The sequence below is a fragment of the Lytechinus variegatus genome, chromosome 9, assembly GCF_018143015.1.
Source record: "Lytechinus variegatus isolate NC3 chromosome 9, Lvar_3.0, whole genome shotgun sequence".
Lineage (NCBI taxonomy): Eukaryota > Metazoa > Echinodermata > Echinoidea > Temnopleuroida > Toxopneustidae > Lytechinus > Lytechinus variegatus.
Window position 1 is genome coordinate 29902382 of NC_054748.1, and position 52437 is coordinate 29954818.

Here is a 52437-nt window from a genome sequence, read left to right on the forward strand (position 1 = left end):
AATGGACTATGGCGGCCATTTTGAATATGAGGAAAATAAATATTTTGTCAAAAATTAGTTTTTCAGAGTGTATTTTACTCCTGCCACACGCTTTCATGCATTCCATGGCCATTTTAGGATTTTCATGGGTAATTTGCATATTTTGGCGGCCATATTGGATTTTGCCAATTTGCGGAAAATGCTCAAGGTTACACGAGCGGCATCATTCAGATTCGTAATCAGCACCCTCGAATTGACAAGAAACCATAAAAAATATTGTATATATAATAAAAAACAAGGTTTGTTCAAGTTTCTATGGGGCCTATCCTGGACTAAATCCCTTTACAAAGGCCTGTCACCTCCTTCCACAATAATCCTGCCAAAAACAAGACCCTTTTCCAACTTAAGGGTACACTCTAAAAAATGAAGTGCTAATTCAGCTCTTAAAGAGCGTGTATAGTGACTGCACTTCGGAGTGCTGATTTGTCTAGTTCAAATTTGAACGAGAAAAATCAGCACTCCGAAGTGCAGTCACTATACACGTTCTTTAAGAGCTGAATTAGCACTTCATCTTTTTTAGAGTGCCTAGGCCTATATATCCATGGTATCAGGAACCTTTTTAAGAAACGGTCCTTATCTCAAAATATTGATTGACTCGCTAGTATAGAACCATATAAGGACATCGGCTTGACTGTATGTAATCACACACAGCAAAGACTGTGGTGTTAACCGGTGTACCTTGAGGACACGTACGTGACACCAGTTATTTTATGCTGGTGTTAGTTTTACCTATAGGTGTCATTACAACACCTTTGGTTGTTACATTTACACTCTTTGGTGTTATGTTCAATCTAATTTTAACACCTCAGGGTGTGGTCCTCTATTAACACTAATTGGTGTCAGCTTTACACCCGACAGCTTTTACAGTGCACTTGTTTCTGCGTGGAGTCTACATGCTTCATGCACAATCTTTCTGCTGGTATCTGAGTAAGTGTAAAATACTACATTTTATCATATTTTTGCTCCATCGATCGTGCGTTTTAAATAAAAAACTTCATATTTGAGATCTAGACTTAACGCCAAAATAGCCGGGGGGCTGATTAAGGCGGGCCCCGAGTACAGCGCAAGCTCGTCCAAAAGCACTTGATGTTGTTTAAAGGAAAAGTCCACCCCAACAAAAACTTGATTTGAAGTAAAAAGAGAAAAATCCAACATATAACGCTGAAAATTTCATCAAAATCGGATGTAAAATAAGAAAGTTATGACATTTTAAAGTTTCACTTCATTTAACAAAACAGTTATATGCACATCTCGGTCAGTATGCAAATGAGGGAACTGATGAAATCACTCGCTCACTATTTCTTTTGTATTTTATTAAATGAAATATGAAATATCTTGATTTTCTCTTCATTGTCATGTGAAATGAAGTTTCATTCCTCCCTGAGCACTGGAATTCCATTATTTTAACATTTGTGCTTCAGGCAAGGAGGTCCTAATCATCAAATTCGTAAAATCGAAATATTGTATATTCAAACAATAAAAAACGAAAGAAATAGTGAGTGAGTGACATCATCGACTCACTCATTTGGATGTACCTGGCTCGTTCATATAACTATTTTGTTAAAAATAAGCGAAACTTTGAAATGTCATAACTTCCATTTTATTTTACATCCGATTTTGATGAAATTTTCCGCATTGTGCTTGTCTGATTTTTCTCTATTGATTGAATTCAACATTTTTCTGAGGTGGACTTGACCTTTAAGATGTAAGTGTTCAAGCTTTGACTGGGCGTTTAGTTGCACCGTCCAATTGAGTCGATGATTTTACCCTTTTTAGATTAAATTTGTATAGTTACTTTGTGCTTTTTAAACTTCTAGCTTGAGACGACTTCATATGAATGCATCGGAGTTAAAAGCTACATGTGCGTCTGAAAAAATGAGAAAAAAAATATATAGTACATGCGGGCATGTATATCTCAGAATGGCAAATTAACAGAAATTACAGACTGAGAATAATATGAAATTAGGCCATGGACCTGTTTATCATGAGACAAACGAAACACAAATTATCCGATAAAATGTCACTGGTATGGATGTCTTCATCATGATATGAAATGGGCAAGCTGATGTCATATCCCAATTATTCTGTAGTGTTTTATAACATGAAGTTATATTCACTCATATTTTGTCCTTCGAGAAAAAGCAAAATCTGAATTTACTACTAATTGATAAATTCTAATCATTGCAGCATCTTATTATGCATGTTATGTGTACGGTTTTGACTTTGATTATAGCGCCATCTACACTCGTTTTATGGACAATTGTCGTCTGGTTATCGAGCGAGCCGATGGATTGCATTGCTGATCAATGACTCAAGTTCAATCAACCCACGCCTATACAACAATACGACGTTTTTGAGGAAATTTGCTGAAGGAAAGGGGAGAATATGGGTCATTTCAAACGTAAGTTTTACCGTAGACATTCATTAGATGAGTACGGTACGTACTTGGACTGGTGAAACACTGAACATGCTGAATCTATCTAGATCTACTACAGTCCCACAGCCTTACAAATGCGTGTGCTATTGCAATGCCCAGGACTGCTGGCTAGCGGCGACCGACGGGTTTCTGTTGGTCAGTTAAGACAGTGTCTGTGTGTTCCGTGTGTGTATGTGTGATGCGAATCGTGTTGTACATGTGTTCACTGGGCGTAGAGCACTCATTCAATGAACAAGGTTGATGGCATATAGACTAGTAGTATGCCCAGTTGTTTTATTGATCGCACAGCACAGGGATGGGTTTACATGTATTTTGTTGCTGTGGCATGTGTGTGCAGGATTGAAGTTTCTTAACGTTCAGGGGCCGATTGCACGAAAGGGTCTTTCCAAGGACCGTCTTTCGTGTCGCCCATCTTTTATGATGCGCCATGTGAAAAGCATTTTACATAAATCATCTGCAAACATATTTCATTCATCCGTTAAAATAAACAAAATATTTGTTTAAAAAATGATGTGATATATCATGAAATTGTATAAAATTTTATTAAAAAGCAAGCAAACGAATCTTATTCTTTATCATAAATTTCAAAAACACCCCGCTTATAGCGTATCATAAAAGATGGGCGAGACGAAAGACGGTCCTTGGAAAGACCCTTCGTGCAATCGGCCCCAGCTCTTGTTTGTTTGAGAAAACGTCTTTTATTTGTACTCGGTCTATTCTCCCATTACATATCATTCTCAATTAAAGAGAGTCTCTTTCACTTGTGTTTCATGAATGTCCATTATAAATTAGGTGTATTATTTCAAGTATCGTGATTAGCCAATACGCGTCACATGACATCCAACTCTTTTGGTGCACTGCACAGCAGTGCAAAAGGTGCGCAACGAAAATTGTTCACTGCAACCATCCACTTGTTCACTGCTACCATCTGGCCTGTGGAGAATCTACAGGTAGGACTATGGTATGCCAATGCTGTATAGAGCACACACTTTAAAAAATCATTAAAATATCACTTTTGTGACCAAAATTACTAATTTCCATACAGTTGCAATTTATTTATCATTAGTAATGTGGGAATAATTTTTGTATACACCAGAGCGCTCAAAAACTTGAATTTTGGGCATATTTTTGTGTACGCCCTCTATTGGTGGAAAGTAATATGGCAAGAAAATTTTCATTTTTTATCTCTATTTTTAATTAAGAATAAATGATGTAAAGAATCAAATTTAAATAAGAGCCAAGCAGTATGAATTAACAGGTCTAATGGAAGCTGTCAGTGTAAAAAAATCAAGCATTTGCCCCAAAGAAAAAGAGAAAATAAGCCAAACATTGCCACCCTTATTTTGTCACACATGGAGATATAACTGAGAACAAGGTTATATTATAACCTTGTTCATTGAATGAGTGCTACCACCCTGCCTGTGGTGAATCTACAGGTAGGACTATGGTATGCCAATGTTGTACAGGGCACACACTTTAAAAAATCATTAAAATATCACTTTTGTGACCAAAATTACTAATTTCCATACAGTTGCAATTTATTTTTCATTAGTAACTTGGGAATAATTTTTGTATTCACCAGAGGGCTTAAAAACTTGAATTTTGGGCATATTTTTGGGTACGCCCTCTATTGGTGGAAAGTAATATGGCAAGAAAATTTTCATTTTTTGATCTCTATTTTGTAATTAAAAGAAAAAAATGATTTAAAGAATCAAATTTAAATAAGAGCCAAGTTGTATGAATAATAGGTGTAATGGAAACTCAGTGTAAAAATATCAAGCATTTGTCCCAAAGAAAAAGAAAATAATCCAAACATTGCCACCCTTATTTAGCCACACATGGAGATATAACTGAGAACAAGATTATATTATAACCTTGTTCATTGAATGAGTGCAACCATCCTGCCTGTGGGGAATCTACAGGTAGGACTATGGTATGCCAAAGTTGTACAGAGCACACACTTTAAAAAAAATCATTGAAATATCATTTTTTGTGACCAAAATTACTAATTTCCATACATTTGCAACTGGGGAATAATTTTTTTATTCACCAGCGCACTAAAAACTTGAATTTTTGACATATTTTTGGGTATGCCCTCTATTGGTGGAAAGTAATATGGCAAGAAAGTTTTCATTTTTCAAACTCTATTTTTAATTAAGAAAAAATATTATAAAGCATCAAATTTTCATAAGAGCCAAGTTATACATGTATGATGAATAGCTGTATTGAAAACTAACAGTGTAAGAAATTCAAGCATTCCATAGAAAAAGAGAAATTAAGCCCAAATTGCCTCCCTGTATTTTGCCACACATGGAGATGTAACTGAGAACAAGGTTATGAAATAAACTTGTTCATTGGATGAGTGCGCAACGAAAATTGACATTGCACGCAACAAAACTGTACTGTAACTTTTCAAGAATTTGTTTCGTTGTGTTTTGCTATTTTATAAAACAAATAATGCACTTGCTCTGTGGTGCGTAAAAGTAAATGCAGAGAAAGCTCGGTTTCTTCAGATGATGCACACTGGGAACTTGCCGCCAGCGGCTCCTGCACAGTGCGGCACCTATCTAAAGAAACCTTGCGTGCTGTGCATTTCCACTGACCCACTCGGCCACATGCATTATTTGTATACTGTAATGAAAATGGAAACACGCCGGTCAATGGACAGTGTAACATAAAAAATAGAAACATGCTGGTCAATTGACCAGTATATTGAAAATGGAAACATGCCAGTCAATGGAAAGTGTAACATAAAAAATAGAAACATGCTGGTCAATTGACCAGTATATTGAAAATGGAAACATGCCAGTCAATGGACAGTGTAACATAAAAAATAGAAACATGCTGGTCAATTGACCAGTATATTGAAAATGGAAACATGCCGGTCAGTTGTCCATATGTTTCAGTGTGGATAGTACAGAACAAGCCGGGATGTGAACCACGGAATTGAGATATTTCTACAATGTTGATTTAGTAGATTTTAGACATCTTGTATCTTTTACCTTATAATACAAATTTCCGTTATGTGCATTTAAGACAATTGTGATCAGATTTAACACGAGCCTTTCGAGGCAAAAATTGTCTACTAACTACAACCTCTTTTCACGTGTATATTTATAATGACTTTTTACTTCTTTTTTTCGTCAATAACTATCTTTGACTTTCTTGACATAATTATATAATCAACACATTATCTCCCAGGAGCTTTTATCTGATTAATCTACAAAACTTACTTCTATGACGGGACACAAAAGAACTGCTGAATTTTGTACATAAAAGGTGACGAACTGCAACACCTCCGTTAATTCATGAATGTGAAAAATCTGATACCGAAGATAGCGCACTGTTGTAAAATGATGTGTTGACAAATTTGCTATGGTATCTTTGAGATAGATAATTAAAACAAACGTTATAATAATTATATGGCGTTTAATCCAAAACAAATCAATTTTTTCCAAAGTTTAATCTCTCCAATTTTGCCTTTCTGAAGGATTAAATTTTCTCATATATTCAGCTTCTTAGCACAGTTTATAATGAAAATGGAAACATGCCGGTCAGTTGACTATATGTTTCAGGGTAAAATAAAATTGGAAACATGCCAGTCAATTAATTGACCATATGTTTCAGTGTTATAATGGAAACATATCCTGGTCAATTGACCAGTATAATGAAAATGGAAACATGCCGGTCAGTTGACCATATGTTTCAGTGTATAATGAAAATGAAAACATGCCGGTCAATTGACTATATGTTTCAGTGTATAATGAAAATGGAAACATGCTGGTCAATTGACCATATATTTCAGTGTATTATTTGTTCATCATGCATCCCAAGAATAAATCAACAGAAATAATGTTACATAGATAATGATACATAGGAGGAGTTGATCATAAACAAAATATGTTTGAAGTGGATCATAGGAAAATAATTCATCAATGACATAAGTCCCTTCAATGCTTGTCAGACATTGACTTGTCAGACATAAAGCATCTTGCCATAATCAACAAGTACAGTCAATCTAAAAAAAATCCAACTATTATATCTTATGCTATAGGCAACCCAAACATCCACTAACTGACATTTTCATTATACACTGAAACATGTGGTCAATTAATTGGCCGGCATGTTTCCATTTTCATTATACACTGAAAAATATGGTCAACAGGCCGGCAGATCTACCAGCACTGTCCAGCAGTGTTGCATGCAAACTTTGAATGGGCTGGAAAGCTCCACTGTTACATAATTGTGTATACATGTAACTGTTGATGCAATTAATATTTCATACAAGTTAGAACATGAAGTGAGCTTCCCATTTCCGCACATTTATGGAGAATAATAATCAATTTTGGAATTAATTCAGGCGTAGTCAGCGGGAAATTTAGGGGGACGAGCAGTAGAAATTGTGCATTATGTTTACAAAACAAGTCTTTTTTTTTAAATGAAAACAGCACCCAGGCAAGGAGTCTGGTATTATATTGATGTGTTCAATATCATGTCTTTTCTTTAACAGATCACAAATGAAGTCAGCATGATGAGGATCAAACAAGAAGTTATAGAAGAGGAGGAGGAGGGTTTCTCTCTAGGAGAACCCATGGAGTTTAAGTCTAGCTGTGGAGGTATGCAATTTGTTCAAGACTAAAACTAATAGTCCAGTATTAAAATATGTCACTTATGTCATTAATTCAAACACTGGTCTAAAATTATGTTATTATGGGGTAGGTAATTGTGACAATTGATCAGTAAACATTCAATTCATCACCTCATTTGACAATGAAATCATTAAAAATGACAAAAAAAAACACGACACAGTTTTCTCCATTATTTGCATGGGAGAAAATGTAGTAAACTTAAGATACATACACTGTAATCATACAGTTATGATTGAACTTGTAGTATCAAAGATTGGTAGATATTACAATTTTGGCCAATGGTAAATCTTTGTGTTGTATATACAGTTTTTGATAATCAAACTAATGTTAATTGTGGATATGTACCAGAAAAAAATGAATTAGAGTCCGAGTACAAAGGAATTGCAAAATAGCAACCTATTAGATTTATCTTTCTTCTTCAATTTGCAGGAAAGATATGTCTGAAACAAGGAACAGAGGAATTAACATCATTGCCATCTTCAAATACTGGGGAAATAGGAAATGTCCAACCAAATGTCAAGCAAGAAGTGGAGAAGAGTGACTTACATTCAAAGTCAGGTTCAGTGCCTACAGCAAACATAAGCCAAGAGCATGCAGCAGAGACTTTAACCCCAATGCAGTGTTCAAATCCTGGAGATGAAAGAACTGTCCGACAGAAAGTCAAGCAAGAAGAGAAAAGTGACCTTCATTCCCAATCAGATTCGATGTCTTCTGAAAACAAAAAGCCAAAGCAAGAAGCAGAGAATTCAATCCTACAACAAAAAACAGAGACTTTAACCCCAGACCATGACGCACAGACTTTAATCCGAGCGCAAGAAGCAGAAACTTTAACCACAGTGAATGAAGAAGAGACTTTGACCCCAATCCAGTCTTCCAGTCTTGGAGATAAAGGAATTGCCCAACAGAAAGTCAAGCAAGAATCAAGGAAGAGTGAGTTATATTCCCAATCAGATTCTTTGTTTTCTGGAAACACAAACCCAGTCCAAGAATTAGAGACTTTGACACCAATGCAGACTTCATTATCTCGGGAAATAGCAGATGCAAAACAGAAAGTCAAGCAAGAACTAAGGAACAGCGACCAATCAGATTTATTGCCTTTAGGAAACATATTAAGACCAAAGCAAGAAGCAGAGATTTTAATTCCATTACAGTTTTCAAGTTCTGGAGGTAAAGAAACTGTCCAACAGAAGGTCAAGCAAGAATTAGAGAACAGTGACTTACATAATTTGCAATCAGATTCAGTGCCTTCAGAAAATGTAAATCCACAAGAAGCAGAGACCTTAGCCTCAGTACAGTCTTCATATACTGGGGAAAGAGGAACTGTCCAACAGAAAGTCAAGCAAGAAGTAGAGAACAGTGATGTACATTCCCAATCAGATTCAATGTTTTCATCAATCACCATTGAAATTGTCCTCAAGGAAGAGCGATCAGCTGTGCCATCAGCTGCGGGTAAGAATGCTACATGTATGGACATCCCCTGTCCTCCATTTCAGTGCACCTTCAAGACTGAACCAGATGAGGAAAAGATTAAAGAGGATTCTGTTCCACAAAAACAAGAAGGTACTGTAAATTTACAGTTTAACTGCACTGAAAACGGTAGAATTCACTATAATAGCCTGGTACATGTAATAATTTGTTATCTCAAAAGCCATAAATCGTTTGTGTTTGTGTGGCGAAGTTTTAAGAATTCTTGTGGATAAAGTTTCGAAAAACTCACTCACTGACCAAGTTCTCATTCACTCCATTAAATAATGCTTCATTTGTCTCAAGAACTTGATATGTATATGTATATGACCTCTATGTGTCTCTATGCCTGGTCAAGCAATTAACACCCGATGCTAAAGGCGTGGTTTGATTTTCATGTCAGTGATACTGTCCAATCTTAACAAATCTGAGAAAAAATATAAATCAAGTTGATGGATTCTACTGCCATTTATTTGTTTCACATGAAATTGCTTCTGTGTTGTTTGTGAAAACTGATTCATAGACCTATCACATGCATGTATTATGCACAGTAAATATTTCTCTCCTTGTATTCATACAGGAAAAGCTTGTGATGCGCAGTTTGTAGATCCCACAAAAGACATCAGCAATCATGATCAGAACCTTAAAAAGGCAGGGGGACAAGAGAAAAGCATTTTCAGACTACCTCAAGTAAGGAATACAATGTCAAAGGATGATGCCATGTCAGGAACAAACATGCAAGAGGAATCCAGTCCACAGGATACTATCTGTGATGAAGCTAGAGATCCTAACAAATCCAAAGAACCACTGGCATCGTCACATCTTGTGAATTCAAGTCAAAATCGAGACAGACCAAGTGCACAAGCCGAAAACCCAAATAGTACTAATGGTATACCGCTAGGCGTACTAAACATCATGAGGAAAATTAGTGGGGGCAAAGTATGCCGTCTCAAACTGAAGAAGTGTAAGTACCTGAGCTAATCGGGGGGGGGGGGGGGTGAATCAGTCTTCCCCAGTCTTCTAAGGGTTATCCTACTCAGGAAGAAAAAGACCTTATGATTATTTACATTGCACCTTTCCCTCTCTCCCGTCAAACCAGTTTAGTGGAAACCAATTTAATTTGGTTCAAATGTGAGGGAGGATGTGATTATATGATTTTATTACAATGCAAAGGTCAAAGGAAAATAGAAATTTAAGTAGTTGGACGTGTATATATTCTTGGTCTGGCAAGGGCATAAGCATAAATTCTGATCAAGTGCAGTCATTAATCCACCTTATTATGTATATAATGACCTCACTGTTTTGAAGGCTTTGACGTTGGAGGCCCTATCACATGTTCCGTGCAAGCCTTGCTGGTGATCAAGTAGCGGGCAATCACCATTAACTCGCCCTCGACAAGTTTTGAGCAAGTTCAAAACCTTTCTGCAGGCAAATCAGACTTTTGTGCGCTCCTAGGGACTACTGTGTGCAAGTAACTGTCAATAAGGATGACGTGCAGGTGATCTGCGGGTAGCAAAATAGTCACTCGCGAGTTCCAGAAAAGGTGTGCACAGAGCGGTGTAATTTAGCATGTGGGGCTAAATGCAAAGTTCCTTCTCTCATCAAATTTTTTGTTCAACTGTACCGGTAATTCATATTCAGTTATCAATATTTACTGGTTTCACAATTATCATTCCCATATCAATTGCCAGAATACTGTTAAAATTCATACGCATGCAAAATTGTAGTAAATAATCATTTTCTTGTATACTCTATTTTTACAGGTAAAATTCCTGAGCAGTGTGTGAATCCCACAAAAGACGTCAGCAATCATGATCAGAACCTTAATAAGGCAGGGGGACCAGAGAGAGAGGATAGCATTTCCAGAATACCTCGAGTAACAGACACAATGCCACAGGATAGTGCAGTTTCAGAAACATCTATGACTGATCAAGAGGAATCCAGTCCACAGGGTGATCTAACCACAGTTCCTTTGGAATCTCGGGAACTACTGACATCAACAAGCCATATGAATTCAGTCCCAGGTCAAGGAGGAACATCTATGACTGACAAGCAAGAGGAAACCAGTCCACAGGATGTGTCTGATGATATAACAGCAGATCCCCCAGAATCCCAAGAACTACTGACATCGACAAGCCATATGAATTCAGTCCCAGGTCAAGGAGGAACATCTATGACTGACAAGCAAGAGGAAACCAGTCCACAGGATGTGTCTGATGATATAACAGCAGATCCCACAGAGTCCCAAGAAATTCTGACGTCGATAAGCCATATGAATTCAGTCCCAGGTCAAGGAGGAACATCTATGACTGACAAGCAAGAGGAAACCAGTCCACAGGATGTGTCTGATGATATAACAGCAGATCCCTCAGAATCCCAAGAACTACTGACATCGACAAGCCATATGAATTCAGTCCCAGGTCAAGGAGGAACATCTATGACTGACAAGCAAGAGGAAACCAGTCCACAGGATGTGTCTGATGATATAACAGCAGATCCCACAGAATCCCAAGAAATTCTGACATCGACAAGCCATATGAATTCAGTCCCAGGTCAAGGAGGAACATCTATGACTGACAAGCAAGAGGAAACCAGTCCACAGGATGTGTCTGATGATATAACAGCAGATCCCCCAGAATCCCAAGAACTACTGACATCGACAAGAAATATGATGTCAGTCCCAGGTCAAGGAGGAACATCTATGACTGACAAGCAAGAGGAAACAAGTTCACAGGATGCTTCGTATGATGATGAGACCAAGGATCCACAGCAATCTCAGGAAATTCTGACATCGATAAGCCATGTGAATTCAATTGAAAAGCAAGTAGATCCACGTCCCCTGCCGGAAAGCACAAATAATGCTGATAGTATTCTAGATGAGACAGCCCTTATGAGGAAATATGGTGGTGGCAAGATTTGTCGTCTCAAGTTGAAGAAATGTGACAATTTGCTAAAGTCTGAAAGTTCAGTAGCAAAAAGGAAGCAATATCGAGTAACATTCAAAGAAGAAAGAAAATTTGAGTGTTCACATTGTGAGAAGAAATTTGCACACCAGCAAAGTCTTAACTCTCATTTTGTAACCCACACAGGAGAGAAAAAGTATGAATGTTCTTATTGCAAAAAGAAATTCGGACATGCGACTAATCTCCAGGTTCACATCAGAATTCACACAGGAGAAAAACCTTATGAATGTTCACATTGCGAAAGGAAATTTGCATATAAGACTAGCCTCAACTGTCATCTTGTAACCCACACAGGAGAAAAACCTTATGAATGTCCACAATGTGAAAAGAAATTCGGACGCAAGCATCACCTCAACATTCATCTGGCAACACACTCGAGCGAAAAACCTTATGAGTGTCCACATTGTAAAAAGAAATTTAAACATAAGAGTGATATCAGGTCTCATCTCTTCTTACACACGGGTAAAAAACCTCATGAATGTCCACAATGCAAAATGAAATTTGCATTCAAGGGTAGTCTAAAATCTCATCTTGTTACCCACACAGGGGAAAAAACTTTTGAGTGTTCACACTGTGACAAGAAATTTGCCCAAAAGAGTAGTCTCAGCTATCATCTCTTGTCCCATTCAGGAGAAAAACCTTTTGAGTGTCCAGAATGCGACAAGAAATTTACAACAAAGAAATATCTCCAGACTCACCTCCGATGCCACACAGGAGAAAAGCCCTATGAATGTTCACATTGTAAAAAGAGATTTTCATCTAAGAGTGCTCTCAACTCTCATCTCTTAACTCACACATCAGAAAAACGTTATGAATGCCCACAATGTAAAAGGAAATTTGCGCGCAACAGACAGTTCAAACATCATCTCTTACTTCACAAAGATGAAAGAGCTTATAAATGTTCACATTGTGAAAAGAGATTTGTAACCAAGAGTGCACTCAATAATCATATGCATTTGCATACAAAAGATAAACAGTTTGAATGTCCACATTGTGAAAGGAAATTCAGACGAAAAGATTGTCTCCACATTCATCTAAAAACACACACCGGAGAAAAACCTTATCCATGTACACATTGCACAAGGAAATTTGCATATAAGACTAGCCTCGATTATCATCTCTTAACCCACACGGGAGAAAAACCTCATGAATGTCCACAATGCAAACAGAAATTTGGACATAAGAAAAGTCTTAACAATCATCTCCTAAGGCATGCCGGAGAAAAACCTTATAAGTGTTCACTTTGTGAAAAAAAATATGTACTTAAGACTAGTCTGGACATGCATTTGGCGACACATACAGGGGAAAAACGTTATGAGTGTTCACATTGTGGAATGAAATTTGTACATAGGAGTTATCTCAGAAATCATCTCAAAGTCCACAAAGGCAAAAAGAGTCATAAATGTCCACACTGCAAAAATAAATTTTTAAGGAAGAGTCAACTTACAAGTCATCTCCTAACACACACAGGAGAACAAGCATATGAGTGTGAACAATGCAAAACAAAATTTAAACATAAACATGGCCTTCGCGTCCATCTCAGAATACACACAGGGGAAAAGCCGTATAAATGTTCACAGTGCAAATTGAAATTCGGACTCAAGAGTGCACTTAACCGTCATCTCTTAACCCACACAGGGGTAAAACCTTATGATTGCAAACGTTGCAAAAAGAAATTTGCACGTAAGGAGAGTCTTAACATTCATCTCCGAAAACATGCATGTACAAAATAACGCCTTAATGTTCACATTGCAAAAAGTTGTATGCACATAAGAAAAGTCTTAACATGCTTTTCTTAACCCATTCAGGAGAATAACCTTAAAAATTTTCATTATGCAAAGAGTATGTTTAAACATATTCCAGAATCATTTCCTGTGAGATGAGAAAAAACAACAACGCCTAATGAATGTTCACATTGTGAAAAGAAGTTTGTTACCAAGAGTTCAGTCAATGCTCATATTCCTTCCCAGGATGAAACCATTATAAATATTCACATTGTGAAAAGAAACTTGCCATGAGAATAGTCTTAACATTCATCTCTTAACTCTTACGTGAGACAAAAATGATCTGATCAAAGTTCACATTTGAAAAAGGAAATTTGCACATAAGATTTCTTTTATTCATCCATCTTTCTCCCTCTCTTTCTGCACACACCCTGACACACTAGCGTACCTACGGGGTACACACTACGAGTCACAAGCCATGCAAAGGACGTATCCCTCCCCCCGACGAGCTTGAAAACCTTTTTTGCTCCCCCCTGACGAGCTTGAATACCTATTTTGCCCCCCCCGATGAGCTTGAATACCTATTCCCCCCCCCTGACGAGCTTGAGGACTTTTTTTTTTGCTTGTCAAATATTTGGGCAGACGAATTTCGAATTTGCCCCCCCCCCCTCCGTGAAAAATCCTAGGTACGCCACTGAACTGACATGATACACACTCAAGACAAACACACTTAGGAGAATCATTTGTAGAATGTTCAAACACCCCCCCCCAAAAAAGAAATATATATATATATATATATATATATATATATATGAATATAATAATATATAAATAAATAATAAAAAATAAAAAAAGTCCTATCTTAAAAAAACAAAGGGGCATTTAGAACGCTAACACCCCCTCACAATTTAACATCTTTGGATTAACCATTGCAAACAATCCCATGCAATTCATTGTCCCTTTATGCAAAAGAGATGGGATTAAGTGGCTTTACAATTTGTACATAGTGTTGTTATTAGGACGGAAATTCCTTACTAAGTATGAAAATACGGGTTCAGCAATTTTTGAAATTATGTTCTTCCTATGAAAATCGTCTATGAGAATTGACAGTATTATACCATTTACCACAATTAGATTATATGAATTATATCATAACTTTGAATGCCTTGAGTATACATGTGTGTGAGAAACTTGAAATATGTGTGCTAAATCATTATATGTATTTTTATTACATGATTCTGTATTTACGAATCAAAGTACTAGATGACTGATTGTAATAATTTTCACCCCCTCTTTCTCTCTCAGACTTATTTGTAATTATGTTATGAAAATGGTGATATTGTTCATGTATTAATATGATTTATTGTTACAATGGAGCCAATTTATACAAGCAGTTGTGCTTTCTTTGACCCCACCACATGTAATGTATCTCTTAATGTCATTTGTATAAATGCATATTTCTAACTGGAAATAAATTTGAATTTGAATTTTTCTAGAGGCTGTAATAAAAAATGCAGAAATGAAAATGATTCCCAAAGAAAAGGTGATTTGTTTATCTTTCCCTTTAATTATGTCCTCCGGATACCCTAGAGGCAATAATGTAATTTGAGATTGATCCGATCATCCTCAAATACATAGAAATCCATCATTTCGTAAAAAAAAAGCATCCTGAATTTTCAAGAAAAGGATGGGTGTATGAATATGCAGCATATAGAGAAATCATGTTGAACAAACATTTATATGTTTATGTTTCTGGCGTTTTGGTTGATCGGATTGATTACAGCTTTTTTTATTTAAGACGGGGCAATGTATTCCCCTGTCCTTGTCCCTTATGCGTTATATAAGGCTAATTAACGTAATGGTACCAATAGGGTTTATTTAGTTAGACTACGCTTCATGAATATTCATGAATATGAATTTTTAGGGATCATGGAACAGAACACAGCATAATTTCCAACGCATCCATCAGCTAGACTGGTGTGGAGCAATGAACGGTGCGCTAGGCTGCAGTCAAGATCATTGACGCAGGTCTGAGTCTTGCCTGGAACAATTTTTTAAATTGCGTTCTCTTTTTTGTTTATTGCAAATCGAGGCGAGACTGAAAAAAAATACAAGTGCAAATTTTATAGTCTGAATCAAAGCCTCAAAAACAGTGTTAGCCCTTATCGTAATTGGGAGAAAAAATATGCATTCTGTATTGATTTGTAGAAAAAACTTTAAATATATATATATATATATATATATATATATATATATAGGCATCTTGGTTTTTCACGTATTGGCGATAAAAAGACATCAGGAATGCGAAACAAATTCACGAGTAATGCAGTTTTTGTAATGCCAACAATTAAGTTCTTTTAATAAAAGAACTTAAATGTTGGCATTACAAAAACTGCATTACTCGTGAATTTGTTTCGCATTCCTGATATATATATATATATAGTAAATTCAAATTAAAGTTGCGTGTTCTGTGAGATGTTTTGATATAAGCATAAAGATGGACGATGTCTAGTCTAGTTTGTTGCTTTAGAATATCCCATAATACAAAATCGTTTGATCACAGTTAGATTCTTGGTTGCTTAAGAAAAAAATATCAGTTGTATTAAAGTTACTATCTGGTTTGCTTTGACGGTTGCAAAAATATGGTGTTTTTGTTATCATTTTAAACGTTGATGATTACTTGTTTTTATAAGGGGCGTTTTTGTTCCGCCTGCATTGCAGAGTGAGACCATAGGCGCCGGTGAATTTTGAAATCTTAACCAAGGTGGAGCTTTTTAAATGTCATCATAACCTAGGAAGGATATGGACCTATTTCATGAAACTTGGACATAAGTGTAATCAAGTATTAATGAACATCCCGCTGGCTGAGTTTGTGGCCACAAGACCAAGGTCAAAGGTAATGTTAGGGTCAGTGAACTTAGACCATGTTAGGGGAATCAACAAAAATCTTAACCAAGCTCGTAATAAGTTTTTTTTATGGTCACCATAACTTTGAAAATATATGGGTCTGGTTCATGAAACTTGGACATAGTATTCAAGTACATCACTGGTCGTCTTGCATGAGTTTCAGGTCACATAACCCACAAAATCACTCTTATATCCAAGTTTCATGAACTATATCCACAAACTTTTGAGTTGGTGATATCATTCCAACAAATACCCCTAACATGCTAACATTTCATTGACCCTGAATGGCATTTGACCATGTTGGTATTTGTTGAAATGCCATCATAATTTGAAAGTTTCTGGACCTAGTTTATGAAACTTGGATATAAGCCTGTCACTGCATTGTCTTGCAAGAGTCTTGGGTCACATGGTCAAGGTCAAAGGTCACAAAGGGTCATTGAACTTGGTTCCTTCTCATGAATGGTGTTTTTGGGTGAATAATCGTTATCCAATGTTTTCAATTCTTCCTCAATTTTCACTGAATTGCACTTTAAAATGCAATGTATTTTAATGTACATTTGCACTTTGAAGAGATCGGTAATGCGAGCCTGTTTCAATTAAGGAATTTTATTCAAATTAAAAGGAAAGGAAAAATCTTATTTCATGTATGATGAGTCTACTCATCTTTGTCTATAGAAGTGTGATTAAAATAATACACACAATTAATAGACCTCAGGGGGGCGTTTCATGAAAGGACTTGTCAAAGACATTTTATCCGACAAGTACCAGTTTATCTGACAGTTACAAAAGGAACAGTGCCTCTCAGCCAATCAGAATCAAGGAAAGATGTCGGATCTGACAACTTGTCACATGAAAATATTGATGAAACGCTCTCCAGGCGTTTGTTTAACACACCACTTAATATTTCGTTAAGACTGTATTTTGTTTATCCAATATTAATGTAAGCATTTCTATTTGTTACGTTGTTCCATTATTATTTTGGTTATTGATGATTGTGCAATTTTGATGTCGTTATTATTGAATTGTGGAAATAGATTGAATTGAATTAAATAAGAGGAAGTTACCAAAAATATTGATTTAAGACCATGACTCTATTGTTTTATTTTCAAGCAAAGAAACGGCAACATGTAAACAGATAGTAATTTTATCACCAAATTAAAATAAATGCCATTCAAGAGAGGGGCAGGAAAGAGAGGGAGACAGAAAGAGAGCGAGAGGAGGGGGGGGGGGGGGCGGAGGGAGGGAGAAACGGGGAAAAGATGATGCAAGAAAAGTGATTATCCCTTTTAGTGCGAAGCGCGTAAAATCTATGAATCATCAAATTTCGGGAAAAAAGATGAATAATAATAATTTTTGAAATTTACATAGCGCATACACTGCAAAAAATGAACTGCTAATTTAGCACTTACGGTGCTTGTATGGTGACTACACTTAATCCTAAAATACTTGATACAAATTAGAACAAATTAAATCAATACATGTGGGGAGATGCAATTCTGGGCTTTATAACAGAGGATGAGTATCTTAAAGATTATACGCGCGTTTTCAATGGGCAACCAATGGAGCTTAACTAGCTCAGGAGAAATTGGTTACGTGAGCCTTGCCGCTGTATTCTGGATTCTTTGTAGACGATTCAACTGGGTTTGGGGTAGGCCTTATAAAAGAGAATTACAACTGTCAACATGAGATATGATTAGTGAGTGAACAAGTGGTGCAATTGATTTCTGATTAAGAAAATGCCTTATTTGACCAATTTTACGAATAGCAATGATAGATGACTGACAAGTCTTGGTGATGTGATCTACCATTGATAGATGCTTGTCCATGCTAACACCAAGGTTGCGAGCTTTTTGGACTGCAGGTATATTAACTCCATCCACAATGGCATTTTAGAGCAGGCTATATTGGAGACAAATCTTGAAGTAACATTGTACTACTTCAGTTTTAGAATGATTAGAATGATCTTTGTTTTGAGTATAAAAATACTTTTTTTTCTATTGATATTTGACATTTTTTTTATTAAGGGCTCAAAACTGTACAGGACGTGGATGTGCAAAATATAGGCCTCTATCTTTTTTTTTTAATATTTCTTTATGATAGTACGGCATGAATATCGTTTCTGAATATTGATAGCCCTGCATTATGGTTTCGTAGTATTGCGCTGGTAATATATATCTATTTTTTAAGGAAAGGCAACGTCGGCACTTTCCGGGCCGGATCTATCTCGATTAGGTTCTTATTCTTTTATGGAAACAAAATGACGAAAAAATAACATCTTTCATATTACGCCACAAGGGGCAGAACTTATTACTTCATTAATTCGCTGACTTCATCTCCCCACTGTTTCCTTTTTGTCGGCGTGTGGGAGAGGGCGCCACGCCGGGCCCGGACCATTGGCTTATACGACCCTAGTTATACGCCTTTGTTGGCGGACGCCTAGCCCCTAACACAGTAAAAAAATATATACAACGCTGTTTGCTATATGAACCTCCCAGTAATTTTCAAAATTAATTGTTTAAACAACTGTTTAAATCCTAAGCAACAAAGTTTAATTTTCAATATCTAATTGTCAATAAATTAAACATGATTGTTTAAACGGTTAAACAAATACTGTAACTTGTAAGGTTCATATAGTAAACAGCTTTGTATAAAATCTTACAGCGTTTTTACTGTGAACAATTCCATAACCAGGAAAAAATGATAACAATCTGAAGAAATAAAATAAAACGTGATGAAAAGGGGGAAATTTAATATCTCTTATAAGCTATTATTATAATGAATTATAATAATAATATTATATTATAATAAAATTATAATATAATAAAAATATTTTCATTTGAAAAGACGGCCATTTTTGTTCGCTCTTAATTGTGATTTTTTTTTTTAGAAATTCTGCCCCTAGGCCTTATGCGCCAGATTGTGCTCTTTCAAAAGGTTAAACTCCAAACGAAATTCTTAATTACATCAAATGAGATTAATATGTCACAAAATACTGCGTAACGAGCCCAAAGTTTTGAGGGGGTCAAACATGGCGTTGTCCTATATGGGGCAATTTATAAAAGAAAAACTGCCAGTAACCAAAATTTTGACCTCTAAATACAAAAAATCTAATTTTGGGATAGCTTTTGAACATGACATTAAAAAACAATCATAACTCATTTCACCCTTTTTTCATTTAATTTTCTTTCTTTTCCTCCATCAAAAAAAAATTGTGTATTTTTGAGGGGGTCGATGACCGCAAGCCCCCCCCCCCCCCGATATGTACGCTAATCATTTGTCCCGTACTCTTTTATTATACCGGTGATCCCCAAATATCAAGCAAACTTCAATAGCCTTAATGCACTTAACATTTCCAAATGAATTATTGAGAGTTCTCACGAAAATAATTACTTTTGCTAATCTTTAATTTGGATTTTTCAAACGAGGAAAATGTATGACTGAATTAATCTAGTTTTAAATATACATTTACTCTGCTCCCTGGGCGCGTCACACTCGACCAGCATGACCAAAGGTATAACCGGCAACCCCTGACAATTTCCAAATTCATGTAGATTGGGTGATATTTAAATTGACTTCATATCATATTTTCACTTTATTTATTGATTTATTCATTCAAAATTCACTTATCTATTTATTTGTTATTATTTTTTTTCTTGGGGGCAGTGTAGCCCAATATTACTATTTTGTAAAGATGGAGATGCCAGGAATAGTATACCGTCGAGGGAGGGGGGGGGGGAGGGTATCATAGTTTGTTCTAGCTTTTTTTAAGGGAGAGGGTTTGACCAGACGGATCATCACCCGCGAGCCGCCAAGTGGTGAGTTGATTTATTTTAGGGGGGGGGGCTATTTGGAACCCCTTAAATAAATGATGATTTCCTTGCCTCTACTTAGACCAGCAAAAAGCAGTACATTTTTTCTTATGTTTCTGTGTTTTTGATGATGATCCTTAAATGTCAGGATTTATATCAATAAACTTTTGAATTTGATAACGTCTTTTCTTTTTGAATCAAGTAATAGTTTAATACACATATCCAGAGCCACTGGCGTAGATCCTTGCGTCACACCTATTGTTCAAGAGGAGTGGAACAAAATATCACCCCCTGAAGAATAGGTGTGACGCAAGGATTTACGCCTGTGTCCAGAGCTATCATTGTGTTTGGTTATTAAAATCAGTAAGTCACCATAAAAATTATGCATATAAATAAGTTATTTTATTGCATAAATGATATGGTAATCAAGCTACATACTTTTGTGAAACTTTTTATGGTGGAATAATTGCGTAAACATAAACACGTTGATTGTTATACTTATATTAGCTGACATTTTTAATATACTGACCTGCACAAGTACCTGTTTGCAGTGATTCTGGACTAAAATGCACGTCTCACCAATCAAATGATGTGAGCGCGAAGCGCGAGCTGAAAATGTTTATTTCTCGACCCCAAAACGGGATTTTCTAAGCACATTAAAAAAAAAAAACAGGAATGAGGTGGATATGTAGGCCTAAATTATTTCAGCGAGCGCGAAGCACGAGCTGAAATTTTAATGTGCCGACCTGAATCCTGGATATTCTAAGCACTGTTTGCTATCAAGAACAATATGTGTATCTCACTAAAAAAATCATGCGAGTGCGAAGGTGAGCTGAAAAATTAATATAATAGTTCTATTAATGACTATTTGCAATGACTCATGGACAAGATATACTTATCTCACCAATCAAATAAACCGAGCATGGTGCGTGAGCTGATTGCCATTCCGTCCATCAACATTTCGTCTAACAACCACTTGGTCCAATAACCATTTGGTCCAATCATTACTTCGTCTAATCACCCATTCGTCTACTACAATTTCGTCTAATAATCAGTTGGTCTAATAGCTATGTCTTTTCATTCATTTTGCACAATTAACACTTTAATTTAATTAGACCACAGGATATAAGGACTAAATGGCTATTAATTGGACCAACTTGTTATTAGACGGAATGGCATTAGACTAATGAAAGTAGACCATGTAGAACTGATGGTAGATCAAATAAAAGTAGACGAGTTGGCAATTAGACGAATCGAAAATAAACCGTTCGAGGGGGGGGGGGGCTGTTGATCTATCGCCCCCTCCCCTTGAACAGTATGACGTCACGGATTTACACCAGTGGAATAGACTCCACCTATAGACTACACTCCGCCCTACACAGGAGACACTTGTCCGCCTGGTCGTGCTTGTAGAATTCGTCTTGGTAGCTTTTTGAATTCTTTTTCAAAATTAAATCTCGGATTTTTATTGAAGTGAACGAATTCAGGTAAGAGCAATTTTAAGCACAATTTTTGTTTCATCTAAATTTCGCTATCTTCGGTCAAAACGGATAGGCCCACTTCGAATGACGGGGGTTTGCCTTTTAGCGGTAAAAAGTTTTGGTCCATGTTTTAGATTTTGAAGTGGGGAATAATGATAACCTTATTGATGACAGTACTACTATTATGAATAGCAGGGGGGGGGGGGGGTGAGTTGATTTCCGTCGAATTTCGTAATGGAGCTGCCAAAGGATATCCCCCACAGTCTCTTCCATATAGGCTAAAATAAATTTTTTACGAAATCGCCGCCAATGGTCATGATGATATTCATATTCATAACGGTGAAAATAATTCTATATACTTTAAATCAGTTATTGTTTTATTTCACTCCCTTCCTTCATCGCGAACCATTAAAAATATGAAATTTATGCGTTTTATATTACATAACATATGGGGCAGATGCTCATGTATGACGACACAAATCCAAAATTTAAAGTCTGATATTAATATCTTTCTTCTGCTATCAATTTTCCTCAAACCTTAATGTTTTTCTTAATGATTTTTTTTCTGCTATTTTTACAACAAACTTTTCTTCAGGGTGAACTATCCCTTTCAAAGCTTCCAAGATAGAATTCCTTGAGACAAAAAAAAATGCCAGAACGTGTGATAAAACTTTGTTGTGAAGTCATTAATGTTGGGTACATTATTCAGTGACGATTCGGTCTACTTTGAAGGGTCAACCCATAATGATATTCATATTGTTCTTCGTATAGCATATGTATAGTCGCCCTGGGGGGTGTTTCACAAAGATTTAAGTATGACTTAGAGTCGCACTTAAATGCCGAGTTGCGCGCAATATAAAAGGCATGACTGCATTAGCCAGATCATGCCAAGAGGACGCGCACTAATGGTATTGATCAATAATACCGTGTTTACACATGACTCGGCTCGAGTGTTGAATCCTCAAGCAGGGTCGAACGCTGCGAAGAGGGCATGCTGTGATCGCGTTTATACGTACATATAAAAAGGCGAGTTCAACACGGCTCGCGGATCTCGAACGGAAGAAGAATTATGACGTCGCAAATTAAAGGCGGGAAATTCACCGCCGGAATCGAATCTTGTCCGTGCGAACAACAACAATGCCAAAAGTGAAAGCGCGCGCAGTGACCTAGGTCAAGAGGGTTCGACACGGCTTTCTGTTTACACACGAAAAAATTGCCGAGTCTGACTCGGCTCGCGGGTTGAAACCTACGATTTTGGCGGATCAAAAAAGCCGTGTTCGACACGGCTCGCGGATCACAGTGATCGCGTTTACACAGCATAAAATTGCCGTGTTCGACACGGCTCGCGTGTCGAACCCCCGAGCCGTGTCCCTGTGTAAACACGGTATAAGATTGCGCGTTGCATAATTGCGACCTGAGTCATACTCAAATCTTTGTGAAACACCCCCCTGTATGTACAGGTGAGTGAAATAATGTAAATACACTTTTAAAATACACAGGAAATAAATGAGCAATTTAGACAAAAAATAATAATTCAAAAATAAATTTATTTCAAGTCATTATGAACATAATGGTATCGAAAGCCAATCTAAAACGTATTAGCAAATTGAGCCTTATTCTACATTTAAGAAGAATTTTACAATCATACAAAAAAAAATCAGTCTTAAAATGTACTTCAAATTGAAATTCGGGGTCAATATTAAAATAGCTACGAGTTTGAGTTAAAAAACAAATCATTTACAACTAAATCAATGCTTTAAACAATTGCGATTACTCTCAATACTTTTTTAATGGCATGTGCTCAATAAAACGTAACAGACAATTTAAAGATTAGCATTGCTTATTTTAGACAATATTGCAAATATAAGGTTCCATAGCACAAAACATAACGATTGATCGTACAATTGATTATTTTGATTGTACATTGAAGTCAATGCAATCAATTGTGATAATTTGTTTTACGATCATTTCTAAGGTTTGTGTTACGGGCTCCACGAAATCAAATCTATGTAAATCAATAGTGTCTGAGCAAAGATCAAAGTTATCTGTACAGACGAAAATAATATTTCTGCATTGATTTGATTTCCAAAGTTCAACAAGAGGCAGTGTTTAATCAACTATAAAGACTCTAATTATACTTGTATAGTGTATAATCTTCATAAAGCATGATTATTTCAATCTGTAAAAAGAATTGTTCTTATGTTGTTAGGTATAATATAACAAGTAGAAATCTAACATTTCGTATCAAAATACCATGACAGGATAGCCCATTGTATAATGTTCATAAAACATGATTATTTCAATCTGTAAAAAAATTGTTCTTATTTTGTTAGGTATAATATAACAGGTAAAAATCTAACATATAGTATCAAAATACCATGACAGGATAGCCCATTTAAACGGCCATATATATATATAAACAAAATATGCTGAAGATAAATGGTAATGCTTAGCAACATCTGTCTGAGGATGCGCTCTCTGATTGATACCACACATTGTATATACTCCTGAAGAAGACCGAGGACCGTCGAAAATTCGAGTAAACAATAAACACTTTATTGGCAATGAAAGCATTATCTTCAGCATTATTTTGTTACCTTACAGAAGCCAATAGGTGAAACTTTAAGATATATATATATATATATATATATAAACTTCGACCTATCAATATACAATTACATGTATATTTATGTAACTACATACGGATATGTATACGAAATAATTATGACGAAAGGGTAATTAGAACCTATGACTCGCATTCCGAAGTCGGTTAGTTAAGAACCTATGTTTACTGTGCTCTTTCCTGACTCGTGAATCCTTACAAATAGTTAAGAATGATTTGAGAGAAAAATGAGCTGATACATGATTTTTAAAAAGAGATTTATGCTTCTATATTGCTATGATTGCCTATCCATAGTTAAACTTTAAACCAGAGTTTAGATTAATCCCTACTTCAGAATACGGGCCTTTGTGTTTACCCCTCCTGCAAGGCCGTTATACTAAATATGACCAACTTATTTCATTATTAAAAGACAAGTCCACCCCCCCCAAAAAAAAATGGTTAAATAGAAAGAGAAAATCAAACAAGCATTACAGCGAAAATTTTATCAAATTCTAATATAAAAAAATGTTGTAAAATTTTCAGTTTCGATCAATTTCACGAAATAGTTATATTCATATCATGGGCCCCGTCTAAAAGAGTTGCGATTGATCCGATCAATCGTAACTATGGAAAGTCAGCAATGTCAACATCTAAAATACACGTCCGTTCAATTTTTTTTCCTAGAAATTATGTGTATTCACACATTCACTGTTTTTATTCAGTAGGCTATGTTTCTCTTTTTTTCAAAGGACGTTGAGCAAGTTTCCTAAAGCGCGAAAATTTTGATAATGACGGATTTCTATATACTTTTGATTGATTGGATTAATCGTAAATCTTTGTAAGACGGGGCCCAGGTTGGTACGTATGCAAAATGAAGAGACGGATGTTACGATTAATCGTGCTTGTAACTCGCCGGGTAAGTTCGCGTAAAAATGTTCTATTGCATATGTACGAACGCACAGTAAATGGGGAGTTTAGGCGAGAATATCACTTCAATAAAATATTCACGCACAAACACTCTGTATGTTTCTTTTTCCAACTACTTACGTTTTTCTTTTGGGGTGGGGAGTTGTAGTCCGTTCTAGAAAAAACACCTTTCTCAAAACAAAATAAAAGAGATTTAAGACATATCATAACCTGGTAAAAAACAGTACTGCAGCATATTTTTCATTTAGAGCAAATCATAGGCGATCGTGTACGTGTGGTACCAAACAATACAGAGGCAGTGCGCGCGCACACACTGGACCAAGCACTGGACACATTTTCAATAAGCTGGGAAGCGAGCATTACACTTGTTACATAGCCTATAAAAATATTCTAATTTTCTCCTCATTTACATGTGAAAAAAGTTTTACTCTTCGATGAACATATTGTAATTATCATTGTTTTAACATTTTGAGGTTCAAAGAATAGGATCCTTATTGTCAAATCTGTAAAAATGGAAATATTATATTACTCAAACAATACAAAACAAAACAAAAAGTGAGTGAGGGATATCATCGACTCTCTCGCTTCCATGTGCATATAACTGTTTTGTGAAAAAAAGCGAAACTTTAAAATGTCGTAACTTTCTTATTTTTACATCCAATTTTAATTGAAGGAGAACAAAACATTTGGAACAAGAAAGCCTGTGTGAAATCAAAAACTAAAAAAAAAAAACAGATCAACGAAAGTTTGAGAAAAATCGGACAAATAATGAGAAAGTTATGAGCATTTGAATATTACGATCACTAGTGCTATGGAGATCCTCATATTGGCAATGCGACAAAGATGTGTGTCACTTGTGAACAACTCTCCCCATCACTTAAGAATAAATTTCACTTGAAATGCCTTTTTTTTGTCACATCTAACAGTAGATCATGTGTTATTTCTATAGGAGTGCATGTAACACATAGAGTTTGTATCACCATAAGAAAATTAAAGCAAAAGATACATTTTGGGGGGTATTTTATAGTCCATCAAAGGCTGGAAAGTTGTTCACACGTGACATCACACATCCTTGTCGCATTGCCAGTAAGGAGCTCCATGGCAATGACTGCAAGATTTAAATGCTCATAACTTTCTCATTATTTGTCCGGTTTTTCTCAAACTTTCTTTGTTCTTATTTTCTTATTTTCATGTTTTGACACACTAAGCCTACTTGTTCAAAGGTTTCATTCCCTTTTAAATTTTCAGTGTTGTGGCTGTTTGATTTTTCTCTTTTTATTTATTTTTCTGGGGAAGGACTTGAACTTTAAGGATGATGTTGACGATAATAGTGGTCCAAAGGTTACAGTCACACTATTGAAGACGATCCAAACCGATCGATGACATGTCATTGGAAATAACTTGACACTGTAGGCCCCCTATAGTTGATCAGTCTCGAGTTATGCCAGTGTGGCTGGGCATAACAATCAGGAAGGAATTTTCGTGACGCACGACGCCGGAGTCAAAATCCCAGTAAATGTAGTGAAAATACCCGTCAATTGCATAATGTACAGCTGGCCGTTTGTCTAAAATTGATGCACCGAAACAGCATTTTCGTCCCAAGTTTCGGAGAGCTGACGGAAATTCGCAAAAATGTAGTTTGTCCAGGTTCCAGGATGAAACTGCTGTTTTGGTTCACATAATTTTCGACAAAGACTTAGTAGTTTATTGTCATGAATTAACATGCCTGATTAAGGGCAAATATTTCTTGAACCGTAAAGCGATCGTGGAGGCGTATATAAGCTACATATTAATCAGATGTTTCCTTCTTTCTCTACAGCTGAAAAAGAATGGCACAGAAAATCACGCTGATCACGGGATGTTCATCGGGCATTGGCCTCAATCTGGCGGTCAAACTAGGAAAGGACGCAGCGAAAAAGTATTTGGTGTATTCGACCATGCGAAATCTTGACAAGAAAGGGCCGCTCCAGGAAGCTGCGGATAGCGCCCTCAACGACACGATGTTTATTCGTCCTCTCGACGTCGTCAGTGATGACTCTGTCAAAAATGCTGTCAAAGAAATCATCGACGAACATGGTCGAATCGACATAGTTGGTAGGTCAGTTTAATATATTACCGCGTAAAGGCCTACAGGAACAATGATGTTTTTTATCCTCTTTCCTAATTAGATTATAAGCACCCATTAATGAGACAAGATTATACCAACTTCTTTCATTTTATTAAAATACTGACGTAAATTGCAATTCACCTATAGAATAGCATCTACAACCCCATCCTCTAAAAATGATAAATAATTAATGAATGAATAAATCGAAAACAAATAAATGACTAAATAAACAAACGAATAAGTAAAACAAAATAAGTGAATAAATTAAGCGAATAAATTAATTAATATTGATTAATAAAAATATGTGACCTACCACCCCAAAACCAACAAATCTTCCTGAAATTTTAGATTTTCATTATGCTTATAAAGTGGTGAATAACTTGTCTAAATTGATCAACAATTACCAACACAATTACTTGATTAAAGAAATTCACCGAGAGTTCTAAAGAATAAAGAGAAGCAAGTTTGCGGTTCTACTGTACAAAGTCAGCAAACCATCCAAGCAGTCCGAAAAATCAATGACAGATAAACCCTTTCATCTTGTTTTTTTTTTACTTTACAGCCTCAAATTCTAAGAACATGACGAAGAAAAGTTACCTCTTTCAGATTATCAAATTTCTTGGCACAGGGAACGATTTTTCTTTTACTATGGGTGCAGGTGATATAAATTTGACAAGACAGTAAAAAAAAAACGTTTTCTATATAGAATGTACGTCATTTTTGTTACATTTATACATTCGTCATGCTGTGCTGAATTCCACGGGGCGCTGACTGTGGAAAATAATACAAGCAGCACCCCCGGAAAAATCTTCACAGGGCCATGGCCAATTTGCTAGTTTTTACTTTTTGAAGACAAAATTACTATTTTATCTCAAGAGAACCTTCACTTATTATGGGTTTGGGGTGGCAAGTCTAAGAGGTTAAACCCTTTCCTGCCTTTAAAGGTGTTGTTTAACGTTGTGAGCAGCCGATTTAAAAAAATTCTCAAACCAAAATGAAACATTTGTACAAGTGAATGTATAAGAACTAATAAACCCTGAAAACAACCATTATTGAGAATGAAAAGCTAAAACTACATGGCGAACCCCGATTTTGTAAATAGGCGTCTTATAGACGCCTAAACAGTACACATAAGTGTATGGGATGAAATTAAGATGGTGTTTTCGGTCACTTTATATTTCAATATTTGAAGCACTAAATAATTATTTTCGAATGCAATTTTTACTGGCCTTCATTTTTGTAACATATCACAGACACATGTGACAAGTGTGACCTTCTAGCTCAGATTTAATTTCAAGTCAAACCAATGTCAACCAATCACTAATTCATTTTATGTAACAGTTAACAATGCTGGGATCGCCACATTCAACCCGATAGAGTATTCTTCAATTGGAGACATTCGAGATGTGGTGGAGACAAATTTTTTTGGACCTATTCGGGTGATCCAAGCAGTGCTACCTCATATGAAGGACCAACGATCAGGTCATATCGTCAATGTCAGCTCTATTACCGGCCTCTTGGGTATACGATATAATCTATTGATATAGATTTCCATTTAAACATTTTAAACAAGTGTTTAAAATCTTTAACAACAAAGTTTAAATTCAATATTTAATTAACAACAATTGAAGCATGGTTGTTTAAGCTTTTAAACACTTGTATAAACTGATTAACCAACTAATATGTGAATCGCATAGTAGTTGTTTAAACAGTTGAAACAAGTGTTGTTTAAATTATTTTTAAAACAGTGTACCCTGCATGCACCTACTATATAGAACATGCAAAATATTTATACACAGTTATTCTTAATGTGTATGTCCCCACTTTCAATGGGGATATACACTTGACTTGATCCCCTCCTCATTTCCACATGGTCTATTACTGCTTGTCTATAAAAATGTTCATCCATTAATCTGTATCTGATTGATATAATGTGAAAATGAAAATGGAGAATTGAACTGAACTGAATTAAGTCTTGTAACTGAATAGGTTAACATGGTTAAGGAATAGGACAATAGTTATTATCATTATTATTCAATATTCTACACTGTAACAACTGTGGTGTTAAAACTGACACCAATTGGTGTTAATGGAGGACCACACCCTGAGGTGTTACAATAGCACCCGAGAGATTGAACATAACACCAAAGAGTGTAAATGTAACAACCATAGGTGTTGTAATAACACCTATAGGTGTAAAACTAACACCACCAATTTAGCACATGTGTAAAATAACTGATGTGGTTCTCTATGTACACCGGTTAACACCACAGTTTTTGCTGTGTAAAACTAATCATGCCTATTCCATACAAACCGACAGTCCCTGTTGTTTAATCTATTGCTCACGACATAAATACATGCACACGGGTTGGGAAATAATACCACTAAAGCAATATCACGTGTTTTATATGTATTTTATGACATTTACTTAAAAAAGGAAAATTGTTTTTATATTTCCTTTCCGTATATAGGATTGCCATTCTACGAGACATACTCAGCCTCTAAGCACGCCGTGGAAGGACTCACAGAGGCACTAGCCATTAGAATGAAATCCTTCAATGTAAAGTATGAATAACTCAGGGGCGGCAAAACAGGAATTTTGACAGGGGCGGGGGGGGGGGGGGGCAAGACGATCGCTTTTTTTTCTTAGGTGAATTACGTGGGCTGGTATTATACTTTCACAGTCTTTACATTCAATGTACATGCTACTAAATTTCTGCCCCTTTCCCCTTCCTTCCTATATTTCTTCTTTGTTTCGCTCTTTTTTTTTTACTATTTGAAAAATCATAGGGTGGACGTCACCCCCTGCCCCCTGGGGGTGGGCTTTAAATGAGTAAACTGCTGCTTACGGAGATTTTATGCATGGTCAGCCCCCGCAGAGATATTTATGTTTCTAAATTGTATTTATGACAACTTTTTTCTCCCTTTTTGCTTGCTTTTCAAAGACTATCTAGCGTAATACCTGGCCTTGTTGACACAGAAATGAATAGTAATATCGTCGTTGGGAACCGACTACCATCAAAAGTAGAAGTTGACCCACTCACAAGAGAGCAACTTAAGATTCTGAGGACCCATGTAACGTAAGAGGCATTTCCGGATTTTTCTTCTTTTATTTAAAGTCGAATAATCATTGTATATTGTTGACGATGATGACAGTGATGTGAATATGAAAACAGTGATAGGGATCTGTTGATGACGCGCCCGAGGTAAAGACGAGGGCGTTAATTTAACGATTCGAATTTAACCCGAATAAAATTGGGTATTTGTTGCATGAGGCAGTAATATGTGGATCAATGAGGTTGGATAATTAGCTGAAAGACCTCAACTTAATGACCGGTCATTATATCACTTATTATATCATTTGAGAGAATAATTAAAATACTTTATAAAAATACTTGATAATTTTCTTGGAATTCGTTTAAGAGCAATACGAATAACATGGGACTAATGAGCGATCCTTGTGGTACAACACAAGTGGTATTTTCTATCTGAGATTGCCCAAATTAAAACAAGAAACACAATAACGTTCACCCCCTTTTGCCCAATAGCGAGTGGCTTCCACGGCGACTTGCTAGAATATTGCCCAAAGAGTTTAGAATCCGCACGAGTAGGCCTATGTTTGTCAAAAATAGACAAAAAGACAAGGCACCACTCTTATCATTTTCATCACTAACATCCTATCTTATCTCTTTCCGTTTCTTAAAGCGATTACTTTGAGAACACGGTCCAGACATCTGACGAAGTCTGCGACGTAATTCAAAAAGTGATCGAGACGGGGCAACAGGATGCAGCAATCAGGTTTAAAACCAGCGACGTCGTAGGGAACAGGACATCTATGAAAATGTCGGACTTTGGAGGAAGCACTTGGCTGGAGTTCGCTCGGAAGATGGTAGAGGATCCGATCATGGCCTACTTAAGTGATGACGAATCACAAATTTAAGGTTCCTGTTGATAACAAAGTTGTAGATGAAAGTCTCGCAAAATGGTGTAGTTGATTAACCCAATGGAGTGGCAGATTTCATTAAGCGTCACTTCTGCAAATCCACCAATGCAGTTTGTAGATAAAATCGATCGCTGGGGAACCGCGGGGGCTGATGGGTCGACCTCAGCTGCCCTCACTTTTTTCAGTAATGTGTACAAAAACGTAATTATAACGTATTAATTTGTTGCTTTCTCTGTGGTCAACCCGTCCCCCTCCGTTCAAATATGCTCCGAAGCCCCTTGGTTGCTGCAGTTATGATTATCTATTTCAAAGAATGAGGATGTAATTTGCTAGACGGTTCATCGACTGACGGGAAATCAAACCGAATCCCACTATAACTGAATTAAAAAAGAATGTTGTATCTTAATGTATCTGCTTTCAGTTTAAAGAGTCAATATGTTCTTTAAAGGGTACAATTATTTCGATAGGTATTCTAATCGTAATGCCTCTGGGAAATGAGAACGAACACAATGCATCAATGAATGCATGTCATAATCGGTATATCTCTCCGGTTCAAAAACTGTCTGAATAGACTACATTAATATTGAAGGGGTTCTTGTTTTTCATGAAAAGTTCAGTAAAGTGTTTGCAACTGCTTGAAAGCACCAGCTTTCTGAAATAGGTAAATTATATAGAATCTAAATATCATTAAGACAAAGAAAATATTAAGATAAAGCAGAGTCAAGTTTTGATGTATGCTAATTATATTTACATTCAATATCGGTTTACATAAGATTTCTGTGATCAAGATACTGCCTTTGTTTTATTTTTAGAAGGGGAAGGGGAAGGGGTAGAAGAACGGTTGAGACAAATTATACCTTTCTATTAAAAAACTTGACAATGACTACGAGAAATGAAATGCAACGAGCAATGCAATTGGTCCATATGCAGTAGTGCGCGTCCTCTTTGCATGATCTGACCAATGCGGTCATGCCTTTTATACCGCACGCAACTAGGCATTTACGTGCGACTCCAAGTCATACGTAAGTCTTTCTTAAACACCCCCTGGTGGGTGTTTCATAAAGCTGTTCGTAAGATACGAATGACTTTACGCACGACTGGTGACTGTGCTATGTGATATCCCTATATGTAATTGAGTTATGACTATAGAGTTAAATACGTTTAGGTTTATATAACTCTATGGTTATGACCTAAGAACATGTTCCAGTCGTGCGTAAAGTTGTTCGAACAACTTTACGAACAGCATCATGAAACACCCACCTGTATGACGGGCCGTTCATGTCATAAGCCGTCATAGATTCACTCACTCGAGCATGCTGAGTGAGGGAATGTAATTTGTACGTATTTTACCATCACTCACTCGGGAGGGTGAATGATTGAAGAGTTTTATCCAATCAGAGAGCTAGAATCGTTATCGAGACCCCCTTACTGAAGTAGTTCTACATCCATGCGAGTGGATGTACAACCACTCGAGTGAATGTACAACAACTTCAACATGTTCAAAGAGGGGTTCTAGATAACGATTCTAGCTCTCCAATTGAATAAAACTCTACAATCATTCACTCTCCCGAGTGAGTGATGGTAAAATACTCTACGCACAGATCATTCACTCACTCGAGTTGAGTGAATGAAGGACGGCTTATGGCATGAACGGCCTGTCATACACCTGGACTGTTTGCTATCAAAACTACTACTACAAATCGGACGCACCCGAGAATGAATCAACAATGCTACGCAAGGCTTCGCTATCTGACCTGACGGTTGGTAAATCATGTAACAAATTATTCATATGCAATCAACAACAATTAAAGGTCCCCGTTAGGCGCAACAAATTAAAATACATCAGAAATAATTTCCTCCTCACTATACGGAAACAACATGTACAACATTCCAGAATTACCCGCAAGTAAGCTGCAAATTATTTAAGAAAAGAATGTACTTCAAATTGTTTGAAAGGAAAGAATAAACGAATGGAATTTATTGTAAGTAGATCTATACGTTCTCGCTTCTCTGTGTCGTCCAATTCGTCCAATTGCCAACCCGTCTGATATCATTTAGTCTACCATCAGTTCGTCCACTATCCACATGGTTTAATTGCCAATTCGTCCTCTCATCATTTCGTCTAATTACCAGTTGGTCCATTAGCCATTTAGTCCATATACCACTTGGTCTAATTTGACTGAGTGTTCATTGTGCAAAATAAATGAAAATAAAATGGATATTACTGGTTATGAGACGAAATAGTCTTAGACGAAATGGTTATTTGACGAAGTAAGGATTGGACCAAATGATTATTGGACTGAATGGTTGTCAAACGAAATTTTGATGGACTGAATGGTGTCGGACTAAATGAAAGTAGACCATGTGGTGAGTGGACGAGTTGGCAAATTACCATAATATAACCGGCTCATGGTGGACCAAAATGAGATAGACCCAGTTTTTATTAGACTGTCTAAGTAGTAGACCAATAAGTTTATATAGACAAGTTGAATATGAACCGCTGTGGCGTCTTTATTTCTTAATTTCCAAGAGAAAAATGATTAACTCTTTTAATTATATGATTAGGTTTAAAATGTTCATTTTCGTTTGGTTTGGTTTTATTTACCGTAAAAACGATCACAACAAAATATTAGAATCAAATACATAAACACTTAAATAAAGACGCGGATGGTTCATTCTATTCAGGGCCCGTATCTTATGGTTCTGTTCTTCATAGAGATCCAATAACAGGACATAATATGGAATATGATTGGACTTATAAATATATGACTTAATTTTTACACAACATTATTTTACAAAGGCTTTAGCCAGGTAGTTATATCCTTGACTCCTGGTGGGTGTTTCATAAAGCTGCTCGTAAGTTAAGAGCGACTTTAAGAACGACTGGTGATCCTTTCCTACGCGCAAAACCATCGCTAATGAATATACCATTCGCCATAAGAAAGGATCACAGATGTTCTTAAAGTCGCTCTTAACAATGTTAACTTACGAAGAGCTTTATGAAACACCCACCCGTACGCACATCTTTGAAAATCACAATATCGAGTCACAATCACCAACGAATGTTCATCTCTGTCATCGGGAAAATTCATCCAATCAATGACCGTAAACTTCAGAAGACACGCCTCCGATTCATTTGATTGCACACGACCCTATTTAGGCGCCAATGAGGTGTGAGGGTTGTAGCGTTGTTGCCTGAAATGAGTACTGACTTCTATCCAAGTTCACATTGCTGCTTGTTCTTCATTTCTAGTTGTACTTTTTTGTTACGATCTGACTTCTCTCAGCCACAGTATTTTCTTGTAAGGTAAGACGTCTTTTTATATCGATTTCAACTTTTAATTATTGTATAAATCGTTTACAGTTTAGCTGCACTCGAAAAAGGTTAAGTAAAAGTTGGGAAATATTGGAAATGTTTCTAGGGTAAAAGAAACACATTTTCATGGGTAATTTTTACACGACATTTACATTGTAAAAAAATAAAGAGCTAATTTAGCACTGAAAGCACTGTAAGTTCTAAATTAGCACTTCAGTTTTTACAGTGTACATAAAATTAAGAAAGTATTTGGCGTTAATTTAACCGACCAACATGCTTTCCCCTTTTAACCAATGTTATGTAAATTTTTGTTTTTATTTTTTGATACATATTTGTTGATTCTATTTGGGGATGTAGTGGTCTAGTGGTTATGACTCTCTTTCTATCTCAGGGACGTGGGTTCGATTCCCAACCATTGCGTATTTTCCTTCAGCAAGAAATTTACCCGTATATCGCTGCACTCAACCCAGGTGAGATGAATGGATACCGACAGGAAGTAATTTGTGAGCACCGAAATCAACTAGACTAGTTCAAATTTAAACTAGAAAGTCAGCACTGTTAGTGCTAAATTATCACTTCAGTTTTTTTTTACAGTATATTGTTATTTCTGATTTCGTACTCTACAATTGAGTGTCCCTATAAAAAAATCGACTTAAATACGCTCTCAAACTCAAAGCTCTCAAAGCTCGTGCGATCGTTCCAGATCATTTGGTCACAATATGTTGCACACAATCGCAACGGTTGTGAGCAGTCGCACCACCAATCGTGAAAAGAGCTTAAAACGCTTAAATACTGTTGAAAAAAACCTCGGCTTTGGGGGCACTTTTTAATTTCTTAAAGTGAAATTGTAAAACTTTGTGCATACTTATAGCGAATTTGTAAAAAGTTTCAGCATAAAATGTATGTTGTCCAAATTAGCCCTGCCCCAAAGGTGCGTAGGGCTATGAGAAACTTTGACGCTCTGAATATCTTGGAATATTGGAGGCGCTTAATCATAACAATAATGGTGCTTATGGCTACCATTGATGCTGCAAACGCGTATAAGAACGTTGACCTCAGGTCATGCAGGTACTCATACTTGATAGACCATGGCGCTTGACCTGTACCGCTTTATCAAACATCACGATCAAATACAATCAAATCAAATACCCCCTACATGGGTGTTATATCGATTCTTTACAAAGAATAAGCATATTCCTTTATCACTCCGTCTCCATGGAATCAAATAATAAATCTGTAAACAACCATCGATTCACTTGACAAAATTATTAAAAATAGTATCGATAATTACTTTGTTGTACTCTATTAAACAGCATCTCATCCCATCAACAAGGGGATTGCATCTTTTCATGCACAGAATACATGTATCTCGCTTCCATGGATGCATTAAACATAAAATAACTAAATTTGTCAACAAAACACAGATTCGCTTGACAGCATTGCTGCCCATGATTGCCTACACCAAATTGGTGTTTCATAAAGCTGTACAATCGACTTACAGACCGATTATATTTCGGTTTAAATGATTTACCACTTGATAGAGGATCACCATTTAAGTTTTTTGTAACTTAAAGTGATGCTCCAGGCTGAGGATAATATGATTTGAACAGATAAAGAATCTAAAATATTTAAGTTAAGTCTTTTGAGATTTAAAAGTTAATCCTTGAGATATGAAATCAATTCAAAATTCGGTTGGTCACTACTAAAGTATTAAGTATAGCAGCATCTTTCATCATACACCCAGATGCTAATTATGATATATTTATATATTTTCGGGTCGTGTTTTCTTTATTGCATCGATCAATAAAGATTATTCAATTCATGGTTCTCCTTTGCTTTGTATGCGATGACGTCACATTCACTTAAATTGCAAGTTCATCCTGTCATTCCTTTATATAAAAGGAAATATGTATTGGCAAAGGTTTGATGAATATCCATTAAAGAATAAGAGAGTTATGAATGGATTTTTCCTTCGATCATGTACTTCTGTTGAATCTTTTAAAACAAATTCGAAAACATTTATTTTTGCTGTAACCGTAATTTTGGAGAGCAATTTCAATTGAATATGCCCTATATAAGTACCAATTTATTATTTTTTCAAATGCTAGCAGCTATCTCATTAATCAAGTAATATATATTCGATAGATTCTTTTTTTAATGAGAAATTGTGAATACAAATATTTATTTAGAGAAGGAGTTATGAAATGATTATCCACCCCACACTCAATCTTTTAATTTTCTTAGAAAAGTTCATGTTTGGAATTCATATCACATGGATCACTTCGATCCATTACTTATATTGCAAATGAATGCAGTACATGTCTAACCAAACATGATTATTTTAGAATATTAACTATTCTTAAACTTGAATTTAACTTTGACCTGTATTTCAAATACTTAAGTATTGTAAATTTTGTGAGAACCATGTATACCTGAGTTAGAATTATTTCCTCCTGTTGACATGTTTTGATCATCTTTTGTTCTGTTATGTGTATATACAATGTTTCTTCATGTGTGTAAACCAATGAAAAAAATCCTCTATTGAAAATATAAAGTTATTCAACTCAATTCGATTCAAATGAGCAGCTGCCCGTACGTCTGTAATCTCACAAATTCAAACTTTAATTATTCCATTATTTTCTTACGTATTTTCATTAAATCGTCAACAACATATTTTTGCCCAACTCTTAATTCGGCGATCATAAAAGGCTGATAAAAACCAATGAGTACACGGTAATATATATTTGCTCCTTTGGCCGACACCCCCTCTCTGTGTTTTTTCCTGTCTTGCGCAACATAACCTTTACAACGAAGACCTCTTTGTGTGAAAAGCTTTGCATTTGTTCAGTTTTTATGTTTCCGTCAATATGATTTCTTTTTCTCTTTTTCTTTCCTGTAATACATGCATGTACGCATATAGTAAGTCGACTATGATTTCTTCTTTTCTAAGGGGATCCACAATTTTACAAGCTTTGCTTTTTAGTGGATCCCCCTCATTTCCATATCCATTTATGCTCTATATTATACTGTGGTTTTTTTACGAAGTACGAATGCCCTTCTGTAAAATTGTATTTGATTTATATTGTTTTATATTACTTTGTATTATGTTTTGAATGGAAATGAAATAAAAGAATTGAATTGAATTGAACACGCGTATCATATTAAAAAACTTTGGAGATAATGACGTGAATTTTATCATGTAATACTTTTGGATGATAATGTTCTCCTATGTTTAATATTCAGAAAAAAAAAACGTTGGAAAAGTGTCGTGAGCCATGAAGTCTTTTTTAGTTCCCGTTCTTTTGATCTCCTTGGTGGCAGGTAAGAAAAAATTTCTTCCATTATGTTTAAGTCCCTGTCACATTTATTCGGAATCAGCAGGAATCAAGAATAATAAACTGGAATAAAAATATTTATATAAAGGGGCTTTTGAGGGCGGTGGGAATAACATTATAATTCCGAACACGATGTAGAGAGTAAATAGGGTGCGAATGTTTATCAATTTCTATACTAGTTTTTTATTTGTTTTTATTTCAATATTGATAACAAGTCTCCCCCCACTAGAGAAGCCGACTCGACAAGCTGTCTGTTTTTTTTTTACTTTCCCTACATTATTATTAAGTTTCCGAGTTTTTGAAAAGAATTGTTGCGTGAAGGTGCAAAATAAGCCAGTTCGTAGTTCCTTTCTGCGCATGATCAAAATATTCTACGCATGATCAGAGGAAGGTCATTTGTATTAAAGTGACATGGGGGTTTAAAATCTAATGAGATAAGCACCAACTTTGATGTCTTGATTATTCATATATTCTTTTGAATTGTGGTTTTCATTTACATCTACAAAAAACAGCAATGCGTCCACGAACGACTGGTATTTCACAGTGTGCCAAGTACATTGTGCAACATGCTATGATCTGCATTCAAAGTAGGAATGCAACAAATACCTTCATAATATGTTCATTGGTGTGCTATTCCAGTCACCTGGTCTATTCAATCTCTTCATCCTGCTATCCCGCCTGCTATGTAAGGCAAGCTTACGTAATATCTTGCTTTGAAATCTGCCTATCATAATGAAAGAAATGAAAGGTCATTTGACCAAAATTGTCCATGAAGTAACTACGAACTGGTCTATAGTATGGAGTTTTCGCAATTGTATTGGGGCAGATCCTGGAACACAGCCCGTGAGGTCACAATGAATAGCTGGGAGGCCTTTGTCGAAAATTGGTGAACAAGGCGATCGTCCTAAGAGGCGGAGCTGACGAAAACTTGCAAACATCTCGTATGTCCAGAGTCACGGATGACATTGCATGCTAGTTTGATTCACCGGTTTTCGACAAAGCCTGCTACGTCATGAAAGGCTTTTGACAATAGACTTTTGTTCCAGACAGTGTCTACTTAGTGGTTGCGAAAACATTTCTATGCACAGCTATGGGTAGCTTTCACATTGACCACGGGGGAAACTCTCTACAGCGCACCAATTAAAGTGCAAATCAAATCACAATGAATGTCTTTGTCGAAAGTTGTTGGACTGGAACAGCAGATCATCCGAATATTTGCGCCGAACGAACGATTGCAAATATGTCGTTGTCCAGAGTCAAGAGATTCCGATGCTGTCCTGACCCACCAACTTTCGACAAAGCCTCTCAGCTCTTCATTGTTTTTGCAGTGTAGGCGTTCGACAAATCAGAATATAAAATGGTAATAATGGCATGATGGTATGCAGGGCCCGCTGGGAGAACTGGTCATGTGTGTTGAATTGGCTACTAGTATATGGATAAATAAGAATTATTATATTATGTTATAAAACACAGGAAGTTCGGCCATTAATTGCTACGTATGTACTGGAGACCAATGTGCTAATCTTTCCGATGAACTGAAACAAACATGTTCAACAGGCATCGAACACTGTTTGGTAAGGAATAACTCCTATTTCATAAACAACAATAACGATATAAGCCCAGCGCACACTATGCGATCCGATGAGCCGTTATTCTTTTTAATTAATCGCATTTTGCATTAAATGTGAAGGCACCAAGAAGTAATCTTACTTTATTTGAAGTACAGCAAAATGTTAGGAATTATAAAATCATAATTCTGCTTCGCGGTAATCTCTGTGGTCGGATTAAAGTCCAAATCGGCTTCGAGTCGAACCAACGATGACGTCATAGTGATTTGAAATGAATTTGCTTTTATCCCCACAAGGAGGCTCGAACTACGGACTGAATTTCGATGTCAGTCTATAGTCATTATCATATTCTGAACTCTGATCGCTAATATCTTATCTGCTGGAATGTTCATTTCAAAAGTTATTACAATTTATTTGAAGTTCGGATCGCAACGAATCGGCATAGTGTGCGCCGGGCTTCAAATAAATTACTTCTCAGCGATTTCCTCGACCGTTACATGACTATCAAGTTCTTTACGCACCCTTATGTGCATTTAGTCGCACCTTTCTATTGTTTGAGCCCCCTCGTGTGTAGTTATTCACACCTTTCCATTGTTAGAGCACCCATATGTGTACTTTTTGCACCTTTTCATTGTTAGAGCACCCTTATGTGAACATATTTTCACCTTTCCATTGTTAGAGTACCCTTATGTGTAATTTTAACCTTTTCATTGTTAGAGCACCCTTATGTGAACTTATTCACACCTTTCCATTGTTAGAGCACCCATATGTGAACTTATTCGCACCTTTTCATTGTTAGAGCACCCTTATGTGAACTTATTCGCACCTTTTCATTGTTAGAGCACCCTTATGTGAACTTATTCGCACCTTTTCATTGTTACAGCACCTTATGTGAACTTATTCGCACCTTTCCATAGAGCACCCTTATGCGAACTCATTCGCACCTTTCCCTTGTTTGAGCACCCTTACACAGCAAAAACTGGTGTCAACCGGTGAACATAGAGGATCACATCAGTTATTTTACACCGGTGTTAAATTGGTGGTGTTAGTTTTTCACCTATAGGTGTTATTACAACACCTTTTGTTGTTACATTTACACTCTTTGGTGTTATGTTTAATCTCTAGGGGGTAATTCTAACACCTCATGGTGTGGTCCTCTATTAACACCAATTGGTGTCAGTTTTAACACCGCAGTTTTTACAGTGTATATGTACTTATTTACACCTTTCCATTGTTTGAGCACCCTTATGTGTACTTATTCGCACCTTTAGATTGTTAGAGCACCTTTATGTGTACTTATTCGCACATTTCCATTGTTGGAGCACATTTTATGTGAACCTATACACCTTTCTTTTCTTTGAACACCTTTGAATGTTTTCTTATTCACGCCTTTCTATTCTCTTTAAGCACCTTTATCGTAATCACTTATGCCTCCCTAATCTTTGAGCACCATCTGATCATATACTTAATTACGCCTTTCCACATTTTGATCACCTTTAGGTGTACATATTAGGCCTTAAGTCTCTCAGCAACATTCTGTGTTTCTTTTAGCACTTTTACTTATTCACGCCTTTTCACACCATTTGACATGCAAATAAAAAATGCACGCAGATCTCCCCGGGAAAATATTGGGGGTGCTTTAGCACCCCAGTGCTTCCCAGGGCCAAGCTTTTCAGTCCTTTCTTTAAGAACCTTTTGGAAAATTATAGGCCTATATTTTTTTAATCTTTATCCCTTTCCTTTTTTTTCTTGGTCGTGATTATTATTATTATTATTATTATTTTTTTTGGGGGGGGGGGCAAAACGCCCATGTCCTAACAGCCATTACTTAGCTTTATTCTTATGAATACTCTCTTAAGCCCTATTTGAATAGTTCGAACGCGAACCGAGAGCTAAACTTTTTTAGAATTTCATGTATTTTGTCCTGAAAATTGAACATTCTTGACAATGTTCGTAAACATAAGCAACATGAGCAAGATGCGTATGTAACTAGACAATTACCGCGAGCGCGAAACGCGAGCAGAAATTTTTAATATGGGTTGTGGCTTAATCGAAAAGGGACCTGTTAAGGACTTTTTTGTATTAATATTTAGCCATTAAGACGATGATATTTCAGCTATTAAATAATGCGAACGCGAAGCGCGAGTTGATTTTTGAAAAAAAATCTGACCTTAAGAAATTGTAATAACCCCTTTTTTGTAATCATTAATGATCTAGGTAAAAAACCAAACAATTGATGCGAGCGCGTCAACACCAAATCTTAATCGAAGGTTAAGTTTTTGAAATAAAAGTATAAAAGTAAAATAAACAAGCCCTTGATTTTCCATTTCATTTTCCCCCATCCCTCCATTTTCTTTATTCTAACTCCCCTCCAGCGAATCCTCAACACTGCAGCGAGAATGGTAACATTGAGCAAGAAAAACGAACACATCACCCCTATATTCTCCGATCACTTCATTGGCTTCCGGTTCACTCTCGCATAACGTTCAAAATTCTACTAATTGTATACAAAATTACCCATAATATGTCACCCAAATATCTCCAAGACCTTATTTCCCTTCGTTCTTCCTCTTCTGTCAGATCCTACGTTCATCGTATTCCAATAATTTAAATCATGCATGGCCCTCGAACTAATTAAGACCCGATATGGTGATCGTGCATTTTCTGTAATGGCACCCACCATCTGTTTAATCTTCATTTTTGCCCCGAAATTTGCCAACTAAAAGACTTATTTCCCCTTAATGCCATGGTCACATTTGTTCTACGGCGCGCCGCGGCGGCCGTACGGCTAGTCGAAAACAGCCGTTTTATCAAATTTGATTCAAACCACCTATATGTAGTTGGACAAAAAAATGTTAAAACGGCTGTTTTTCGACTCGCCGTACGGCCGCCGTAGAACAAATGTGACCATGGCATTACTCTCAGATACGCAATTACAATACACGTCAACATAACTTTATCCACCAACCTTATATGTAAGAACTAATGTATCCTTAAATTCTTTCATAACAACCTGTATCAAGGAGTGGAACAGTTTACCTTCTGATATTACGAACTGTACAACTCTTTATCGGTTTAAAGTGCAATGTAAAATATACCTCTTTGACAATCTTCGTCCATAGAGTTTATTATGTTTTACAGGTATCTCGTAGTTGGCCAACCTAGTCATGTGTGCTAGGGTGTGTGGGTGTGTGTGTGAGTGTGTTTGTGTTTAAGCTGACACTTGTTGAATGTACATTTTGTACATATTTCTAGTCGATATATCTGTCTATTATGCATTCTCCTTTGTCATTTTACACATTTAGATCTTCATCTTATTTAGAGGTATAGGGCCCCACTCACAAGCTGTGCTTCTTCGGGGTCCTAGAAAACCGTTCATATTGTATCATGTATTCTTTTGTACCATCTGATCATTGATTTGTACTCATAATATGTCTGGTTTTTGATTAAATTGAACTTGAACTTAAACTCCCAACTCATATCCAAAATGCTTGGAAATTTTCAAATCGTCACTTAAAACTCACCTTTTCTCATAACTTGTTTTCTTTTTCTTTTTTTCTTTTTTAATGGATTGACTGTACATTATTATTATCTGCCAACCTGTGTGCTTTGAAACACCAGTATAAAGCGCCCTACAAATGTTATTATTATTATTATAAGTTGTTTTTCTTTTGTCTTTTAGAAAACTAGAACCAGAAATGATGTATCGCGTTCGTGCGCCGTAAATGCATGCGTAGTCGGTTGTGAATTGGGTGTTTGTTGCTGCAAAGGAGACTCGTGCAACGAAAGTACCGCCGTGTCAGTCAGCTTCGTTGCTATGGGCGTGGCTATGCTGGTTGCCCTCATCTTTTCCAGACAATAAGATGGACCAGAGGAATCACGTGACCATCGCCATCGGCTCATCAGTTCAAAATTATTCAGTTTTAAAATACAATTCCAGCCCAACAAATTGTTGATTTGAATAAAAAAAGAAATATCCAACAAGCATAACACTGAAGATTTCATCAAAATCGGATGTAAAATAAGAAAGTTATGACATTTGAAAGCTTCGCTTAATTTCACAAAACAGTTATATGCACATCCTGATAGATATGCAAATGAGGAGACTGATGACGTTATCCACTCACTAGTGTAATGCTAGCATAATTTTTCTCTATATATTCAAATCAACATTTTCTGTTGTGGACTTGACCTTTAACGGATTGCAGTTGCAGTATAGCTATCAAAATATCGTTCTTTGTAAATTAATGTGTGTAAGAATTTATAGCGGGAGAGGGGGGGGGGGGGGCTTGCGTGTAATGGCACTTTGGGTATACAGCCCTTCAATCCACTTTTCACTTTCCAGAGTACATTGCGCATACCATTTTCACAATTTATTGATTTTTCATTCTCCCCCGCGTACGCCCATCATTGTATGCACAAACCTCTGAACATTAATACGCTGGTGAGAAACATTTTTTAAAATAAAAATATCATCATAATATTTCAATTTCTCATTATTCATAGATGTTCCATTTGAATTTCACTTGCTTTCAATCGGTATGTAACGCTTCACCCCATTGGTTGAACCATTTACGTGCACGGGACGCTCGCTAAGTATATACTGCATTAATGAGATTACGCGTTAAATATAGGTTTTCCCGTCCAATTTCATCGGGGTTGCATTTAAATTAGTGAAAGGACTTTCAAATTCGAAATATTTTGTCAACCCTCTGCACACATGGTTCATTACCATTTATTCATCATTTAATTCCGTTCTATATCATTCCTTTGAATTACATTATTTACCATGTCTCATGTCTAGAAGTATGCTGTGTAAATGTTTTGTAGATTAGTTCATATTTTCATGAATCGATTGTGGCGTATTCTTTTGAATCATTCAGTGTTGACCGTAATTTCAGTACAAAATGGCTAAGATTTATACCATCTGTCTTTCAAAATATGCCATAAAATCAATATAACAAATAAATTCTTTACGATCCGTTTATCTGTTTGGCTGATGGGTTAGAGTAGGCCTAATCAGTAGCGTGATTTAAATGCGATTTGCCTTTCATTCAAAATAATAGAGAAATTGATGCAATTTGATTTACTTGTCGCATAAATACCAGAGATGTTCATTCAATTTTCTAAATCACACATTTCTGTCTTAGTATTATCCACATTATTCTGTACATTTATATCGTAGGCATCATCAACGTGGATAGAGCTACGCGCTCTTTTGGGTCCAAGAAAAGTTCACCTAAGGTCAAAAGGTCAAGCGCGCACAGAGTTACTCACTTTTTTTCTGTTGCCTGTGCATGGTGTGCGACAGTGAGCAACGAACACCATCCAGTTTATGATATCGATGGTAGGCGTACTTGTATATACACTGCAAAAACACCGGTGTTAATTTAACACTAGCCTGGTATCTATATCGGTCCACACCAGAGACTGTTGAAACAACACCGGTTTGGCGTTAGGCCAACACCAATATCGTTTGATTCCTACGTGTTTCAACACCTCTCTAGTGTGGACCGATATAGATACCGGCTGGTGTTAAATCAACGCCGGTGTTTTTGCAGTGTAGTGTCACCATTTCCATTCAACAATATATACTGCATCTATTCTCAAGGAGTGTCCATTGTCTTTAAATTCATACTAGTTTTATTTCAACTCTTTTCTATTAAATGTTTTTATTAACTACTTGTGTGTTGTTTGATTACTTCTTTATTTCGCTGTAATTACATGCATCACTGTGTGGAAGAAAATCCATATGAGAAAGAATGCCAGAAAAAATATATGTACACATGAAAATAGAAATCCAAAGTAAATTGGCTTTAAATACGATATTGCTGATACCCATGTTGCCCCATGTCATTTACCCATAAGGCGTCCGTGTCGGTTTTCGAAAAGAGCTGTATCTTGGCGTTTACCATTAAAGGGATGGTCCGGGCTGAAAATATTTCATATCCTAATACATAGAGTAGAATTCACTGAGCAAAATGCCCAAAATTTCATCAAAATCGGATACTAAAGTTATTGAAGTTTAAAGTTAAGCAATATTTTGTCAAAACAGTCGTCATGAATATTCATTAGGTGGGCTGATGAGGTCACATCTCCCCTTTCCGTTTTCTTATGTTATTACATAAAATCATATTCTTTTTCATCATTTCATACTTGTGTGAATAATATGTCTCCCTTATAATGAAGTAAGTTGCAGCAATAAATATCTAGTGCACTAAATCAGTTGTCAATCCAATTTTTTTAGTTCTTGGAGGTAAAACTTTGAATAAACCGAATTTCATATAACAAAATACAAAAGAACAAGTGGGGATGTGACATCATCAGCCCACCTAACATAATGAATATTCATGACAACTGTTTTCACAAAATATTGCTAAACTTTAAAATTCAATAACTTTGTTATTTGTAATCCGATTTTGATGAAATTTTCGGCATTTTTCGCAGTGAATTGTACTCTATTTGTTAAGCTATAAATACTTCCAGCCCGGACCATCCCTTTAAAAGCTGTCCTGCCTAGTTTCTACGGGAGTTCCCATAAACAGAAACAGGAGAATACATATAGGGGAAGGCGGGGTAAGTTGAGCATAGGGGCAAGTTGAGCCACCAGCCCCAGGCCAATAATGAATGAGTCAGACATTGTGGTGGTGTCATGTATTGATGACCCATAGCATAACCCCTAACCCCACCATATTGTTTTCAACTTTGAAACAAAAAGTAGTTTTTTAGAGGGAAAAATATGAATTTCAGCCAAAAAAGTAAAAAAGAGTGTGAAATAGATAAGTGCTTTATAAACACACAAGTCTTTAAATATAATAAAGACATGATAACAACATTATTAGTCCAGGTATTGATCTTCATTCTTGTCATAGTCTTTTATATGATGGATGCATAATAAATGTGTGGATACAAAATTATCGCACTAAGTTCGGACTGGGGTAAGTTGAGCCAAACAGCATGGGGCAAGTTGAGCCATGGTAATTCCTATGGTAATGTATCTTAAGAAACAAACAAACCATAAAAATCGATTGAAATGCTGGCTGAAAGGAGCAAATTTACATGACTGCTCTTTTCCTTTTAAAGGATGTTAGTATTTATAGAGAATTAGCAAGTGAAAAAACTTTAAACAAAAAATTGACATGCTGGTTCTCCCCTCATACACTTTGTACATAGTTTTTGTGGCTCAACTTACCCCAGAAGGTGGCTCAAACTTACCCCATATATGGGGCAAGTTGAGCCATTTGACATCGTTTTTTTCAAAGGTCACGATGACTTTCAGTGTGGGGATAGAAAGTTATATATAGGTGGAAAATATTTCAGAAGAATTAAATTTCAAGGCAAGGTACTTATTTCGACAAGATTATTAATCATATCAATTCTAACATGCAAAAAGCAAAAACTGTCACAACTTACCCCGCCTTCCCCTACCGTGTGAGTAAACAAAAAAATGACACCTTAAAAATCCCCAGTTTAAGGGAAAAATATGCCATGAACACAGAATCATTACATGGCTTGAAAGAGTTTATTCTAGAAAATAATTTGATACCATATGTATTTGGTATATGCAGTGGCGTAACTACGGGGGGGCATGGGGGCACGTGCCCCCCCCCCCCAATCGGATGGCAAAAAAAAAAAACGGGGAAAAGGAGAAAAAGAGGGAAAAAGGAAGAGAAACGTAGTGGGGGAAAGAAGAAATTGTTGTTTATCATAGTGTTATATTATGTTATATAACATAAGAAGCATTTTTCACAACTTTATGAAACATTATTTGCTTAATTGTGTCTTCATTGTTTCTGGTGCTCGCATAGACTTTTTAACGAGACATATAAAACTGCTGTGCTAAAGCCTCCCGTTTTCAAATCAATATACAACAAAATAATATATTTCCTCGCAATTAGAGTAATTATTGTTTTAAGTAGTGATATATTCTTCTTTTTCATGACTACTGAAAGTTATTGACCTATTTTAAGGTCTTAATATAAAACATTTCCTGTCCGTGCTAACGTTCGCATTAGTGGATTGGTGAGATTTCTGCTCTTCATGAACTCCTAAAATCAGTCCTTAAAATGTCAATTTTTCTGATCTGAATATCAAAAAATTTTAGCTCGCGCTTCGCGCTCGCATCATTTGGTTAGTGAAATACGTGGGGTCTTAGTGAATTCCTACAAACAAGCCTTGGAATGCCCCTCTTCATGTCTGAATTTCCTAGATTTTCAGCTCGCGCTTCGCGCTCGCAGTATTTCATTAGTGAGATGCGTATGATAATCATGATTACAATGACTTCAAAAAGTGCTCCATGTGTTTAGATGTAATTCTAACAAAATCAGCAAGCGCTTGGCACTCGCATTAGATGACTATGGTGAGATATGTATACTCTGACTTAATGGATTCGTAACTATAGTCCTTAAAATATAGTGTTTTGAGGTCAATATATACAAAAATTTCAGCTCGCGCTTCGAGCTAGCATCATTTGGTTAGTCAAATACGTAGGGTCTTAGAGAATTCCTACAAACAACCCTTAGAATGCCCCTCTTTAGGTCTATATTTCCTAAATTTTCAGCTCGCGCTTTTGCGCTTGCAGTATTTTATTAGTAAGATACGTATGATAATCATGATTACATGACTACAAAAGGTGCTTCATGACTGTGTTTAGATGTAATTCTAACAAAATCAGCAAAGGATGGCACTAGCATTAGATGACTATGGTGAGATATTTATACTCTTAATGGATTCTAAAATATAATCCTTAAAATTTCCTTGTTAAGGGTCAGTATATACAAAAATTTTAGCTCGCGCTTCGCGCTCGCATTGTTTGTTTAACGAGACAGTTAAGTATCATGATTACAAAACAATTTCCTTATAATGTCAATTTTTAGCCCTCAATATCAAAAATTTTCAGCTCGCGCTTCGCGCTCGCATTATTTAATCGATGAGATACATATTCGTTTGATGGCACTGCATGTCCTTAAAATATCTCTATTAGGTCAGTATGGGCATTGCTCGGTTTTGGTGACTATATTCAGGTAGTCAACCAAGGCCGAGCAATGTCCTTAGGAATATAATGTTCCTTTCATCAATCTCGCGCTTTATCGCATGTTTTGGGGAAATGCTTTTGTGTTTCACAATTTCCCGCGTGTTTTCAGGCATTCTCCCTTTGGATATAATTGCAACTTACGAATTGTTTCGCTTGCATGCATTTACCCTGTTCATAACAACCACATTCTTAAGCAGTGCATTATAATTGGGGGTAATTAAAGTTTGAATGTAAAAGGCAGTATCGGTTGGTTTTGGGCTCCGCTCGGTTTTGGATGAGCGCCTCAAAATGTTATCCAGTGCTTTATGTTATAATGTATTTTTTCTTGAAATGACTTTTCAACGATTTCCCGCGCGTGTTTTGATAAAATGTCATTATTGATGTACCATCGCCTATTTATCGATATACATTGCCTTGTTTGCATGCCTTTGTTGTTCACACTTATAAAATGGCAACAATGATCACTTTCTCTAAGCATGCATTTGGCCAGAACTCCAGATCCCAATTGTTATGGGTAGTGAAAATTGCATGCTTGGTTCTGGTCAAGCGATCGTTGCATAATTTTGTTTGTAAGCCTTTACCACATTCATTTACAAAAAAGAACAACAATGCCATTCCTAATAAGCATGAAAGTACCTTGTTCATATGTGAATACCAGACCCTGGTTAGTATGGGTATTCCTCGACTTTTTTTATCTCCGTTTTTTTTTTGTTGTTTGTTATTCATTGTTCAATACTTTGATGCATGTTTCTAATCGTACATTTGTTACACGCCTTTTTCCCGATTATGTCATAATAATGCATTCTCTAAACATACTTTGACTCAATTGAGATTGCTTTATTCAAATGTGAATGTTCGACCCTGACCGGTTTAAGTATAGCTTGTCTTTGGCTAAGCGACGCTCTTGTATTTTTCATTGCTTTCATGGAAGCTTTTAAAATGCTCATTGCCAATTTTCTCTTGTGTTTTCATGAATTTTAAAATTTAGACTGGCTGATTGGTATTGATTGGCCTGGTATAGCGTACTCTCCTTTGTTATGTATTTATTGCTCTGGTGTATATTTTTTTTTCATAGAAAATTGCCTGTTTGCATGTCTTTACCAAAATTAGCAACAGCAACAATTTTATCTATTTTCAATTGTACGTGGCAAAAATTATTGTCGCCTCTTTTCATGTCCACAATATGGATTTTGCTTATATTGATATGCTTAATCTTGTTATTTGCCAACCTGTATGGGGTTATCGTTATTTTTCATCATTTGCATTTCTTATATTGATTTTTTTCTTTGGGCATCTCTCCAGTAATTATCAATGATGTATGTTTACCATCTTTGCTCTCTGACGCGTTTGTCCGCTCTGCCTACGAAGATTTCTGCTAAATGCTGCCCTCTCTCGAACTTTTATGAATTCGTTATTTGTTTTTATGTGTTCGTGTTTCTATGTATCTCTGTTACTTATTTGTTCCCACACAGGACCTTTAATTTTAATTACTCTTCTTTTACCAACTCAATGCCGAAAATAGTAGTGAATGTTGAGACACTAACTGTACTTCCGTGAATACTTTAACTGATATGCCGTTTTATTCCTTGAGTAATGATGACCTCTCCATTAATTTGAATACACATAATTCAAATGGCAACCCTCAGGCTAATTTGGCGTACAACCACTTTGTAGCAAACAACATCAATGCATCATCAGAACTTCTAGATTTTCAAACTGATCATGACTTAATTCGCAATCCTTCATCAGAATACATCACTGAATTTCAATTCAAAAACACTAGTAAACAATTCTCCAAAGATATTTTTTCTTTATTACATTTAAACATAAGAAGCATAAATAAACATTTCGAAGAGTTCCAACTGCTTTTAGACAATAATTCATCTAGACATTCGTTTTCCATTATTGGACTTACAGAAACTTGGTTAACTGATGAATCCAATATTCCATTTGCATTAGATCAATATGATTTCGTTTTTAATAACAGGAAAGATAGACATGGCGGTGGTGTTGCGTTATATGTTTCCCACAATTATGAATACAAAATTCATGACGAAATCACTACTATGAATGAATATGTAGAGTCACTTTTTATCGAAATCAATGTCCTAAATTCCAAAAATATAATTGTAGGTGTTATATATAGACCACCAAATTCCAACCACAATGATTTTTTACTTTATCTTTCTAACTTAGTTAGAAATCCATTGTTGGTGAACAAAGATGTTTTTATATTAGGAGATTTTAATATCGATATATTGAAGCATGACAGCAACAATACTGCCCATGAATTTCTTGAAACATTTTTGACTTCTTCATATTTGCCATTAATATCAAAACCCACTCGCATTGCAGATCGCTCTGCAACCCTTATTGATAACATATTTTGTAACATCATGCCGTCTCCTGATTCTGAAATAATACTATCCGATCTGACAGATCATTTTCCCATTATGTCACATTTTCCCCTTAAAAATTCGTGTATTAATCCTTCCAAGCCATCAAGGCGGAGACCTACTCCCGAGAATCTTGCAAGATTGGGTGTTTCGTTAGAATCTGTTGACTGGTCGCCTATTTATAACAATAACGATGTAAACACATGCTTCAATAACTTTCTTTATATTTTTAACAGTGAATTAGACAAGCATATTCCAAAAGTAAAAGATAAACAAACTAACTACAAAAAATCACCGAGACTTCCTTGGATATCCAAAGCACTTTTGCGTTCAATCAACAGAAAAAACAGTTTATATTATAATTCCAAACTTAAAGGTACTCTTCAGGCAAAAACTAAATACACCACATATAAGAATACTTTAACTAAAACAATACGTTTGGCAAAGAAAAGATATCTTACTGATCAAATAATTCTGTATAAACACGACATTCAAAACACATGGAAAGTTCTTAAACAAGCCATGAATTTATCCAGTAACAAGTCCGATATAACTGAAATTAGGTCTAACGGTGATATTATTGGTGATCCTGAAAATATAGCTAATATTTTTAATGACTATTTTTCATCTATAGGAACTAACCTAGCTCGAGACATCCCCCCTTCAACAAAACACTTTCATGATTACCTAGGTACACCTAATTCTAGTTCAATATTTTTCACTCCCGTAGTCAAAAAAGATATTACTGACGTTGTATCTAATTTGAATAATAAAAAAAGTCCTGGTTATGATGATGTCAATAACTTTATTTTAAAAGGTATAATATCTGAAATTATCGATCCTTTGACATATATTTTTAACCTTTCTCTAACCTCCGGTCAAGTCCCTGATCGCATGAAAATTGCCAAGGTCATTCCATTGTACAAAAAGGGTGACAAGTTAAGTGTCAGTAATTATCGCCCAATTTCTTTATTATCATCCTTGTCAAAAATTTTAGAAAAAGTGGTTTATAGCAAAACAATTGATTTTTTTAAATCTCACAATATTTTTTCTAACTTTCAGTTTGGATTTAGAGAAAAACACAACACAGAACATGCACTATTGAATTTCGTTGATAAAGTGGCCCACGCTTTTGATAATTGCTCACATTTAGTCGGCATTTTTCTGGACTTCTCCAAGGCCTTCGACACCATTAACCATGATATCTTATTACATAAACTTTCTCATTATGGTGTGCGCGGGAAGGCCTTGGAGTGGTTCAGAAGCTACTTGTCCGACAGACGTCAATTTGTATCTTTGAATGGTCATGCATCCAACATGCAATACATTAATTGTGGAGTCCCGCAAGGCAGTCTGTTAGGCCCTTTATTATTTATCATTTATATTAATGACTTTTGTAAATCATCTGATATCCTTTCGTTCATTCTTTTTGCAGACGATTCTAATATATTTTATTCCCATAAAAATCCATATACCTTAGTAAATACTGTTAATAATGAACTTTTAAAAGTCACACAATGGATAAGATCCAACAAATTGTCTCTTAATCTACTTAAAACTAAATATATGCTATTTAGCAATTCCATTGATACACTTCCCATGGACATTGTTTTAGATGACACTAATTTAGAAAGTGTCACATTCATTAAATTTCTCGGTGTTACCGTTGATAATAAGCTTTCCTGGAAATACCACATAGATTGTATATGTAAGATTATTTCGCGAAATATTGGCAT

General features: G+C 36.0%; 3 protein-coding genes across 3 annotated transcripts; all 3 read left to right on the forward strand.

Annotated features, from left to right (window-relative positions):
• The first annotated feature begins 2279 nt into the window (after window positions 1-2279).
• LOC121421695 lies at window positions 2280-13803 on the forward strand. The gene is made up of 5 exons (XM_041616484.1): window positions 2280-2440; window positions 6987-7092; window positions 7555-8685; window positions 9170-9553; window positions 10353-13803. The coding sequence occupies exons 2-5, from the start codon at window positions 7005-7007 to the stop codon at window positions 13283-13285; spliced, it is 4536 nt and encodes a 1511-aa protein (XP_041472418.1). The 5' UTR covers window positions 2280-2440; window positions 6987-7004; the 3' UTR covers window positions 13286-13803.
• A 13028-nt stretch (window positions 13804-26831) lies between these two features.
• LOC121421057 (retinol dehydrogenase 8-like) lies at window positions 26832-31169 on the forward strand. Its single transcript, XM_041615669.1, has 5 exons — window positions 26832-27096; window positions 28451-28630; window positions 29581-29674; window positions 30055-30189; window positions 30815-31169. Exons 1-5 carry the CDS (start codon window positions 26832-26834, stop codon window positions 31047-31049), a joined length of 909 nt encoding a protein of 302 aa, XP_041471603.1. The 3' UTR covers window positions 31050-31169.
• A 3088-nt stretch (window positions 31170-34257) lies between these two features.
• On the forward strand, window positions 34258-43293 carry LOC121422116. Its single transcript, XM_041616951.1, has 4 exons — window positions 34258-34359; window positions 37615-37689; window positions 39177-39277; window positions 42954-43293. Exons 2-4 carry the CDS (start codon window positions 37644-37646, stop codon window positions 43131-43133), a joined length of 327 nt encoding a protein of 108 aa, XP_041472885.1. The 5' UTR covers window positions 34258-34359; window positions 37615-37643; the 3' UTR covers window positions 43134-43293.
• The last annotated feature ends 9144 nt before the right edge of the window (window positions 43294-52437 follow it).

Excerpts from the sequence above, each read along its gene's own strand:
- LOC121421057 (XM_041615669.1), top strand. The coding sequence starts at position 26,832 with ATGGCACAGAAAATCACGCTGATCACGGGATGTTCATCGGGCATTGGC. Across the intron at positions 27,097-28,450 it reads TGGTCGAATCGACATAGTTG|TTAACAATGCTGGGATCGCC; the intron begins GTAGGTCAGTTT and ends TTTATGTAACAG. Across the intron at positions 29,675-30,054 it reads ATGAAATCCTTCAATGTAAA|ACTATCTAGCGTAATACCTG; the intron begins GTATGAATAACT and ends TGCTTTTCAAAG.
- LOC121422116 (XM_041616951.1), top strand. The coding sequence starts at position 37,644 with ATGAAGTCTTTTTTAGTTCCCGTTCTTTTGATCTCCTTGGTGGCAG. Across the intron at positions 37,690-39,176 it reads TTTGATCTCCTTGGTGGCAG|GAAGTTCGGCCATTAATTGC; the intron begins GTAAGAAAAAAT and ends TATAAAACACAG. Across the intron at positions 39,278-42,953 it reads CAGGCATCGAACACTGTTTG|AAAACTAGAACCAGAAATGA; the intron begins GTAAGGAATAAC and ends TTTGTCTTTTAG.
- LOC121421695 (XM_041616484.1), top strand. The coding sequence starts at position 7,005 with ATGATGAGGATCAAACAAGAAGTTATAGAAGAGGAGGAGGAGGGTTTC. Across the intron at positions 7,093-7,554 it reads GTTTAAGTCTAGCTGTGGAG|GAAAGATATGTCTGAAACAA; the intron begins GTATGCAATTTG and ends TTCAATTTGCAG. Across the intron at positions 9,554-10,352 it reads CCGTCTCAAACTGAAGAAGT|GTAAAATTCCTGAGCAGTGT; the intron begins GTAAGTACCTGA and ends CTATTTTTACAG.